Genomic DNA, 72,089 nt, shown 5'->3' on the forward strand with positions numbered 1-72,089 from the left:
TATATATAGTATCGTGTCATCTATAAATAGTGAAAGTTTTACCTTTTCCTTGCCAAGTTGGATGCCTTTTCTTTTTCTTGCCTGATGGCTGTGGCTAGGACTTCCAGTATTATGTTGAATAAAGGTGGTGAGGGTGGACAGCTTTATCTTTTACTGACCTTAGGAGAAATGCTTTCAGTTTTTTTCCCATTGAGTATGAGGGTTGCTGTTGTTTTTTCATATGTCGCCTTTATTATGTTGAGGTATGTTCCCTTTAAACCTGCCTTGAGAGTTTTTATCATGAATGGATGTTGTACTATGTCTAATGCTTTTTCTGCATCTACTGAAATTGCCCTATAGTTTTTATCCTTTCTTATTGACGTGATGCATCATATGTTGATAGATTGTGAATATTGACCCACCCTTGTTACACCCTGGGTATAAATCCCGCTTGATCATGGTGAATGATTTTTTTAAATGCATTGTGTTTGGTTCAGTTTGCTATTTTATTCAGGATTTTTGTATCCATGTTTATCCGAGATACTGGCCTGTAGTTCTGTTTTTGTGGTGCCTTTATCTAGTTTTGGTATCACAGAATGAATTTAGAAGTTTTTCTTTCTCTTCTGGTTTTTGGAATAGTTGGAGGAGAATAGGTATTAACTCTTTAAATGTTTGGTAGAGTTCACCTATGAAGCCATCTGGTCCTGGACTTTGGTTTGTTGCAAGTTTTTTGATTACTGATTCCAATTTCATTGGTGGTAATCAGTCTCTTCAAATTTTCTATTCCTGTTTCAGTTTTGGTAGGTTACATGTTTTTAGAGAGGCATCCTTTTAGGTTGTCCAATTTGTTGGCATCTAACTTTTCATAGTATTCTAATTGTATTTCTATGGTATTGGCTGTTTGGTTTTGTCTTTTTTGAGGAGTTTAGCTAGAAGGTTATCAATTTTGTTTATATTTTCAAAAAACTAGCTCCTGATTTCATTGATGTGTTCTATTGTTTTTTTAGTTTCTATATCATTTATTTCTGCTCTGATTTTTATTATTTCTTTCCTTCTGCTGGTTTTGAGTTTTGTTCTTTTTCTAGCTCCTTAGGTATAAGGTTAGATTGAGATTTTTCTTGCTTCTTGAATAGGTCTGTATTGCTATAAACTTCCCTTAGAACCACTTTTTCTGCATCCCAAAGATTTTAGACTGTTGTGTGTTGATTTTCATTTGTCCCCATGTAACTTTATATTTCTTCTTTGATTTCTTGCTTTTAGTAGCATGTAATTTAACCTCCATGTCTTTATGGTCTTGCCAGATTTTTTCTTGTGGTTGATTTCTAGTTTTATAGCATTGTTATGAAACTAGATGAAAAGATGCATGGCATTACTTAAGTCTTTTTGAATTCATTAAGACTTGTTTTGTACCCTAATATGTGATCTGTTCTGGAGAGTGTTCCATGTGCATCAAGTGAATATTTTTTGATAACTTTGTGTTAACTGGTTCTAATGATTTATACATAGTTTATTTTGATGTTTAAAAAGTGAAATGAATGGAAATTCTTTATACCTGAAGGCTACTAAACATTCAATATGATTTGATTTAGTGGGGCCACAAATATAAATACATGTGGAACATCAAAACTAGTGAAAAATATCTGCAGAGTCTATACTTAAAAAGTAAGTACTTTACCCTCTGCTTATATAACAAGTCCTAGTTCTGTGTGCAACATCAGCAGTATCCTGGAAAGTATCTTTTCCAGGTGGAAAAGACCTGAAACATACCATTTTGGGAGAATCTGATTTTCCATTAATGGTGCTATAAGAGTTAAGCAAGCAAATGTAGTTTAAAAAAAAAGATAATACCAGTTTAATTATGTTTATTCACATAGTTGCCATTAAAAGGTTAACTCATTCATAAACACGTTTCTTCTATTGCAATATCCTTTGCCTCTTATCTCTTAAATAAATCCCCAACACCTAGCAGAAATGTTAGTTATACTGCAAATGCAGCACATTAACTATTTTTTAAACCTTTAAAATATGGCTTATGAACAATTTTACAGAGCAGATTGCCTATTAATATGTAACATTAACAGATCTATGGTACCATTTTGGATAGAGTTGGCATTTTTGTCAAGGTATTTTAAACTTCTTAGAGGAATTTTTATGGTATGGAATTTCACTTCATAAAGTGTTATCTTCAGTACATTTTTAAATCAAGCCAGAAACTAGATCCAGCTCTGGGAAAACACTAATTTTCATTGTACACATCATGTAAACACTGCTTTGAACGTCTATGCAGATACTCTTCGAAAAGAAAAACAGATTCTTGTTCTGGATATACATCAAAACCTAGATTACCTTTGTATAGTAACATTTATTTAAAAATTTGACAAGAACATATTAAATGTTGGCAAAAGTAATAGCACTCAATTTGATTATATATCCTAGCTCTCACAGAATTTGAGCCCACTCGTCTCAAGTTCTATCAGGACAGTCTTTTTCATTGATCAACTGAGATCCAGCATCTGACACAGTACATGGCACAAGGTATGTGTTGAATAAATATTTCAATGTTGAACTTTTTAGCAGCAAGTGAAAAAAAACAGATACAACTTTGAATAAATGGCATGAGATTACCAGTTGTCTCATGACACAGCAATAGGTGCTTTTTGTGAAAATTCTAGGATTACTTGTAAGTAGATCAATAATTAGATAATTTCCTCTCAAACTAAAGGAAATCTCATAGTAGAGGGAGGGCAAGAGAAGCCATAACATTTTATCTCCCAAAGCTAATGTGTAAAAACATGGAATATGAGCTAGTGAAAACTACCATGATATTAAAAGCAAGGCAATTCCAACTAATTGTGTTTTGCATATTTATTAAAGAATCCATTTTCTGACAAACCTCATAATACTGGATGAAAATATTTTTAAAAGGTTTTACCAAACTCCTAATAGAATACGTCTAATCAGTTCATTCTTATAGTCTCTGATTCCATGTTAGAGTTTTAAATATGGAAGGAATCTATTAAGACTCAAAACCATTTAAAAAAGTCTCTTCCCTCAAATAGCTATTGGATAATTAATACATTTGCAACAGTATCATGATTTTGTCCAGATATATGTATTTCACCCAGAACTGTCAAAATTAACCTGAAAATCAATTAAATGAAAACATTGATAATTTCAAAAATGATTTGAACTTCTTAAATCAATAGAGCCATAACAGTATTGTCCTCTGAAATTAGAAAATTCTAAGCACATATAAAAAACACATTTACCTACTTCAGTTAGGTCAATGTCAGGATTTATCAAAAATTCTCCATCAAAATTTTTTAAAAATCTTGATTTTTAGGTACTATAAAAAATATACCCTAATTAAATGATATATGTTGGTCTGACCAATTCCACAAAGTTAGGAAAGGGAAAAAAAAAACCTTGTACAGTGAAATTTCAAATCTTAAACATTTAATCCTTTATTTGAGCTTACCTCTCTAAATTTAAAAATGTATCAGTACTCTTTGATACCAACTATAAGCAATGTAGAAGTATAAATTCTGATCAGTTTAGTCCATCCATTCTCTAACACAGTGAACATCTTTTTTATCCAAATCCAAAAGAAGAATAATGCAAATCTCACTTCCTTGGTCACCTTTGGAGCTCAGGGCCAACCAGTCTCAACAATAACCAAAACATGTAGCTTTATGATTGGTAGTCTGTTTCCGCAGTGAACGTATTTTCCCAGTAATCAAAATTTGTCATCTGAGGAAATTTTTCATTACTCTAGAATCACAGTTCGAAGCTCATCTTCTTTATTGATCATCATCGAGGCAATTGCTCCATCATTAAACTCAAAAGAAGTACCTCCATCCACAACCATGCAGGCATCCCAACAACGAGATCGAACACATACCCTAAGCAGAAAAAACATCTCATTAATATAAAGTTTTCTTAACTTTAAATTATGATTTCTTTAAAACTTTAAAATTATGATTTCTTTAATTTTCATTGAAACTGACAGATCATTCGGCCTTGATTTTAAAAATCAAGTTGTTCTTTGGTTTGAGAGAGTAACTGTATGTTATCAAAATCTCAAAATTAAGATATTCAGGATAGCTCCATTCACCCAAACATTTTCAAGAGAACAAGTTCAGACTTGATGGAACTCACAGGCTTTTTTCATATGACAAAATGTTGAGTTATTACTATTTTAAGTACTAATATTGAGTATGTAACTATTTTCATGGATAATTTTGACAAGAACAAATGAAGAGGCACAAATGAACAGCTCAGTGAACACACTTGTGCAGCCTTCATCACCCAAATGAGGAATCAAATGTTCCCCAGCTCCCCAGTGAGGGAGCAGTGAGCTCCCTCACTGCTCTCCTCCAGTCTCTACCCTTGGGCCATCCTTCCCACGCATGCCCACTACCCTAATTTCAGTCACCATAGTGGTAATAGCTCTGTTCTTAAACTTTATATAAATGGAAGAACACATAGGTTTGCTTTGTGTCTAGCTTCTTTTGCTTGACAGTTTGCTTGTGGGCGCACCCAGGTGGCTCAGTCAGTTAAGGGCCAGCTTTGGCTCAGGTCATGATCTCATGGTTCATGAGTTCGAGCCCCATGTGGGGCTCTGTGCTGACAGCTCAGAGCCTGTTTCAGATTCTGTGTCTCTCTCTCTCTTTCTGTCCTTCCCCTGCTCATGCTCTCTCTCTCTCAAAAATAAACAAAAAAGTATGCTTGTGAAATTCATCCATGGTTATTACATATAGTAGTATTGTGTTGTGTTCATTTTCATTGCTATATGAAAACATTTCCATTGTGTGAAAATACCAAAAGTTACGTACCTCTTCTATTCATAGACATCTAGGTTTTTACTACTGGAAGTAGTGCTACTACAAATATTCTTAAGCATGTCTTTTGTTGCAGACGTATGTGTGTATACATTTCTGTTGGATATATACCTAAGAGCGAATTTGCTGGGTCACTGTGTGTGCTTTATTCAGCTTTGGTAGGTAACTGCCAAACAATATACCAAACTAGTCCTAAAAATACTGCATGTAAGTTGCAGTTACTCCCACCTTACCAACAACTAGCACCTTAGCTATTCTGGTGGGTGTGTATGGTATCATATTATATAGTTTCAATTTGCATTCCCCACATGAATAATAAGGTCAAGGATGTTTTTCATACACTGAGCCATTTGGATACCCTCTTCTGTGAAAGGCCTGTCCAGGACTTTGGCAATTTTTCTACTGAGTTGCCTTTTTCTTAATAGAGTTGTAGGAATCTTTACAATATTCTGGATAGAAGTCCATTGTTGAATATTTATCACTCTGTGGCTTGCCCTTTTTTTTTTTTTCCTTAATGGTGTCTCCATTAAGAAAAGTACTTAATTCTGAATAGTTCAATTTCTCCATCTTTTGTAAATATTGTCCAACTGCCAAAGTCATGAAGCTTATTCTGTTTATATGAGCAAAATTTAAATGTCTTTGTAATTTCACCTACATTGAGTACATAGATTTGTCGATCAAAATTAACTTTCAAATGAGTAAAAGGAATTTGTTTTTCCTAGAAAAAATATCAACCATATTTCAAAAAAGAAAATATGCACACTATATAAGTAGCAATTCATAATTAAACTGTTCTTTGCTTGCCATGAGACAAATGACATTTTTTCATAGTTTTGTTTAGAAAATTGGGCAACCTTTATAAAATAAATTATAAGGTTTTTTGATATCTTCCCTTCAAACAAAAATCAAATTCAGTAAATGCGAGGAAGAGGGAGGTCACTTTTAGGAAAAAGCTGAAAGAAATGAGTCCTACTCTAAAAGTTTACGGCTTTACAAGTTAGGTTTTATATGAATATTTGTCCTGCTTTTTTTTTTTTTTAATCCAATAGCATATAAAAAAAAGTTGCTTTCCAGTTTCTTTTAAAGTGATAATTTGATCTTATTCTGTCTTAATATATGAAAACAACAAATCCATATCACCCAGTTAGATAATTATGCCCCTTCTATTTACTTATAGTTTCTCTAAAATGGCACAAGCTGGGAAAGGAAATATTTCCTCCAGGGTATATATAGCATGACGCCTCACTAGTTCCAAAAGCCCTACTTTTCCTACTAGATTAAGTGTGAATGAGTGAATTTCATCATACTGAATACTTTAAAACCAAAACCCATTTATAATTACAAGAGATGGAAGCATAGTCACAGGCTGGCCTTTGGAAGCTTACTTTGACGTGAAGCAGCGCTGACGACTGCTGGAGAAAACTCTGTTTGCTATTGGTTCTCGAATACTGAAAAGTATTTTTGGTTCTTCTGGACTATAGAGCAGCGATTCGTTATATTCATTTGTTACTATAAAGGAAAAAAAGTATTAGCACATTCAAAGAAAGTCACTTCTGAGAAGTACAAAATGAAAAATGGATGCTATGCTATCCCCAATTTAAATGCAACTCTGTTTCAAAGGTCTGTTTGGCAGAAACTTTCTTGGAACTCACAACACATTCCATTAAAAGAACAAAAAACTTTATAAAATGAGGATTAGGTTTCAAGATAAGGCCACCAAAGCCCCTGACACATCAGCTGGAGACATACTGGGGAGTGGGCTACAAAACCAGTAATTAAACAAAAGTAGAGGAACTTGGGGCATTCAAAAACAGAACCTGAGTTGCCATAGTCCCTTGCCAAATTCCCTTCCAAAACACCACGTCAAAGTGTCCATAAATATTAAGTTAATTCTCTTGATTAAAAATGCAGTCTCAAAAAATTACAGGTAATATGCTTTCTCTAATGAAACTCTCATTACACAAGATATTTTTAGAAATCTTTGGGACCTGCTTTCTAACCAAGAGGCACATGACAGTTGGTAGGCAAAACATAAATTGGTCAAAAACAATTGTACAAGGAAATCAGGCTTGAAAGAACGTATAGTTGAACACCACATTAAAACATTATAAGACTGTCAGACAATCCACCTTATTTACCAAAATTTTGTTTAAATTATTTGGCTCCTTGAAAAAAATCTAATTTACTCTCAAAAATTTGCTCCTCTGGGAACACAAACACTCAAAATGTGCTAGCTACAGCTGTCTGTCTGGGTCCAGTGGGTAGAGCATGTAAACTCTTGATTTCAGGATCGTGAGTTCGAGCCCCACTTTGGGCATAGAGATCACTTAAAAAAAAAAATGCTAGCTCTGAAGGTAGTTCCAGAAATGTCTGTAACAGTGACTGCACTACTGGCATTCACTATTGTTTCTGAGGACAGTCAAATCTTCAAAGGAATAACATTCATTCAGTAAAGTGGAAAAATCACTGTATTTTATGTATACCCTTAAATTAATTTACATACCCGATATAAATTTCAGTTGTTTTATATACGTTTTAAGTTAAATTATTTTTTGAAGTTTTTTATTTTGAGAGACAGTGAGTGAGCATGAGCAGGGGAGGGGCAGAGACAAAATCCCAAGCAGGCTCTGCACTCTCAGCACAAGCCCAATGCAAGGCTCAAACTCATGAACTATGAGATAATGACCTGAGCTGAAATCAAGAGTCGGATGTTTAACCCACTGAGCCACCCAGGCGCCCCTTTAAGTTAAATTATATAATGAATCAACTACTGTAAATGCCTAATTTAACTCTAACACAGATTTAAAGCTAATGCTAGCTCATAAGCTGTGATCAAAATAATCGTTTTGGTCTCAAATTGAGAGAGGGAGAAAGTCCGTTTTAGACAGTTGAAAGGGACTTCAGAGATTTAGTCCTGTTTTCAAACTATTAAAGGCCAACCATGTCCCCCAGTAAAGTAAGTCTTATGTGGAAATCTAAAATACACACATAAATGAACTGGCACTATTCAAATACTTTATTGTGTATTGCTAAATTATTTAAAAGGCAACCAAAAAGAGTGAGACTATTTTGATAACTCTTAAATTCAAGTGTCTGTGTTTATGGATGCCAGCTGCAGTCTTACATTTGCCAATATCCACTTTGTGTATTTGGTTTTGGTTGTATATGTTGAACACCCTTACATAGATAAGGAGATGCACTATGAACAAGTTTGGATTTTTTAATAATCTTGAAAACTTAGGATACTCTTCAATTAAACAGAGACAACTAGAGAATCTTTAGTTTGAGGTCTGTACAAAAATGATTCTGGTACAGGAGAGGGGATTTTAGTGAGTTAATTTCATAAGCAAATCAAAGGAATGTGTTTTCCAATTTAAGAATTTAAATATTTAGAACAGAAAAACTTGAAGAATAAATTTGAAGAACCCCCTTAGGTATTACCAATCTATCTCTACTTCATCCTTTTATAGTTCAAGAAGTAGAAGAATGGAACCACAGTCTTGCTCATATTTCCAGTGAGTGACTGGTTGGTCTGGGATTAGAGCCCAGGCCTTCAAGTTCCCTGATCAGTAGTAGTCTTTCCCAACAGTGCTGGTTCTCTCAAAGGAACCCTGAAGTAACCAGGCAGGAATAGAAAGGAGAAAGTTAAAGAGAAGATTTTAGTGAATGTGAAGATAAGCATTCACAGCTCAGTGAACTCCTTTTCATTCAGAGGATATTAATGGCACATGGAGTTTAGGTAAACATTTCCCATTTGCCATATCTGTATTTTTCTATATTTTCCTATCCCCCAGAATATGTATGTAGTTAAGAGTTTTGGCACAGAGGTTATATTTCATAGTTCACAAAAATCTAATATAAAGTCCAGCTCTAAACTTTTTATTGTTTAAATATACGTAAAGGTATTATATCAAGGGCCCATTTGAGTCAAAAAAAGTACAATGCTTTGCTAATTAGACAAGTATACTTCATAATAACATCCTAAAGACTGATACAGAACTTGAATGAAACTGTTAGTAATTATGATCATTAGTCACTGACCTTTCTCTACCAATTCTCTGTTCAATGGAAGACTTAAATTTCCTTGTCGTTTTGCTATTGAAAAAGGAAAGGGTGGAATATCTTGATTAAATAATGTCATAATAGCTAACATACAATAAAATATATACATTATATAGTACATTATAATTGTAACATAAATAGCTATTCTGGTACTCACCAATATTTAAAACATCTTCCACAGCCTGGGTCGCAACCCTGTTAATATTGAATGACCTAGAAAGAAACACCATGTAAGTTCTTTGTTCTCATTCTAAAAACACACTTTAAATTAAAAAGGAATTATCTACTTAATATACAGAGAACTCTTAGAAATTATCAAGAAGAAGCAACCAAAATATGATAGGTACTTCACCCACTTTTAAAAAGTGGGCAAAGTAAACGGTTTATAGGCTTACATGAAAAAGCGTTCAATCTTACTCCTACTTAAGGACACATAAATTAAAAACTGATAATGTATGAAAGGTATATGAAAGACATTCTCATTCATACATGATGGCATTATGGAAGTTGCAGTTGGATGGCAATTCTTCACTATTAAAATTTTAAATGAACATATTACTCATCCTAATTTATCCCAAAAGATACTTCTGTCTATAGTACACAAAAGACATGTACAAGGATATTTACTGAAGCATTGTTTATAATAGCAAAACAACTCATAGCCGTAGGAAGCTGGTTAAATATGTTACTATGTAGAGATTAAAAAGCATAAAATAGAACTGTATGTGCTGATAGAAACATAAGTTAAAAAAAAACAACAAAGGCATTATACAGAATATGCGTTATATATATATGTATATATGTATATGTGTGTGTATGGGTGTGTGTGTGTGTGTATATATATATATATATATATATATATATATATATATATATATATATAGGTTGTGCCTGGAGATTAGTACTAGATATATGAAATGAAAGACTAGCTTTTCATTTTAAACCCTTTTGTACTATAACATTCTTTCATGTTTATTTATTTATTTTGAGAGAGAAAGAGCATGAGCAGGAGAGGTGCAGACAGAGAAGGAGAGGGAGAATCCCAAGCAGAGTCCGATGTGGGACGTGAACCCACAAACTGCAAGATCATAACCTGAGCTGAAATCAGACACACTTAACCTACCGAGCCACCCAAGGTGTCCCTGTACTATAACCTATTTTTAACTTGTAAATATTTCTTTAAATTACAAAATAGAAAAGATGAGAAATCTTTACCAGTGTGATGCTTTGCTTAAACACTTAAGAACAAATGTTAACACAAACACGAATCACCTAAAAGTAGCTCTGTCCTTGGGTCTACAAAGAAGGTTAAGGAAACGTTTTTGGGTTTTTTCTTCTTTTTAATTCTTTCCAGTAATTCAGAATTCTGTTGCTACAGAATTCTCACATGGCCTCAGTAGATAATCTCAATGAACAGCAGCATAATGACCCAAACAACTCTATAAACATAATTCAGTGGCTCTTAACCTTTCTGAGGAGGGGGAGTAATAGATACTCTTGCATACACTTCCAACCCTATGCCCTTCACGTTTTGAGAAATGTGATAACATTTAGGGCATTCTCTTAAAAATGCAGGTAACAAGTTTTATATTAAAAATTTGGGGTCATTCACACACCAAATCCCTATGCTAAAAAAATCCCAAATCTGGCCCTTGCCTATTCTATTTTTCACCATATTCTATTTTTCACCAGTAAGTGTCCTGACTTTTTTACTGTTCAGCGTGAAGTTCGCAATACATATCTCATCATAATTACTGTCTGCATAATTACATACACACTGCAAGGCATTTGCGGCACTACCTGGCTCATGGCAAGAACTCAATACCGAATGAAAGTATCAAATGAAAGAGATATGCATGAATTATATTCTAATTGACATTAGAAGATATGGTTTCAGAATTTTATTTTAAATTAAAAGTCACATAAAATGAGCCATGTTTATTAGGGTTCCACTGAATTAAAATACTGAAGATTTAATTTTTCTTTGAGTTTTTTTTATTTTGAGAGCGAGCACATGAGCCCGCGAGGAGCAGAGAGGTAGAGAGCAAATCCTAAGCAGGCACCGTGAGGCTTGAAACCACAAACCGTGAGATCATGATTTGAGCCGAATTCGATAGTCACTCAACCAACTGGGCCACCCAGGTGACCCTTGAAGACTTAATTTAAGAGAACAAAAGTCTTCTATGATTTGATCAAATATTCCTAGAATTATGATTTATTAGGGATATCATAAGCCAACCCAAACTAAGTCCTCTGAATTGGGGTTAAGACGAATTTCCTATGGTTGTAACCTGGATCTCAGGCAATTCACTCTCCCTTTAGGAGTGGTTTATATTCTACATCAAAGACAAACTATATGCTTAAACAGGTATGAGCTAACACATGATGCCTTTATTCTTAGGTCTACAACCTTTGCCATTCTAAGAGTTTCCATTTGAAATCAGATAAAACTTCCACTAAAGACAATCAAATTGAAGACAAATTGAATCTCGTCTCTTCTTTAGCTAGTAAAGCTTTCTTCACTTAAGAACACTTACCCTTAATTAAGTCAGCTAAAACAGAATGTGTAAAGGAAGGGAACTGGGAAAAGTCTTTTAAAAAAACACACAGAAATATATGTGATTGCGCTCAGTAGTACTTCTCCCAGTGAATGTAGCAAATCGTGTTCCATGCTGGGAAGAGGACTGAGATGACAATGGGACAAATCAGAGACAACCTGCTATGCAACATAACCCCTACATCCTATATCCTGTGGAGGAATTTTGGGAAGTGCAAAATGGGAGAGCCAATCCCCAAACCCTTCGTGTGTGTGTGTGTGTGTGTGTGTGTGTGTGTGTACTTACATGCATACTTAGACTATCTTTTCCATCCTTTCTTGCCATAAATCCATGTGACTGAGTTCTAGCTACAGGAATGAGAGTAGATGTCATAGACAACATATCTAAGACTGTCTCATAAGCCTGCCATAGGTGACCCTCCATGCTTTTCTTCCTTCTGTGGCTTCATTTAAATGAGTAGAGTGACTTCAAGAGCTATGTTTAAAAGATGGTTGAAGCAGATGATGCAAAGAGCCTGGATACCTGGAGTCACCACTTTGAGACCCACCTCCCAATTGGGAACACCCACTTGGACTTTATAAGAACAAGAAATAAACTTCTATTGTGTTAATTCACTGAGTGGGGGTTTATCAGTTATAACAACTATCTTATCCAAAGTCATACATTTCCATATTTTATATAGTCAAAGCAAGGAGAGGGTCACATAGGAAAACTTTTATCTCCTAATATCAAGAATTAAGAGTAAAAGTTGGCACAGGAACAGACACTCAGATCAATGGAACATAACAGAATCCAGAAATGGACCCACAAACGTATGGCCAACTCATCTTTGACAAAGCAGGAAAGAATATCCAATGGAATAAAGACAGTCTCTTCAGCAAGTGGTGCTGGGAAAACTGGACAGAGACATGCAAAAGAATGAACCTGGACCACTTTCTTACACCATACACAAAAATAAAATGGATGAAAGACCTCAGTGTAAGACAGGAAGCCATCAAAATCCTCAAGGAGAAAGCAGGCAAAAACCTCTTTGATCTTGCCCACAGCAACTTCTTACTCAACACATCTCCAGAGGCAAGGGAAACAAAGACAAAAATGAACTATCGGGACCTCATCAAAATAAAAAGCTTCTGCACAGTGAAGGAAACAATCAGCAAAACTAAAAGGCAACCGACAGAATGGGAGAAGACATTTGCAAATGACATATCAGATAAAGGGTTAGTATCCAAAATCTATAAAGAACTTATCAAACTCAACACCCAAAAAACAAAAAATCCAGTGAAGAAATGGGCAAAAGACATGAATAGACACTTCTCCAGGAAGACATCCAGATGGCCAACCGACACATGAAAAAATGCGCAACATCACTCATCATCAGGGAAATACAAATCAAAACCACAATGAGATACCACCTCACACCTGTCAGAATGGCTAACATTAACAACTCAGGCAACAACAGATGTTGGTGAGGATGCGGAGAAAGAGGATCTCTTTTACATTGTTGGTGGCAATGCAAGCTGGTGCAGCCACTCTGGAAAACAGTATGGAGGTTCCTCAAAAACTAAAAATAGAACTACCCTATGACCCAGCAATTGCACTACTAGGCATTTATCCATGGGACACAGGTGTGCTGTTTCAAAGGAACACATGCATCCCCATGTTTATAGCAGCACTATCAACAATAGCCAAGTACGGAAAGAGCCCAAAATGTCCCTCGATGGATGAATGGATAAAGAAGATGTGGAGTATATACAATGAAGTATTACTCGGCAATCAAAAGGAATGAAATCTTGCCATTTGCAACTACGTGGATGGAACTGGAGGGTATTATGCTAAGTGAAATTAGAGAAGGACAAAAATCATATGACTTCACTCATATGAGGACTTTAAGAGACAAAACAGATGAACATAAGGGAAGGGAAAAAAGAATATAAAAACAGGGAGGGGGACAAGACAGAAGAGACTCATAAATATGGAGAACAAACAGGGTTGCTGGAGGGGTTGTGGGAGGGGGAATGGGCTAAATGGGGAAGGGGCATTAAGGAATCTACTCCTGAAATCATGGTTTCACTATATGCTAATTTGGATTTAAATTTTAAAAAATAAAAAATAAATTTAAAAAAAAAGAGTAAAAGAAATAAGCTATTCTATTCCTTTCTTTCCAGTGATTCCTAAGGTCTACAGAATTTAAAGTCTGTCTTCACCATTTATTAGCCATATGGCTTTGGGAAACTTCTGAGACTTTACTACTCTATTAACGAAAATAAAATCACGTATTTCCAGGGGCACCTGGGTGGCTCAGTCAGTTAAACGTCTGATTTCAGCTCAGGTCATGATCTCACGGTTCATGAGTTTGAGCCCCACATCAGTGCAGAGCCTTCCTGGGATTCCCTCTCTTCCTCTCTCTCTTCCCCTTCCCCTAATCGCACACATGCTCTCTCTCAAAATAAATTAATAAACTTTAAAAAATAATCACCTACTTCCAGAGTTTTTTTGAAAATTTAACATATTTAGCTCAGACAAAGAAAGTGCTTAGAAATGGTAGTTCAAGGGGCATCTGGATGGTTCAGTCAGTTAAGCATCTGACTTGGTTTAGGTTCAGGTCATGATCTCATGGTTTTGTGGATTTGAGCCCCGCATCGGGCTCTGCAGTGACAGCATGAAGTCTGCTTGGGATTCTGTCTCCCTGTCTCTCTGCCCCTCCCCCACTTGTGCTGTCTGTGTCTCTCAAAATAAATAAACTTTAAAAAGGGGGGTGGGCACTGGGGTGGCTCAGTTGGTTAAGCATCTGACTTCAGCTCAGGTCATGATCTCATGGTTCGTTGGTTGGAGCCCCACATCAGGCTCTGTATTCTGTGTCTCCCTCTCTCTCTGCCCCTCCCCTGCTCACACTCTCAAAAATAAATAAATGTTAAAAAAATTTTTTTAATGGTAGTTTGATAAAAGTTATTAATGTATGGAAATGTATAGCTTTCCTCAGTCCTTCTGGCCCCTAGGCTTCTCCTCTCTCCCTCCATTTTCTGAAGAGAAGGACAGAAGATGAATGGGAAAACGCAATCACAGGCAAAGAACAATCAGCAATGGGAGGGAGTAAGGTAGAACATTAGAAGCAAGCAAGCTACATAGGCTGAAGAGAGAAGAGGCTGAGTAATCTAGGTGGCAGGGATAGGATATAGTTAGTGACAGAGTTCTAGACATCAGACTTTATTAAGCAACACAGAAATGAATGAAATTCTAATCTAAGCCACATTTATTCACATCCAATGGGAACACAGGACTCAACTATAAGGTGTGTGGCAATGGAGGGCAGGACTGCTTTACAAGCAAGCCTATGGCTCTTATCCTTTATGCTCTTCTTACTACTGAAAGGTTGAAAACATTCAAAATCAGGGGCACCTGGGTGGCTAGTCGGTTAAGCATCTGACTTCAGCTCAGGTCATGATCTTGTGATTTGTGAGTTCGAGCCCCATACTGGGCTCTGCGCTGACAGCTCAGAGCCTGGAACCTGCTTCAGATTCTGTGTGTCTCTCTCTCTCTGCTCTTCCCCCGCTCATGCTCTGTCTCTCTCTCTCTCAAAAATCAATTAACATTAAAACATTTTTTCTAATAAAAAAAATAAAATCACATACACCCCAGTGCAAAAGTCAAAAGCCTATTCACTGCCTTTAGCATAACCACGGTTTCACTAAGATTAGCAAGTTTACCTTAATAATTTTTCGATACAACCTAGTGACACATCTTTGAACCAGTGGCTTCTACAGACAGCTCCCCCTCTGCATTTAAAAACTGGCAGTCAGGAGCGCCTGGGTGGCTCCATCAGTTAAGCACCCGACTTTGGCTCAGGTCATGATTTCACGGTTTGTGAGTTGGAGCCCCGCGTCGGACTCTGTGCTGACAGCTCAGAGCCTGGAGCCTGCTTCGGATTCTGTCTCCCTCTCTCTCCCTCTCCCTCTCTCTCCCTCTCTCTCCCTCTCTCTCCCTCTCTCTCTCTCTCTCTCTCTCTCTCTCTCTGCCCCTAACCCACTCACATTCTGTCTCTGTCTCTCTCAAAAATAAATAAACATTAAAAAGCTGGCAGTCAAAAAAGCACTGGCTTTTTAGTCAAGCACACCTGAGCTTTTTTTATCCAGGTTCTGACATTAGTTCTGACCTCACCCTAAATTGTTTATCCTTGTGAAGCCTCAATTTCTACTTTATAAAACAGGGATACTACCACTTTCTTGCAGGATTTCTGTAAGAATTATAGTCAATGTATAAAAAGTACCTACCACAGTATATTCAAAGTAACAGGGGCTAAATAACTGATAGCTTGTATTTACTGCATACAACAGAACCTACAGAATCACAGTCCAGAAGATAATCTTATTTTATCTGTTCCATTTCCCCTCATTTTTCAGAAAAGGAAACTTGTACAAGATCACAAAGCTAGTTGGTGATTTTGCCAGGTCTCTCTAACTTCCAGGCCAGTACTCTTTTCAATTACACCTTTGCCCACGATGGGGGTGCGGGGGGGGGGGGGGGGGGGGGGGGGCGGTGAGAATCCTAGGAGAAGAGGAGAAGGATCTGGGAAACCATTTCTGATTTTCAATCCAGTTTTCACCAAGTAACATATCATGTTGAGCAGAAAAGATGTTATGATAAATTAAAGCAATTAACTAATGTTTTCATTTTATGAGGGCTACAAAATAATTTTATAGCATCTTAGATTATTAAATTACTTTTGCAAACTACTGTTAAAGTCATTTTAGACATGTAGTTCTCACTGGCCCCCTCAGGAAAATGAAATATTAACCAATATTTTAAAATGATACTTCTCATTTTTCTCCAAAGGTTTATTTGGCTAAGACTAGGATATTTTTAAAAGATGTGAAGTTACTAAGTACTTATGAATGAACTGTGATGTCTGAAAATTACTTAAGTATTATGAGACAAAAAAAGACAAAAGGGAAACAAGATTGGGCATGTGTTGATAATTATTGAAACTGACTAATGGGTACACAGATATTGATTATACTATTTTGCCTACTCTTACAGATCTTTAAGTTTTTCCACAATAAAAAGTATTAAAAACACCGAAAAAATGGGAAGTAAAACTCCATTTTAAACTATCCAAACTTAAAATCACAGATTAATACTGTGTTTGCTAGCTGTATTTGTAAGCATGTAGTCATTTATTTGAAAAAAAAATGAGAGAATATGTATTAGGTACTGTGCTATACATGCAAAAATTAAACAAACAAAAAAACCACTAGTCACCATGCCAAATACCTCAAGTTGCTCAAACCAGCTGGGTATTAGGTAATTAGAGAACTAATAATGTGGTAAGTGCTATCAAAGTGCTATTACGAAAAAGTGCTTGGGATGCACCAAAAGGGGATTCATTATGCTGATGAAAAGAACTAGGTCCTAGTAGAGATTTCCTACAGAGAATGACATTTGAAGACTGGATTTTTCAGCCAGGGGAAGGAAAGTGGAAAATGTTCAGGCATTCAATGCAGGAAGAAGTTGCACTGAGCAAAAACAAAAAGCCCAGAGACAATGTGGCTTGTGCTGAGAATTGCAAGTAGCCTGCAGTGTCCCCATTGTGCCAATGAGTTAGAGTAAGGCAACAATAGGCTGGTGAAGTTTCTTAGATCATATTTAAAGGGTCTTACACGCAGACTAATCTGAACACAGAAGTCAAAGAAGCTTTTACAGCACAGAAAGGAATAGTCAAATTTATCTACATTTTAGAAATATTACTCTGTTGGCAGTATGGACGACAGCCTGAAGAATAAAGGGTGAGGCACAAAGATTATTCACTAAAAAGATGGGCCTGGACCAAACAGCAGTAGAAACTGCAGAAACAGAAGTGTGGCATAGAGCAGTAGACCACACAGCAGTAGAAACTGAAAAAGAGGGGCAAGGACTTCAGAAGCGTGACTGGCAGGATTCAGAGACCAGTACATGTAAAGAGGAGAACAGGGAGACTCAAAAGTAAGAGCCAGGTTTTAAGGAGTACTGTTTTTTCTCTAGAGCATGAACTCATGATAACAGTGATATTATTAAGCAATACAGGGATCACAGCAAGAAAAACTAAAGATGGGGGCGCCTGGGTGGCTCACTTAGTTAAGTGTCCGATTCTTGATTTTGGCTCAGGTCATGATCTCACAGTTCCTGAGTTCAAGCCCCACATGGGCTCTGTGCTGACAGTGTGGAGCCTGCTTGGGATTTTCTCTCTCCCTCTCTCTCTGCCCCTCCACTTGCTCGCTCGCTCTCTCTCTCTCTCTCTCTCTCTCTCTCTCTCAAAATAAATAAATAAAACCTTAAAAAAAACCTGAAGATAATAAATTTAGTTTTGAATGTGTTGAATTTGAAGGTCTATTAACATTCTATTTAGTAGGTAATTTTAGAACAGAAGTTCGGGCTCAGGAAACAAGATAGCTACAGATAAAAGTCTGGGAGGCATCCATGTCTGTGTACCAAGAAGCGAAGCCATTACCCAGAGAGAGGTTATAGGGTAAACAAGATACAGGAGCCCAAGTTATCTCTAGTTAAGCCTTTGACGCACAAACCTCCAGGACATTTGTTGTTGTTACTGTAGTTGTTTTCATTTCTTTACTATTATTTAAAATATTTTTCATTTAAAAACAATACAGTCCCCCAAAACATTTTCTTTTTTCTCTTTACAAACCTAGGGCAACAGGCTAAAAAATGACCAAATCCATGCTATAGCTCTAATCTAAGAAGTCCAGGCAGGACTTCTAGAGCCAACTGATGAGTAAAGCAGAAACTGGGCCAACCAACATAACAACACCAGGCTACCTCTTGCGTTTCAGAGGCCTTAGATACACTGATATGCAGCATCGAGTAAATTACATTACTTAAAATATTTCACAAAAGTCAATAAGTAACATCCCAAGGTACTCACCAGGCCTTTGATCCTGTTCCAGTACACAAATTGAGCCCTGAACTCTTCTGTTTTTCCCATGGACCATCATCAACTGAAATCTCATAGTAGGAAGCCCTAAGAATTGAGAATATAAAACTGGATTTGCTGAATTTATGGCTCACGGTAAATAAGACAAACACCGTTTCTTCAGAACTAATGGACTCTAAGTGGGCCAGCTTGACTCAGACATACCTGACTTAGGCACGCACACCATGATGCTAATACCAATACTGATTAAGTAAAAAAGTAAAAAAAAAAAAAAATCTGTAAAACTGCATCCCTCTCCTATCCATATGCTCCTTTATATCAGTATTTTAACATTTCAAACAAGGGCTCCTTATAAATTTTTACCTATGATTGCTTCTACTGTTTTTATGGACTCTAACACATACAGATCCTTATTTCAGAATTCAAAAAGAAAATACCATTCTTAAGTGAGTTTCATTCTTGGTAGATAGTTCTTGATATATCCCAATCTGTATCTAATCCTTCAAGTTACCAACAGTTCCTGGTCAACTCGTGTTTTTTAAGTTACATGTTAATGTGCCTTTTGAATTGATAGTAGGCTAAGAGAGATAAAGTTCTAAAGAAAATTCTCAGTACTGCATCAGTGGGCAAAACTAGGAATAAAACTAAAACTATAATTTCTTTAGAGATTTCTATTTCTTACAGTATTTCATAAGTATTAAATCAAATGGGTTTTCTGACACCAGAAAAAATGGCACTATTCCTTAACTGTATGAACATACAAATTTGCAATTATTCAAAAAAACTTTTGAAACATGTAAAAGCTTATTTTGTAAACTGTATCTTAAAATAATGGTGTCATTGATCAACACTGGGTTATTTTTGTTCAGCAGATAAAAAAGTTAAACTCTTAATATAGCTTTTCCAATAATGACAATTATTAGGCTTGCAAACACTAACATTCATTGGATAATATTATCTCTTATTTTAACCCTTTCAATTTCTCCTGCCAAATTCAATCTTTAAAGGTTTTACATGGCACAACTCCTTTTCATTTTTTTTCTGAAGTCACCATTCTTCATAAAAGATAGGCCTAATATTCACATTTAATCTATTTCATAGCTTTGTTATGTCTTCCTAGAATGTTGGGAATTTTAGGCATATTAGGAGCCTATTACATTCAGACAAGCCAGTCAACTCTACAGGAATGGCTGCTATTATGCCAGAATCACACTGAAACAAAAGATTGATTAGAGTTAAGTGGGGACAGGAGAGAAGCAGAGCTGGAGAGGAAGAAAAGTATAGTCAGGTAAGAGGTGTTGAGTCCAAAACAATGAGCAAATTTAGTGTCATTCTCACATGCAGGTTTATCAAGATTAGTCAACTCAGAAATTTTTTTTCAGGGAAATTATTTTTTTAAGGCAGCAATAAAACTCACAGTCCCTTTAGAGTGGGTATACTTCTTCTTAAATTCTCCACTGCTACAGCCCAAGAATAAGACATTCTAGGTTAGAACAAATAGGAGAAAAGAAAAAAAAATTGGGCTTTTAAAATGTTCTTAAATGTAAGAACATTATAAATGAGGCAGGAATAATATTGCTGCACTTCATATTTTCCAAGCAAAGCACTTAAGTTTTCAGGGCATAGTGAAGCCTCAGTACAGGACCTGGAATCAGAAATACTGGGTTTTATATGACAGTTCTAATGCTAACTAATTAATTATATGACCAAGGACAAGTCATTTGAACTCTTCAAATCTCAGTTTTTTCACTGATAATTACAACTACCCTTTCTCACAGGGTTGCTATGAGAGTTTAATGCGGTAATACACACAGTGCCTGACACACAGCAGGCATCCAGTAAGTGTTCATTTCCTCTCCAGCTAAGGGTCTATGTCATAGATTCTTTAAAAGTAAGTTCTAATACTTCCAATAGTGAGAACTTTTTCAATAGCATCAGAAGTGAACCCACTGGTCTCCTTATCTTAGTAAGGATATAAGGTGAGGCTCAAAGAACACAAAAAGAAGCAGCATCAGACATTATTTAGGAGATAAACCAACCAAATCACTGCTGCCACAGAAAACAACATTCAATCTAAAATCTAATGGGACTTCACTGAATTCCCAAGTCTGTCAACTGATCCCAGTTTTCCTCCTTTTATAAGTTATTTAATTTTTAGTAAGTACAAATTATAAAGCAACACTAGTAGAAGCTCTCAGAAGTTACAACTTTTAAAATATACAAACCGAATATCATAAGCCATTAAATGGCTTCTCTAGGATAAACATAAACTTACAAAACATTTTTACCTTTGTCACCTATTATTTTTTTATTCAAGTATAATTAACAGTGTTCTATTAGTTTCAGATGTACAGTATGATTCAACAATTGTATACATCTCTCAGAGCTCATCAAGACAAGTGCTCTCTTAAACCCCTCTATCTCTTTCATCCACCACCCCTCCCCTCTGGCAACCACCAGTTTGTTCTCTGTATTTAAGAGTCTGTTTCTTTTTTTTTCTATTTGTTCATTTGTTTTGTTTCTTAAAATCCACATTATGAGTGAAATCACATGGTAATTGCCTTTCTCTAACTGACTTATTTCACTTAGCATAAAACCCTCTAGGTCCATCCATGCTGTCACAAATGGCAAGGTTTCATTTGTCATCTATTTAATGTAGAAATTTCTTCAATTTCATTTAAAGTTGTTGCTTTCTGCCTTCTGTTTTTAGTAATCATGACTAAATTATATCACTAATTAGAGATACATTTTCTGCCTTCTTTATCACATAAAAGTATCCATTATTCACTTCCATATTGCTTCAAACTTGGTATACAGCAAAAGAAAAAATCTTATGTATAGTGTAAGTCTTATTACTATGTTAAAATAAACATATTTACACTTTACATTCTGTAAAGAATGTATGTTTAGGATTCCTTTGAAGAATAACTTTTACTTTTAATACTTTAAAAAATTATACATTTTACCACGCTCCAAAAAAAATAAGATCCCTAGTGACTTGCATGTCACACATAGCAGGTACACAATATATTTTTACTGAATAAACTTAAAATTACATTAATCAAAATAATTATAACTGAAAAAGATTGGCCAAAGCATGCTGCTGAATCAAGCTTTGTTCTTTTCAGTACTACCTGAGTTAATGATTGGCTAAAACAGAGATATCTTCTTTAATTAAGACAAACATTTCTCATCATAATTAAACTTCTTATGAAAAGACAGGACAACGAACAGAATTCCAGAATACATGGAACTCTCAGTAAGCTAGGGAATCAACTACATGATCTTCAAAGGGTCACATGGTTCTGGTAGCAGCAAAGTGGGACAGATTCATCTCTAATTTTCCATTCCTAATTCATTTACATCTAGAAAAATGCAAAAGCAAGTTCTAAATGACAATGAAGAATTAAATTAACGTTACATTATGGCAGTCATTTTACAGCTGGTAACTAATGTCACACAAAAAGTTTTGAAACAAAATTCTGACAATATAAGCCTAAGTTATACTCAACACCCACAAAACATTTCATCAGTAATAAAATACTATTATTTTTATACTAATGAGGAACTTTATTAACCTTAATATTTGCTAATAATGGTTACAAATCTTAAACTGTCAATATACTTGACATACGATGTTGCATAAGGGATACAATTAGCACCAAGTAGTATTCCTGCCCAACATGTTTAGCATGAATCTCATCATGCATAGGAAAAAAATCATACAAATCTAAAACAAGGGATATTCTACAAACCAACTGGGTTAGACTATTCCAAAATATTAATATCATGAATGAAAAAACAGTGGTGGGACTGAGGAACTGTTCTTAATTCTGAAGGGCCATGATGGCCAATGCAATGCATAATCCTTAACTAGATCCTGGATAAAAATAAGCAAACAAATCTACCTTAAGGGACACTATTAAGATAATTAGTAGAGAAGTTGTGATATGGACTGTCTATAAAAGTTTGTAAAAACTGCAAATGTATGCCTAGTATATCATTCTCTTAAACATTTATAAAGCCACCTATATGATAGATTAAAGGCTCTGCAGTAACAGGACCCAAATAACTTTTTGTTTAATCTAGGGTTTCACAAACTTTTTTGGTCATAGAACCTTCTTTCCCCTTAACACGTATAAATGTGTGAGAGGGTTTGGGAAATATTTCATTTAATAATTCACTTCTATTACTTCTACCACCTTAATTATTTATAATTCTTAAGTTATAGAAATTGAATAAATATCTAAAAAATACTAAAACATTAAATTCCAAACTCAAACTCAAGATCACAGGTTTAAAAGTACCTGGATGATAGACTCTCCCCAATGAAGACTTCATTTAGTGCCCTCACTGGCAAAAGCTGGGGTCCTGAAGCCTCAGGTCCTGAAGGTGATGAAAAAAATTTTTTCAAGACAACTTGTTTAAATCTTAGAAACGTTAGGATTTCAATTTTATGAGACATTACAATATTCACACTTTTCACTATAATCCATACTTTAACATTATTAACATATAAATAAAATATTTATTTAAAGTGTTCATAGGGGCGCCTGGGTGGCGCAGTCGGTTAAGCGTCCGACTTCAACCAGGTCACGATCTCGCGGTCCGTGAGTTCGAGCCCCGCATCGGGCTCTGGGCTGATGGCTCAGAGCCTGGAGCCTGTTTCTGATTCTGTGTCTCCCTCTCTCTCTGCCCCTCCCCCGTTCATGCTCTGTCTCTCTCTGTCCCAAAAATAAATAAACGTTGAAAAAAAAAAAAATTAAAAAAAAAAAAAAAGTGTTCATAATAGGGGCGCCTGGATGGCTCAGTCAGTTCAGCATCCAGCTTCAGCTCAGGTCATGATCTCACCACTCGTGGGTTCAAGCCCCGTGTCAGCTCTGTGTTGACAGTGTGGTGTCTGCTTCAGATTGTCTCTCTCTGCCCCTCCCCCGCTTACTCATGCTCATTTGACTCTTTCATGCTCACTCGCTCGCTCTCTCAAAAATAAATAAAACATGAAAAAACTGGGGCGCCTGGGTGGCTCAGTCGGTTAAGCATCTGACTTCAGCTCAGGTCATGATCACAGGGTCCGTGGATTTGAGCCCCGCATCAGGCTCTGTGCTGACAGCCTGGGGCCTGCTTCAGATTCGGTGTCCCCCCCTCCCCTCTTGGCCCCTCCCCCACTCACGCTCTGTCTTGTTTTGTCTCTCAAAAATAAATAAATGCGAAAAAAATTATAAAAAAATAAAAAACAAAAATATTAAAAAATAAATAAAATGTTCATAATATGAACCTCAAAGTCATCTAACATTGCTGCAATGAAGCCTCTAGCTCTCCAAAATAAGCCTTAATTCTTCTTGAAACAATTTTTCAAGACCGAGAAAATACATATTTATTCTTCTCATAAGATTTTTGTTGTCACATTTAATTTCTCTCTAAAAGCTTCAGAGGTAGAAATGATCAAGTACTTCCAGAGGAGAGCCACTTTGAAGTTAAGTGGCAAATTACACCCATGGCTCATACTGGAAACCAAATCAGTTATTATTAGAGATCAGATTTCTTTTTTTTTTAAATAGAAAACTTCAAGAGTGTTTCTAGCAATAGTAGTCCTGAAGGAACACTGCCACATCTCCTTTCATGACTTCTGAAAAATGTCTTTTTTTTCTTTTTTATTCTATAAGGCTATATGCACAGTTTATGTAATCTGCCTTGATGATATTTAAACCTCACTTCATCACAAAATCCTCCAAAGGATTCCCACTGCTTTCTCAATTAAAATTGCAATTGTCACCTTCAAATGGTTTCTTTTACTTATCTTTTATCAGTCTCCCAACTGGAAATGCCAACCTCATCTTCTCAATGTCACCAAAAGCAGATTCATTGCACCCAACTCTCGCTGGGCAAGCATTGTGGAACAAGTTCCCTTCTCTGTCTCCTCCATGCTTTCTCCTAAGTCAAAGCTTGAAAGTCTACCTGGACTGTGGTAACTAGCCTCTAACAGGGTCCCCAGTGAATCCTGCCTCCAGGTATTCACATTCTTGTGTAACTCTCTGATAGCATATTAGGTTTGGTCTATGTGACCAAATAGGGTACGATACAAGTGATGGTACGACACTTCAGAGATTTGGTTTAAAAAGCCACCCTGGCTTCCTTCCACCTCAGCCTCTTTTCTCAGATCACTTGGCTTCTGGGGGGTTGGGGGGATGGGGAGAGACTTCATGAGCAGTCCAATAAAGAGGCCTACATAGTGAGGAACTAAAGCCTCCCGCTAACAGTTATGTGAGGAGCTGAGAAGCACATCTTCCAGTCCCAGATGTCTTCAGATACTGCTGTCCTGGATGACAGCTTGATCCTCCTCCCAAAAGACTCTAAACCAGAACTAACAATCTAACCTGTTCTTGGATTCTTGACCTTCACAATCTCTGAAATCATAAATATTTGTGTTTTAAGATGCTAAATTTGGGGATGATTCGTTATGCAGTAATAAATATCTAATACACACTAAATACCTCATATACTAATAAAATCTCTACCACTGTCACCAACACAACCACTGATCTAATATTCTCCTGACTTGCTACCCTATTATATTCCTGTTTATATGTTTATTAGACACTAATTACACGTATCTCATTTCTTTTGGATTCAACAGTCTATGGGGGACCCAATGATGCTTTTGAATATAACAAGTTGTCATACAATGCTAAAGACCATAAGAAAACTTGTTATCTGATTAAACTGTACAATGGGCTAACGTGATCAGCTCAATCTCATAATATAGCTGAAAAAACTTGACACAAAAAGGTATATCAAAAAATTTGATATGTTTAATCAAATTCACATTAAAGATTATAAAACCTAACTTTTGAAATTGTCTTAATTTGGTACTAGATCTATCATTCTCACACATGTCAAAATTTAACAGTTTTACAAATGTAAAAAACTAAATTTTATTCTTTAAATTATTTTTCTTTACATAAGGTAATTGCTTTTTCTTTTTAGTGTTTATTTTTGAGGGAGGGAGGGAAGGAGGGTGGGAGGGAGGGAGGGGGAGAGAGAGAGAGAGAGAGAGAGAGAGAGAGAGAGAGAATGGGACAGAGTACAAGTGGGGGAGGGGCAGAGAGAGAGGGAGACACAGAATCCTAGGCAGTTTCCAGGCTCTGAGCTGTCAGCACAGAGCCCGACGCAGGGCTCAGAGTCACAGACTGTGAGATCATGACCTGAGCCGAAGTCAGAGGCTTAACTGACTGAGCCACCCAGGCACCCCTACGTAAGGTAATTCCTAATGGAATTTGTTTTACATCTCCCCACAGATTTTCTGCAAATGCCAAACTAACAGTAGGTACTCACTAAATATTACTAATAAATCTGATTTCTCACCAAACTGTAACCATGTATTTTATATAGTCTTGACTTTCTGCCTCTATTCCCATTTCTCCCTACCCAAATTTTCCTTTCCATTTTGCACTTTTATTGTGTGTACTTGCTGAATTTCACCTAGAACCCTTTGTCAAACAAGAAAATTAAGATTGCTTCAGGTCTCATTCATTAATCATCTTAATTCTGCCTATATTTTCTTTCATGCTAATTGACTACTACCAAACACTACCTAACCAATGAAACTGTACATTTATAACTTAATTCAATAGGACATGTAAAGGACAATTAACAATTTTCTATCCAAAACAATGGATTACAAAATTAATTATAATTTGTATTTTTAAATATAGAATTGTTATATTAGTAACAGGGACCACTACATGTACAATTCTCTTTCACCACCATGCTGCTATACTATGTTTTCAGGTTTACTTGCAGTGGGTACACCCATGAGACTAGTAATGGCCAATGAAATATGAGGAAAAGTAGTGATAAAGCCTGGCTCCTAAAACCTGCCTTAAGATACTCTATGCTCTTTCTTCTTTCCACAAGCTCCAGAGGATCCAATAGAAAACTCAGAGGCCTTAGAAGATGGTAGGAGGCACTGTTTGGAAGTTCTTCAACACCCAGGTGACAGTGACATGAAATAGAAATAAACTTTCAATATGTTAAGCCACTGAGAATCTGGGATTATTTATCAAATCAATTTACTTATCCAAATTAATACAACTCGACTTGCAAATAAAGTTGCTAATTTATGTGATGAAAATTTTTAAAAATAATAATATACCAACCCTACCTTCCCTTGAACATATCCTTTAACAACTTGTACATAAATACAATCCAATAAAGGATAGATTTTTCTTAAGCTGAAAAGTTAAACAAACACACACTAGAATTTTTTTTTTTCTCTGTAATCTTTGGTTCTAAATTAGAAAGCTAGGGGAGCCTGGGTGGCTCAGTCAGTTGAGCATCTGACTCTTGATTTTGGTTCAGGTCATGAACCCAGGGTCATGAAATCAAGTCTGGCATAGAGCTCTGTGCTGAGTGTGGAGCTTGCTTAGGATTCTGTCTCTCTCTCTCTCTTTCTCTCTCGCTCTCTCACTCTCGCTCTCCCTCTGCCCCTCTCCTCCACTCATGCTCTCTCTAAAAAAAATTTTTTTTAATTTACAACAGACAACATGGATGGAACTAGAGGGTATTATGCTAAGCGAAATAAGTCAGTGAAAGAAAGACAAGTATATGATTTCACTCATGTGGCATTTGAGAAACTCGACAGATGAACATACGGGATGGGAAGGAAAAATAAGATATAAAGAGAGGGAGGCAAACCATAAGAGACTCTAAAATACACAGAACAAACTGAGGGTTGCTGGAGGGGAGGTGGGTAGGGGGACGGGTTAAATGGGTGATTGGCATTAAAGAGGGCACTTTTTGGCATGAGTACTGGGTATCCTATGTAAGAGATGAATCACTGAGTTCTACTTCTGAAGCCAAGACTATACTGATGTTAACTAATTTGAATTTAAATTAAAAAAAAAATTAAAACACATATAAATATATAATTAGAAAGCTAAATCCAGGATAAAACATAGTAGCATATTTATACTCTCAAATCTACTCCAATATTTCAAAATTCCTAATGGCACCCACCTAAGAAATGTTCCCTACCAACTTGCTAAGAATTTAAATAGAAAAAAATGAGATACAATTTGAAATCTTCCTAAATTTTTTCTCATAAAGCTATAAAAATAACAAAACTCACAAAAAAGCCCTCTAAAATAGTGCCTAGACACAGTTAAATATCATATAATTGCTTCTAACAAAAATAATTATTACAATAAGCATAGTAATTTCCAGTGTTACTATTGAGAATTCTGAAACTATTCTGATTCTAGATTCTTTACATATAAAATAACCTACTTCAGCCACAATCACCACCACCACTTCCTCTCTGGAAGCTTTCAGGAGCTTTGTTTCATCCCTAATATTCTGACATACCTTGGTTTGAAATCTGTTACCATTACTTGTGAGTCCTTTCAATTCAAAGAATGGTGCCTACATTTTGAGAAATTCTCTTGTGTTTTTTTTATTTTGAACATTTTCTCTTCTTTTTCTAGAAAAACATTAATCAGATGTGAACATCCTGGATGTTACTTAGTTAATAACTATGTGATTTTATTTCTATATATATTTAGTTTTACAAACTAAACGGTAAATCTGAGACAGGAATCTGAGCAATGAATCTCTGAATATCAATCTATAGCTTTCCTATAATGTAGCTGGTGAATTTCAGAGCCAAATCTTAAACATCTCTGGTGGTAGCAATAACTTCTTTTGGTGAGGGATAAAGTAAAACTTTTAGTTAAAAATTTAAATCTTACTGCAGTCTTTGAAAAACAGTAATAGGAATCCATATTCCTATTGAATCCATATGATTGAATCCATATGATTGGGTGGGGGGAGCATCTTTAAAACATGACATGAACACATAGTTTAAGAATATCCTAACCTATATAAACCTATAAATCACCATGGGGGTGCCTTGGGGGCTCAATTGGTTACACATCCCACTCTTGATTTTGGCTCAGGTCACAACCTCATGGTTTTGTGAGTTCAAGCCCTGTGCTGGGCTCTGTGTGCTGATGCTGGAAGCCTGCTTGGGAGTCTCCCTCTCTTTGCCCCTCTCCTGCTCGCACTCTGTCTCCCTCTCTCAAAATAAATAAATAAACTGAAAAATAAAAAGCTTTAAATCACCATGAAAAACTCTGAGAACAATGACCATAAATAAACATCAGGTACCACGACAAGACAGAGACAAAACAGATATTTAAAGGTAGCTTTTCCTGGTAAGTTTAGCCAAGAAATGAAACACAGGACAAAAAAATATCTTTTCCTGGAGTCCGTAGATATCTACTATATCTCTTGGGATCTTCTTGTATCATAAAAATCTTATAGTTACTGGAAAAAGTGGGAAAATATGGTTAAATTATAACCCACAAATTAACTCACAACTGAGAATTCACCTGAACACTCGTAACAAAAAACTGCGTATCACCTTATGCTAATATTCTCTTAGCAGTTTACAGAGATTGAAACACAAATCTTAAGGCTAAGATGCAAAATTTCTCAACCAAAAGGTTTTAAATCAATGAGCATAACTGTGGTGAATACATTTAAATACAACTATACAAGTGTATAATTATGATGAAATCTACATACTAGCTCGTTTTATTTCTACTGCTTTCTTTTTCCTTTTTGACATTTCAAAGATTAAGGCCAAGAATCTGTCCTTAAATATCAACTATTCTCTTAGACGTTTATAATCCTTCCATAATCAACAAGTTTTCAATCCTAGATAACATTTCTTCTGGAAATATGCTTACTTCTTATTTCAGTATCTAGTCATTAAATTTTATACCTGAAGTAGTTCACTGTATTTTCTTAAGTATGGTCAGTGGCACTAAAATCCTCAAATAATTATAAATTATTACTTCTAGAAATTAGAAATCAAAGGAACTCTAAGTTAAATATTGCTCCAAACACATCTACTTCCCAATCCACCTACTTTCATCATGAACTCTTTCAATGTTGAAGGCTCTGCTATGTTGATTCAAACTCAGCTGCTGTTCGTGAAGGTCCACGGGAACAGGGTTTATGCCAGTCCCTTCAAGGTACAATCTGATTCGTTGCCTCCATAACCACCTTAGAAGAGTGAAGGAAAATCAAATTAATTTAAGATAGAATAAAGTATTTTTAGAATTAGATATAATTTCACCAAATTAAAAAAATAAAAATATTAAAAAACTAGTTATCCCATGAACAAATTATACCAGAAACATCCAAAACCCACAGGTTCCTACTCAAAGACAAATTTAGAGATTAGGTCTCTCAATTATAACAGAAATATCTAATGTATTTATATAGAATCTCACACATAACTGAATTAAAGCCTAATTCTTTATCATATATCCATTAAATCTAAGATACTGAGTTAGATATAGTTGCATTTTGCTCATACAAAAACATAACATGAAGAAAAGAAAGCACTCTGAAATTAAAATAATACTGTGTTCTGGTGGTCAGATTAGACAAAATTCCCTCCCCTAAAATTCTGTAATGATGATTTTTTTTAATAATAAAAAAGAAATCAATGACAAATATTGTAACATTTAAGATTATACCTAAAACTTAAACATTTTTGATAAAAGGAAAAAAAATCAGGTAAAATTAATTTCAAAACCAAAAACTGATGTGTCAAAAAGTTAGTGGGACAGATTCTGCTAGATTAGCATATAAAAATATACTCCCATTTGGTAGCTATAAACTGGTCATCTGTAGAGGTGCCAAACTTCTGAAATCAATAGAAACTGGAATCATTATTAATGATTCCACAAGTCAAGAAGACTTAATACAATTTCACAAAAACCAGAGAAAAAGCTTTCTCCAACAATAAAAATCTAGTCTAAATCAGGAAATAAAAAAGTAGTCCAACTTGGCTCACTCTACTATCATCACCAACCCCATCTCAGCTCCTCCCCCCATCCTTCTTTTTTCAGGACAGCCTGGCCTCCGAACACAGTAAGTGAAAAAAAAATATGAAAAAACATCCCCCTGCTTAAGATGCACTTAATATGTAAAATAAAGACATCAGGAACCTTCAGCATAGTGGAGTAAATCCAACCCTCAGCCATTCCGGATGGGTGATGAGGATAAAAAATATAAAATCTCAGAATCTGAGCACTTAATTTTAGCCAACAGTTTTAACTATCTTTCTACCAAACTGCTAAGAACACAGAACCAGGTTTAAAAAGTAGAAATGTGGCCTCTATCTCACTGATGGAGAAAACCCCTCCACGTGCAATTATGTTACAGGCCAAGGGCACTTGTCAGGGTTTCTGGACAGTTCCACCTGGACTAGAAGAAAGTAAGGTAGACATGTTTGTGACTCAGCTAGTTTATTACTTTTTATGGCTACTGTTGTAACTACGGACTAAGCCAAATATTATCTAACTTGTACTGTTCAATAGCATTTTTAATAGCACATATTTATTAAGATTATTTGTAAAACAACTGTAAGAAATTCCTACCTGAACTCACCACAATAGAACTTCTGTAAGGCTTCTGGAAAGGAATGTGTATATCGAACAGGAAGACATAAATGACCCTCAGACCTTTAAGAGATTTGGAGTGGTGTAAAGGGAAGAAAGAGGAAAAAAAAAATTAATTCAAAAGGTATCACTAAGCTATAAAAATCAGACATAAAATTTTGTAAATTTTTATTCTATACTTCATTTTTTTGCTACAAAGTTTTCTGTATTTTCAATAAGACAGAAAGACCAAACAGAAAGACCAAAGTGATTTTACATACAGTTTTAATGCCATGATACACAAAACTAAAGTTTCCACATTACAGTGAAACTAAAAAATAACAGCAAATGTGCCACTGATTTCATTTCCCTATAAAATTATCTGATGGTATAGTGACATTTGTATCCTACTTTTATAATATTTATCTATTAACTTTAGGCAAGTCATTTTAGCATCAGCTTCCTCATCTCTAAAAGGGTGATAGAACCACCAATCTCAAAAGGTTATTCTGAGGAATCAAACTATTTATGGTTCAAAAGTGAACCATAAATCTTTTAAATGTCATTTAAGATATTCCAAGTCATAAAGAGAAATCGTAAAGCTTAATCCAATGCAATCCTTCATTTATTAAAAAAATATAGAAGAATTAACTCCTTTTCAAGGCGTTAAAAGCTTGATGTATGGGGCGCCTGGGTGGCTCAGTTGGTTGAGTGTCTGACTTTGGCTCAGGTCATGATCTTGTGGTTCATGAGTTCAAGTCCTATGTCAGACTCTGTGCTGACAGCTCGGAGCCTAGAGACTACTTTAGATTCTATGTCTCCCTCTCTCTTTGTCCCTCTCCCACTCTTTCTCTCAAAAATAAACATTAAAAAAAAGAGCTTGATGCAGAAGACAATTTTTTTTTAAAAAATTGCAAATTACAAAGTGTTAAGATTGCCTATAGTTGCTATAGAAAGATGAGATAATATGGCACCTAACATGAGAAAAGGTGTCCAGAAAGCTCAATCATCATTACATGATGCGTTGATCTTGAAGGAAATATTGAGAGTAGGCTTTGCAAAACAAACTCTTCATAATAACTACATTAAGTGTGAAGAGCAGAGAAAACCTTTTCCCAAAGTCGTGACTAGTCAATTTCTTTATCTGAGTGGATCAACACTGAAATTAAGACACTTAGGCCTTGCCTTTAATTTCTATACTCCCTGAAACACTTTACATAGTGCTAAGTATATAAAAGGTATCAACAGTCATTTGATAGAACAATACCAGCTAGGTCAACTGGAGGTCTAAAACATCCTGGTGAGAACAATCTCTCATGAGGTTATAGTCAGATATCAGCTAGGGCTATGAGCATCTGAATCAGGTCTGACTTGGCCTGAAGGATTCATTTTCAGTGTGGCTCACTCACAGGGCTGGCAAATTGTGTGAGCTATTGGCAAGACACCTCAATTCTTCTGCACGTGAGCCTCTCCATAGGGCTGCTTGACTATCTTCACATCATGCTGGCTGACTTACCCCAGAATGTACAATCCAAAAGACCAAAACAGAAGCTGGAATACCATTTATGACCTGGCCTTAGAATCTACACACTGTCATACCATATTCCATAGGCCAGTCCTGATTGAATACAGAAGGGGAGAGGTAACCACATAAAGGTATAAATGCTAGGCAGCTATCTTGTAGGCTAGCTACTACATGTCGTATACCCTATTTTAATTATTAAGCATTCAAATGTCATTATTATTTAAAAGTTCAGTAGACGATTGCAGAATACAAACGAGACAAACCGAAGTTATATATTTAATTTACAGGTGAGTGACCATGTGAGTGAACCATCTTAGAAGGGTATCTCCGAGCCCAAGTCAAGCCTCCAAGTGCCTGCAGCCCCACCTGACATGTAACTATAACCTTATGAGGAGAGATCTCAAGCCAAACCACCCATCCAAGACACTCCTGAATTCCAGATACACGGAAACCAGGAGAGATAATAAATTATTTTTACTACTTAAGCCTTTAAGTTCTGGTTTGATTTGTTATGCAGCATTTGATAACTAATAGAGGAAAGGAAACTTAAGTTGAATATTAACTTCTAGGATTAAGGCTTGTGAGTCACCACAGTGCTTAAGAAAAAGAAGTCAGACAACCTGAATTACCGAACAAGCTAGGAGGCTTAATACATTTCTCGCCTGTAGACAAGAAGAGAAACCAAAGGACTTCTAAAGCCTATTATTCTAGGTAGAAATTAGAGAAGCAGAAGTGTCTGTTTACCAGTTTCAAAATCTCCACAAGCTTATGACTATTAAGCCAGGTTTTTAAAGGAAAATATATCTCAACAAACTGTATGAAATGTGACCACTAAAGAATCTCTTAACAATATAAAAATATGCCATAAGAATTTCTAAAATATACATGCATCAACACTGAAAGCAGTCAAAAAAATATTTACTGAACCAATGATCTCAATAACTTATGCTCAAGAAATTTTTACTCAGCTAGGTTGGGGTCCTAGCCCTATTCCCTAAAAGCATTTAATTAATCATTCAGTTCAAAGGTTTACTGTCTATGGACTATGTATAATACTATAAAAGCAATAGAAAAATTAAAATACAAAGTCCTATGCTCAAGAAATGTACAGTCTAATGGAGGAGACAAACAACCAAGCAGAAAACGATATGAAAGGATAAGCATTCTCTACAGGGAATTATAGTCAGAGCCCACAAGATGCACCAGAGTCATGAATGAACAATTATACAACTACACAACTCAGTATGTGGTATAAGGGCATTCTGGACAAAAGCGCATATATAGACATGAAAAGAATATGGGCCTTTTGGAGAACTCTTTCACTTATTCTTTCAAATCCTACTGTCTTAAATATCAACAAAGCTCCTCACCAGAGGAAAAGCCTCCACCCATGGTGTCAGCAGATGCTCAGATCGAACATTTGCACTTAAGAACGGCCGTCAGAGTGGGCAGTAGAGGAACTGGTGAGGATGGTTAAAGGTACAAACTTCCACTTATAAGACCGTAAGTACTGGGGATGTAATGGACAACAGGATGACTATAGTTAACACTGCTGTATGGTATATCTGAAAGTTATAAAAAGAGTAGATCCTAAGAGTTCTCATCACAAAAAAAAAAAGCCCTTTTTTTTCATGTCTATATGAGATAAGTAAATTTACTGTAGCAATCATTTCACATTATGTATAAGTCATTATGCGTTACACCTTAAATTTATGCAGTCTGCATGTCAATTATATCTCAACAAAACTGGGAGAAAAGATGCAATTCAAAAAAAAAAAAAGAAACAGCCTTAGGAAGAATCCTAGGCTGTTCCTAGAGGTGTTGTTTTTGTTGTTGTTTTGTTTTTTACTGAAGAGCATACAGTAAATGAGGATAAACTAAAAAGCAAATAGGCAACAGATGGTGAAAGATCATACTATTATACTAAGGAATTTGCAATGTATCCTAAAAGTCATGGGAAAGCCTAAAAGACTCTAATTTAGGAGTGGATACACTATTTGTACTTTGGAGTAACATGAAGACAAAGTGTAATGGATGGGTTGGAAAGAGCAAGACTGGGAGCTACTGTGGTAATTTAAACAACAAACTATAAACGCCTACACAGTGTTCATTACCAGTGACGATGGCAAGAGATGGACTCAAAGGTAAGATCCCAAGAACTCAGAATTAGATCCATAGACCAGTGTGGTAAGGTGGGGATGGGGTGGGGGTGGGGGGGGTGGATGAGGGACAGGTGGTCACACCTTTAGCACAGGTTATGACTCCATTCATCAAGTATGGTAGGGGAGGGCAAAGGAGATAGGTTCGTTTGCAGGCATGTTACTTTTTTTTTTTTTTTTAAATAGGCTCCATACCCAATGTGAGGCTTAAACTCACGACTCTGAGATTAAGACTCACACGGGGCACCTGGGTGGGTCAGTTGGTTAAGTACCCGACTCTTGATTTCAGCTCAGGTCATGATCACACCGTTCATGAGTTCAAGCCCCATGTCAGACTCCACACTGATGGTGCGGAGCCTGCTCAGGATTCTCTGTCTCCCTCTCTTTCCCTTCCTCCTTCCCTCTCTTTCTTTCTTTCTGTCTCTCTCTCTCTCTCTCTCAAAGATAAACATTAAAAAAAAAAAAAAGCCACATGCTCTATGGACTGAGCCAGCCAGGCGCTCAGACATGTTACATTTTTAATGCCAATGGATACATTCAAGTAGAGGGTAGAATGGCTCAAATAAGAGAAAAATAACAGGAGAAAAGGACAAAGAATAATCAGGAACCAGAAAACGTAGAGTCTTACATATCACAGCGAAGGAGACCAACTGTTCCAGTTTGCCTGGGACTGACAATTTTCCCAGGACATAGAACTTTTGGTGCTAAAACTAGAAAAGTCCTTGGCAAACCAGGATGAGTTGGTCACCCTAGCCAGAATAAAGAATTAGATTGTACTCTGAGTTAGATAAGGGAGCCACCATAAGATTTGGAGCAGAGAAGTCACTCTGGCTGCAGCGGGAAGAGAATATAAATACGGGTAAGAGTGGAAACAAGATCAATGTTAGATATAAATATTTTGGAGTCCACGATCTAAGTTCAACCAGAGATATTAATCAGCTATTCTGGAGACATTATAAAGAGTGAAAGAGAGGGGCGCCTGGGTGGCTCAGTCGGTTGAGTGTCCAAACTCAGTTCATGGTCTCGCAGTGAGTTTGAGCCCCAGGTCGGGCTCTGTGATGACAGCTCAGAGCCTGGAGCCTGCTTCGGATTCTGTGTCTCCTTCTCTCTCTGCCCCTCCCCCACTTGTACTCTGTCTCTATCAAAAATTAAAAAAAAAAAAAGGAGTGAGAGAAAGATGGCCCAGAGGGTAATATATAAAAACACCACTATTTAAGCAGTGACTAAAATATAACATCCTTCAAAAGACACAAAGTAGTAGCCATCAGGATAGGAAGAAGGGGCAGGGGGGGAATGGCGGTCATAAGTGCCAAAGAAGTACAGATGCATTAAAGGAGAAGTCAGCACCAAAAATTTCCCAGAAATCAAGTTAGACAAGGACTAAAATGTCCAGTAAGTTCAATAACCAGGACATCACTAGTAAGACAAAAAGAATGTCAATGAACTGGTGGGAGCAAATCCAGAAAAGCTAGCAAAGGTTTAAAAACAACTGAAGTAAGTAAGTGGAGATACCAAGCTTGGGGGTAAAGAGGAAGAAAAAGAATAATAATCAAGAGAAAGGCACAGGGTAAAGAATTTATTAAATTTTCTTAAAAGATGACAGTCTTGAGCAAGGTTTTAGCCTAGGAGGAACCATGTGCAAAGGGAGAAAAGGAAAGAAAGGGAACAGAACAAGGTTTTTATTTTAAGCCAAGGAAAAGGTAAAGAAGTTCTTATCCAATGACTTCCATTTCCTCTATCAGGTAAAGGAGAAGGCTAATGCTGAAGGAGGAAGGGTAGGGAAAGCAGGGAATATATACAAGTTAAATAGCTTGAAGAAGCTACCACACAGAATGGGGAAGAGAGAGGACCTGAGCCACACAGAAAATTTTGGGTCCAGTTCTAAGTGCTAGAAACTACAAATTGGAAGTAAGTTGGGGCGCAAACTAGGCCACAAAGCTTAAGTTTCTATTTTTTTACCCAAATGGCCTCAGCAGTGCTGATGGAGGAATAAAAAGGATGATCGACAGAGGTAGGATTGAGCAGAAAGACAATGGTACAAAATGTCTACGAAATTTGTCAAGCAAATGAATGAAGTGAGGGAAAATTAATTGAAGAAAATAGAGGGGTTCAATGCACTGAAAACCAAAGGGCAGACTTAGCAGAATTGAAGGAATAAGACTGCTATTAAAGATAGGAGACTGCGGTCAGAGTGGAATTAAGATTTGCGAGATGGGGCAATTCTAGATGATCATCAAGTCCAGGTATGGTCATACTGTGGGCGGCTGGAATAGAATGATGCTAAATGTCAGTGAAGCTGAGGAAAGAAAAAAAGAAGTGATGACAGGGTTTGGTCTTTTCATTAAATTGATGAAGTCACCCAGAAAATCAGTGGAGATATAACCAGGAATGGAGATGAGAGACATAAGAAAGGTAGAAGATGGGACATTAACTCATCCCTCTTCAGCAATACTGAAGGACACCAATACTCACCTAGGTCAAGGGCTCAGGTCTATCCTGCCACAGATCCTACTCCCTGACTACCTGGGAAGTCAAATGTGAGGACCTGTCCATCCCATATCATAATTTTCTACCACCAATGGCAGCTAAATGCATATATATTTCTCATGCCTGAGCTATAAGCAAGAGCTAGATCCTTGGAAACAACTTGTACTAAAGAAGAAAAATTATACTAAAAGTAGAAATGAATTCTACGTGCCTGAATTTCATCTCTAAAATGTTTTTGGAACATGGTTCTAATATTCATGATAACCAGGAACAATGATGCTTTCACTTAAACATCATGCACCACAGTAAACTCTCTGCAGCAACAGAGCACAGCAATGTGACTACAGTAGAGGAAATAAAGACCTTCCAAAATTTAAGATTTATCAGAAATAGATACTAAGCAGAGCAAAGCATAACTGTATGTACAACACACACACACACACACACACACACACACACACACACACACACACAGCAAATAAAGAGAATGTGTTTTTCCTTACCGTTCTGGATCCGTGTTTACTCCAATAACTGGTTTAAGTCTGTCCAAGACTTTACTTGCCGCCAGAAGCATCGTGCCATCACCTACATAACCAGATTTGTTACAAAACTAGTTTTTAACATCATTCTGAACACAAGTACTTTTATTTTAACAATCTCACTCCCACCCCATCCTGTTGACCACCAGAGGCCTCTCCACTGCCTTTCTACCCACCAGCCCTAACCCAGGATTTCTCAACAGTGGCAAGACTGACATTTTAGGCCAGATAATTCTTTGTTGTGGGGGGCTGTCCTGTGCAAAACAGGATGTTCAGCAGTATCCATGGCCTCCACATGCTAGATGCCCAGTAGTAGCCTCCAATTGGGAACTACTGCTCTAATCCTATCACTTCTATTAGCCAATTCTTTTTCTTTCTGTCATAACATCAATCCAAACTCATAAAATATTTTAATGAGAATATATCTAACAAAGTGTCCGGTGTAGATTTTTCGAACAAATGCTATCAATTTAAAGCTTTAGAAAGAATGTTCACTAACTTAATAATAAAGCTCAGGAAAAAATAGGTATAAGTATATGAGAGTCAGAGTGGGATGAAATTTATCTAATCCTGTTAAACTCTTAAATAATTTCAACTTTTTTTAAAGACTAGTATAACTAAACCAAAATACAGTTACAACTCATTCTTTGAATCATATTTGAAGTTAAACATACCTTTAATATACATGGAACCTCACAATAACATCATTCACTAAAAAAGCAAAATGTTACATATAGCAGATCTTTTTAAATCTTATCCTAAAAATCTAAAAATGCATCTTGTGGTAGGATTCTGAAGCCTTCAATACAGCTAGACTACAGGGTATCTGGAAATGTATATTAAAGAGTATTTCTGTATTCCAATCTTTCCCTCTGTAAAACTATTACCTCCTGCAGCTATGACAGCATCTGCCCATCGAACAATTTCTTCATCATATTCTCTCCTCTTTACTAGGCGAACCTCAATTCCCTCATTCCTAAGATAAGAAAGTAAACGTTACATAAAATTTCCACTAATAATTTAAAGGATGTTTTCTGAGAGGCAAATTATTACAATGATGTAAAATAAACTTGTTTTATAAACAAATTTATGTTTAGTTTTGCAAGCTTAGCTTCATTTTAATTACAACAGCCAATTAACTATGGTAAGTCAAGATGCACAAGAGTAAACTGAAAGTTAATAATGATCCCAAATCTTTACATGCTTTAAAAAGATCTTGTTACAGTCCCTGACAAATAGCAATATTGATAAATGAGAATTTCAATTCATTTTCTCTATTCCTGATGCTAAAAGTCATTAATACAAAAATGTCCTAGAAGAGTCACATCTTGAGAGACTTTTAATTATAAAACAAAATAGTCATTACTTTAAATCCAAAATATTCATTCAGTTGTCAGACGCTGAAACAGTAACTAAGATACTTTCTACTTTGCATGTTCTCACACTGATTCTCTTACATAAACTTATTCACTGACTGCATTAGTTGAATTAACTGAAGTTTCTATGATATTCAGACATTCAAATAATATTTTAATGAACACCCATATAATCTAGTATTGTTTAAAAAAACATTACATATACGGTTCAAGCATAATGTATACAGAATTGTCTCTGTGGAAAAAGCACTTCTCAGACCAAATATTAACTGAAAATCTGTGAAATTTTCAGAGTACAAAAATTTCCTTAGAAACACTACAATGTCAACTCCATTAACCATGATATAATTTTCTGAAAATTATTTTATAACGGAAATCTTTACTAAAAATCGCAGGATCATCTTCTAGTAAAAATAAAAATTAAAAGTCCTGAATACAAAAGCCCATCCAAGATCCAATCCCAATGACTCACCGTAAACTATCTAGAATATGCTCTACATTTTTGGTGTGAATATGATGCCGTTCAAGCAGTCCACTGTAGCTAGAGCCTTTCAATGCAAGCTATATCAAAATAAAACAAATTCTGTCTTATTACATGTCATATAGTACACAGTATAACATCTCTCTTTAAAAAACCCTATGTAAAAACCGAAAGATTTTTTTTTTGAAGGTATATTTGTAGGACTACAAGTTTAAACTGAACTAGAAAGCCTGACTTCAGAAAATTATAATTTGGTTTCAATACCAAATACAGCATTAAGTTTCCTGAATCACGTAGTTAACAAGAGCTCAAAATTTGCCTATTTGGGGCACCTGAGTGGTTCAGTCGGTTGAGCGTCCGACTTCAACACAGGTCATGATCTCACAGTTTGTGAGTTCAAGCCCCGTATTGGGCTCTGTGCTGACAGCTCGGAGCCTGGAGCCTGCTTAGGATTCTGTGTCTCCCTCTCTCTCTGCCCCAACCCACTCGTGCTCTCTCTCTCTCAAAAATAAATAAGCATTAAAAATTTTTTTTTGCTTACTTTACAACTAATTTTTTAAATGGATTTTTAACACATTGCATACGGCTTACTCGAAGACCAAAGATAAACTAATCTTCTAATATTTTAGAAGGCAGTTAGATGACCTTTACTCCACTTGGATTTGCAGCTCTCTTCTGTTCAGATTTATAAACTCTATTTGGAATTTACCCCACACAATCCAAACAAAGCACTGGTTAGCTCACTGAAATTGGATAACATTTAGATATAAAGACATATGTCATTCAAGAATTATCTTTCCTAGTCCATTGGAGTGACATTTTATAATGTTACTACCATACCATTAATATTCTCCTTTTAAAGTATATGTCTTCTAAATAAAATAAAAGTAAATAAAATGTTGAGAGAGAAGTTTAGAAATATCTTCAATGAACACCCATTTAATCAAGTAGGAAATTTGTCCAGTAGAGTGAATGCCAGAATTAAAAAGCATATTGCGGGGCGTCTGAGTGTCTCAGTCAGTTAAGCATCCGATGTCAGCTCAGGTCATGATCTCGTGGTTAGTGGGTTCAAGTCCCACGTCAGGGTCTGTGCCAACAGCTCATGGCCTGGAGCCTGCTTCAGATTCTGTGTCTCCCCCTCTCTCTGCCCCTGCCCCACTCACACTCTATCTCTCTCAAAAATAAACATTAAATAATAAGCATTAAAAAAATAACAAGCAAAAAGAGTTTCTCCTACAAAATTTCCAAAAGCGAACATCACTTCTGCCCAAGTAGCCTGAAAGTTAAAATACAACAAAGCATGAACGGAAAAATGGATTCTAAACCAACAAAAATTTGTCCACATTAAAGTTAGATGTGATAGGTTATTTCCTAAGTGATCCAACTGCTTTTATTAAAGTATCATAGATATTTTTACTTGACCTAAACTGAGTTTATTACGAAACAAATTTTTAACTTATTTTACTAGTCAGCTGAATGTTACTACTTTCTACTCTCTGTAATAAGTCACAGGAAAGCTCAGTAAGGGAAGGAAATAGTCTTTTCAAATTTAACACATAAGAAATACACAAACTTTTTGAGACAATGACCTGTTTGTTTGGTATGTAAACTCACTAGGCAGAATTGAAGCACTCTTAAAAAGAGTACCCACTTAACTAAATGGTACACTGTTAACTCAAAACTGCCTTACACTGATGAAAAACACCTAGTCAACAGCTAGAAAGTAAACTATTCCACTTAGCATGATCAGGCCTGGTACAGTGAACCCTAAATATTTCTCCAGCTATATTTGGCATTTATCTTAGATCATTTCAGTTTCACTTAGCCTTCCTCCCAGGCACTCACCTTTACTTTCCCCATAATTCTCTTCCTACTTCTGCCTTCCTCTTTTTATCCTGTTTACCCATTCCCTCATACATTGGGATTGCTCAAGGTTCCATCTCTGACTTTCTTACCTGCTCCCACTTCGTGTTCTTGGAGTTACCTCCCTGCTGCAGGACTTGATGGCCCAAGTATACACTGGCAACTATGAAATATACACTGTTAGCTCACATCTTTCCTTTAAGCTTTCGGCTCAAATTTTCAACGTGAGCATTTATACTCCCCCATTGGTAGATCAGGTACCTTTCCCCACAACCATCTAAATCTGATTACATATTCCTCCTTCAAATTTGCTCTTCTCAGTCCCGTATACCAGTTAATAATACTTACATTTATATAAGCAACAGAATAAACGCAGGCGTCACCTTTAATTCTTCCCTCACACTCAATCTCCACAGTCAGTGGTGAAGAACAACAATCTGTCCACAGTCATGCTGCCACTGCTTGAGTCCTGGGCAACATCAGCTCTTATCTGGTGTCACGTAATAGCCTGCCTCCAGAATTTCTAACTGCTTCCTTTAAAAGTCTTTATTTCCCAGTCCTCCAACCTAACCACCACTACCAGAAGCCTGCTTTCATACTAGGCCCAGAATGCTAACATCTCAGAAAAACTGACTCTCCACTCCTCTTGTGGGGAAAGAGAACAGGACTGACAGTTGTTTTCTATTGCTAAAAAACCACTGAAAATGACTAGGACATAAAGCAAACTCCTGCACATGACATTTAATACCCTGATAAGGTCCAGCCTACCTGTTCCCCTTCTATATACTCACTCTTGAACAATGATTTTCAAACTGCCCTTAAAATGGCTGTCACATCAATTTATTGATCACAAGCAGCACTGGTATTAAGAATAAACTCTACTACATGCAACTGCTCAGTTGTTTCATATTACCTTTTATTTCAAATACGAGTGTATGTACTTAGTGAGTCATATGTAAAATTTTTCCAACTGTAGATTACAGTCAGAAATATCTCAGTTCTTTTGGCTGGCAAAGATTAACTTCTCCACTGTCTCATTAGTACTGTTCTCTATCCTTGACATATAAATTCTTCCTTATTCTTTAATATTTAATTAAAATACCCTAAACTTAAAGGATCTCATTTCACTCTCATCATATTGGCAAAAATGATAAAGTCCACCAAGTGCTAATGAGAACACGGGGTATCAGGGAGATGTTCAGTGCTTATGGAAATATTATTTGTACTTCTAATTGCATTTTTTAATAGAAAAAACTAGAAACAACCTCATTATCCAAACAATGTAATACTTGACAGCACTTAAAATGAATTAACATATATCAAAATAGAGAAGTTTCAAAACCAATAGTGAATAAGAAAAGCAAATTTCTAAAGAACAGGTATACAATTTAAAGAATATATTATTGGGGCGCCTGGGTGGCGCAGTCGGTTAAGCGTCCGACTTCAGCCAGGTCATGATCTTGCGTCCGTGAGTTCGAGCCCCGCGTCGGGCTCTGGGCTGGTGGCTCGGAGCCTGGAGCCTGTTTCCGATTCTGTGTCTCCCTCTCTCTCTGCCCCTCCCCCGTTCATGCTCTGTCTCTCTCTGTCCCAAAAATAAATAAAAACGTTGAAAAAAAAATTTTTTTTTAATTAAAAAAAAAAGAATATATTATTGATGTAACTTTAAGACACACAATACACTTTTTATGGGCATGGTCACATTAATAAATGTATAACATATGCATGAAAAAGATATATATGTGTATATATATATATTTATTTAACAACTTCAGGCTAGTGGTTACCTCTAGGGACACAGGGAGGAGAAAAGTTGGAATGATAAGGCTTTAGTTATAACATTCCCTTTAAAAATATCTCTGGCATTGGGGCACCTGGGTGGCTCAGTTGGTTAAAGGTCCGACTTCGGCTCAGGTCATGTTCTCATGGCTTGTGGGTTCGAGCCCTGTGTTGGGCTCTTTGCTGACAGCTCAGAGCCTGGGGCCTGCTCTGGATTCTGTGCCTCCCCTTCTCTCTGCCCCTCGCCTGCTCACACTCTGTTTCTATCAAAAATAAACAAATATTTAAAAAAAATTTTTTTGTAAGTATCTCAAGCAAATGTGGCAAAATATTAGTATCTGTTACGTCTCAGTAGCTGGATATACAGGGGTCTATTTTGAAAGTTTTCTATGTGGTAAAAACATTTCATAACGGAAAGTCTAAACTTTAAAAAGATCACTAGCAAGTCTACTTAAAAGTTGAAAAAATGCAAAGGTCATCTTTTTCTCTTTCATTCTTACCCTTCCCAAATTACTCCCTCCCTTCTCTGTATTCCCGTGGACCACTTACAGTTATAACACAATTTAAAATATTTTCTCCATACATTTGGGAACCCTTTTATTCACCTGTGGTTCCCCAGAACCTAGCAAGTGCTCAATGAATGGGTGACACTTTAAACAAATTAACCAACAAACTTCATGAATGTTGGCAATAGTGACACTGTAAGCAAGTTTTATTTTGAAACATATTTTTAGATCTTATTTTTAAAGACCATAATTTTTATAATTATTTTCTCCACTACAGAAATACTTTTTTTTTTTTTTTTTTTTTGAGAGAGAGAGGACAACAGGGGACAAAGGCAGAGGGAGAGAGCGAGAATCTTACGCAGGTTCCACACTCAGCACAGAACCCAACACAGAACTTGATCCCACAACCCTGGAATCATGACCTGAGCCAAAATAAAGACTTGGACACTCAACCGACTGAGCCACCCAGGCGCCCCACAAAAATACTTCTTAGAAGAAAGTAAACAATTGAAAACTATCACTTCCTCCAAGAAATGGGCTTAAAAAAAAAAAAAAAAAAACATGAGCAAAAGTTAAATTCAATAAGTCTTCAGTTACTTTAACCATCTGTTTTACAAAGGAACCTATTTTGAAGTGACCAAATTAGTACCATTTTAGGTAAAAAATTTAATAAATAATGGTGACATTTACATAATGATCATTATTGTGGCTAAAAATCTTAATTATGCTGCTTTAAATTATGTAAATTATCAGTCAATTTGCTCTTCCTAAAAATCATGTAAACAAGGAAAAACAGACATTATACCTATTTCAAAGTCAAAGAGGCTGATAAATAGAAAGAGGTTAGGTTACTTGATCCAGTTTACAAAGCTAATAGATTGGTGCCAGTACCCAAACTCAGATCTCCTGCCTTTTTTTTTTTTTAGTTTTTTTTTTTAATGTTTGTTTATTTTTGAGAGGCAGAGAAAGAGAGAGAGCAAAAGCAAGGGAGGTGCAGAGAGAGAGGGAGACACAGAATCCAAAGCAGGCTCCAGGCTCCGAGCTGTCAGCTCAGAGCCCGATGTGGGGCTCGAACTCACAGACTGTGAGATCATGACCTGAACTGAAGTCAGACGCCTAACCGACTGAGCCACCCAGACGCCCCTTCAGATCCAAGACTGAGCCACCCAAGGCGCCCCTGCTCTTAATCCAAGACTTGTCCACTAGAAACTCCCAACAACCCTACATTAGCTATAGATTTCACTCCTTCTTGGGAAATGTAAATGCTCATTAGGGCACTAAGCCTCATTTTAATGATTAAGTTACACAGGCCAAGAACTATTCTGTTCCTATGTCCTAATTCTACCAACTTTCAGTTAGGAAGAAGAAATCCAATTGACTAACCTCTCCTTGAATGCAAATGTCTTATGGAGGTTGGTCTAATCTCCAGCACAATCCACATCATATATAATGAACTTTCCTAAGGCATGAAATAACCGGCACATTTGGTGATATTTTGAAATACACCTATTACGTATTACAAAGATCAATAATAGCGAAAAATAAAGTTAACTTACACCTTACTAGCTAAGAAGATACTAATGTGTATTGATAAACACTTTTTTTACTCAAAACTTAATTCATATAATTAAAAACACAGGAAAAGGGATCACAGTAAGAAATTATGTTGTTTACACTCTCATGGCTGGCCACATATTTGTAGTTTTGAAAACCTCCCCTAGGTAATCCTGATAAGAAAAGCCTGAAAATCAGGGCTCTAAAGCACACTAGTCAATGATTACATTAGTGGTGGAATTTCAGCTACTATAATATTCAACCCTTTTACATCTTTCTGGGTCTCCCATTTAATGACAAATATTTATGGGAAGGAGTGTACTGTGAGTCTCTATTTTCCAAGTTGTATCGCACAAAATTTGACACATTTTTCTGTCCCCCTCCCACAGTCAAATAAAAATCCTGTTTTGTTTAGGCTCATGTTTCTTTAACACATGAAGCCTCTTCCAGGAAACTCATGTTGGTAACCTCTATCTTAAGATTTCAGCAGCTAACGTCTTTCGGAAGAATGATAGCTGGAAATACGGCTCTGGACTGGAAGCCTCCAAGAGAAAAGAACTAAAAATAACTTTTAAAAAGACTAACGTTTTACTACCTTTTTTGGTGGGGATGGGAAGGTGGAGAGGATGATGAATAAGATGCAGTCTTTGCCCTGAAGTCTAGAGAAGAAAATAATCAGATTATACTCAAAGCTCAAATGTGTAAGTATTGGGAAGATACAGTGAAGAGTACCTAACACAACTTTGGTGGCCAAAGAGGGGCACAGCAAGGTTACAAAGGAAGGCTTCCTATGACAGTAACATCTGGAGCTTGACCTCAAAGGAATTTGGTTAGAGGAAAGAGAAGTATTCACACTAAAAGAGGCTGCAGAGGAAAAGACACTAACAGATACAAATCAAACCACCCTGAAATACCATTTTTTCACCTCCCAGCTTGGTAAAACTCCAAAATGTGATAAACTTCTTGTGGAATAACAGTAACTTTCATCCATTGCTGGGGAAGGTATACATTGGTACAGCCTTAAAGGGAAGAAATTTAGCAATACCCATTAAAATTTCAAATGTACATGCCTTTTGACTCAGCAATTCCACTTTTAGGTATTTATCTTAGAGCCTGGTTCACACATACATAAATTAACACACACGTTACTCACTATAGAATGTATTTTAATGTTAATTTGGGGGGGGGGGTAGGGAGAGACAGTGTGCATGCATGCAAGCGGGGGAGGGGTAGAGACATTGGGGGGGGGGTGGACAGAAGATCCAAAGTGGGCTCTGCACTGACAGCAGCGAGACCAATGTGGGGCTCAAACTCACAAATCTGAGATCATGACCTGAGCCAAAATCAGAAGCTTAACAGAATGAGCCCCCCAGGCACCCCCATTACAGAATGTATTTTAATAAATTAAGACATGCACACAATGGACTCCTACACATACTATTTTAAAGAAAGAACAAGGTGCAGAATAGCTTAAATAGTATGTTATCAGTAAGTAAAAAGGGGTGGGACAAATAAAAATAATATTTCATTGTGTTGATTTGTATGTATGGATTATTTCTGGAAGGAAACACAAGAAACTGATAACACTGGCTACTTCCAGGGACAAAAACACAGTGCCCAGTAACAAGAATAAGAGACTTTTCATTGTATAGCCTTCTGTATCTTTTACATTTTGAACATTTTAATGCACTAATCCATAAATACATAAAATTAAATCAGCACAGCACCTAATGAAAATTAAAACAGTTTGAAATTAGTGGAAAATGAAGTTCGAGACAAAAACTGATTAGAAATAAAGCTCAACAGGCATACAGGAGCCAGTTCATGAAGGGCCTTGTTTGGCATACTAAGTAAGGATCATGAAGGTTCCCATAGAGCAGTGTTTCTCAAAGTGTGACCTGGGGACCACCTGCAAACCTGGAGAGCTTATTAAAAATGAAGTCCCCTGGACAGAGCCAACAACCTTAAGGGTGTGTGGTTGATAAAGGCAGAGTCTGGAGTCTCCACAAACTGAATCAGAATCTTGGGGTGCAAAGGTTCAGGCATCTGCATTTTAACAAACTTCCTAGGTGACTCTACAGGTTATGGGGAGCTTTTGAGTAGTTCTAAGCAGAGGAGTAAACTGGCCAGATGTTCACTTTAGATAGACCACTCTGGTGCCTGTATCTGAAAGATTTGAGAGGAGTGAGACTCTGTTAGAAAGCCCTGGAGGTACTCCAGATCATGTTCTTTAATTTGATAAATATTCATATACACTACATTCATTGCATACCATGTGGCAAAAGTATTACCTGCCCAAGAACCACAACCTAAGCTACACCATCACTGCAGGAAACACTGTTAAGGGAAACAAAATCCAAGGTGCTAGGATCTCCCAAATATGTTAGGAAGGTAATAACTATGAATAATTTAATCCAGTAATAAAGGGACTGCTAAATGAAATTATTCCATCCCATTATAAAGATTAAAAAACAACAACAACAACTAGGAGTGCCTGCAGGGGTGGCTAGGTTGGTTAAGTGACTCTTGGTTCCAGCTCAAGTCATGATCTCACAGTTCCTGGAGAGCAGAGCCTGCTTGAGATGCTCTCTTTGCTTCTCTCTCTGCCCCTCCTCTGCTTATGCACGCACACACACACACCCATACACACACCCAAACTTTAAATAAATAAATAAATAAATAAGGCAACCATTAAAGGGAGTTGCGGTGGAGGGAGAGAAGGGTGGAAATTGTTCATGTCTCATTTAGTATATATTAAAATAGTTTTCAATAAAACCTTCTCTTTGGCCAATAAGGCATGTTTACAATGGCAAAACCCTTTCCAATCATCTTTGATTCATCTAAAGATCTAATTTGTTGAGTGTCATGGACCCTATAAATAAAAGTTCCACATCTGCCAACAGCTATATCTCTTATGATGTAAGTAAATTGGAATAATAGTTTAATTATCCCTTGCAAGGTAATGAGCCAGCAGAGGTAAAATCCTACACCAGAAATTCACAGGAAACATCACTGCACGAATTAAAAATAAAGCAACGCCACCAATAAAAGTGAAAGACCAAGCTTCAAAGATTTAACCCTATTTTGTACACGCTTTATCAACTAAGAAGTATTTCTTCTACTTAAGTAACCCATGAGGCTTTGGGGTATAAGATTATACTGGCACTCCATCCTTCATCTTCTATTTGCATTTTAACAACCTAACAGAGACCTATTCTGCAACAAAACCACCACCTCCACAACAAAAGAGAACCCTCTGGTATAAAACTTCAGGTTACCATGACACTATAGACACCAGAGGTAAGGTGCCAGAGACTAAAGTAAGCACATGGCCACTTTCTTTTGTACTCAATTCACATTATTCATATATCTTAGTATCTTTTACCCCAGCAAAACAGCAAACAATATTAGCCAGCTTATCAGTCCTACTACAGAGTCCCATTTTAGAAAAACTTTACACAGCCCCATATTTGGCCTCAACTCCATCTACTGCTATTCCATTCTGAATACTGGCTTTAATGTTAATGGTAAACTCAAATCAGTAAGGAACTAATCCAATATAATGTAACTGAAATGACAACGACTATTTCACTGCCTTGAGATTACAAAACCATGTGTTCTATAGTACAGAAGTTTTAACGCTAAGTTTTCTTCTCCCAAACAGCATTACCTAGCAAAAGACAAATATTTACCTATTAGAGATTTCTCTTTAGATACCCATAGTGGGTACACTATGTAGTTCAATTTCTAAAGACTTATTGATCTGCCTACATTTAAAATGTTTTGATTAGTGGCAATCTAATTCAGAGGTCCCAGAATTAACCTAATTTAGAGGACACTCATCTTCCTGAGGCCTTGAAAAATCATCCAGAGTTTCAAAACGCCAGCACGAAAAAGAGCCTGTAGAGGCTATCTAGTCCAGCCTACTGTTTCATATACTGAACTAGGTGAAAGCACTTTTAAAACCTGACAGTACTACAAAAAGGTATCATTTTCATGCATGAGGCCCAGAGAAGTTAAAAAGACTGATAGGAAGTTAACCACACAAACTGGGCCTAGAACCCCAAGCTCCTAAATCCCAATCCCACACTCCAAACATGCCAATGGAGTGTACTACTTTAAACTGCTGCGAGGGGCTTTGATAAAATTGTATAGAAAACATTTTTATACATATGTTTGACAATTTCTAAAAAGTAGATCTTGCAAAACTGGGAGTACAATCCAAGGGACACACCTCTTTCCCAGAACAGAAACAATGTGCTTGCCTCTGACATTATTCCCTGCCTCATCCCCAATTTCACTCCCTGACAAAACATAACTACTCCCAACTTCCTACTCAAATTAACTGATTTACTTTTTAAAATGATACAACTGTCTTCTATAAATCGCTACATCTTCACTGAGAGGAAACACACCTGCACCTAGCACCTCCATTAAAGGAAAATAGGGACCCTGCTCAATTAACTCATTGAAGAATCAAGAAGTTTAATGCTGAAAACAGACTATATTTAAGCAGTGAGGATTTACAATTTCATTTTGATACCTCTGCAAAATATTACGAAAAAATCTGAAGATTACAAACCATACCAGAAGTTTAAAACAAGCTGTCCACTCTTACACAGAATTCTACAAGATTATGGTTATAAGCATGTATAACTCCAGAGCCTTTGGGGCCACAGTATCAACAATTAGAGATTTCCATATTGTTCATGGTAGCATCTTCACTCCCCTTTTCCTAGAGTTGGTGGATAGGGAGCGTGGGTTCAGAAGTTTCAAAAGGAGAGGGAAGAGAGAAGATATTCAGGGCTTTTTCTTGGATGGATTTATATACTTCTGCAAACATGTTACTATCTGTACCAAATACAGTCTCTTGTGGAGATACTATGTTATAGACGTAGGCTCTTTATTTCATAATTGCCAGATTCACCTGCCTTCTGTCCTGCCCTTTCTACTTAATAACACAAAGTCAAATGTTCTCCCTCGCTAACCTCTGAACTCAAAACACGTGTGCTTTTAAAGCAAGCTTGTGGAACCTTGTCTGACGACCACGTTCCATCACGGAAAAGGCTCGCCCAGACCGGCTTTCTGGAGTATCCCAGGCCTAGCAGTCCTGCGGAGTAAAAGGGGGTGTGTCCGCGGTACCTTCGTCCTCTCTCCCACTTCCCGCAGCGGCGCCCGGGGGGGGGGGGGGGGGGCTTTTTCTCGGGGAGGCTTGGGGAGCGGTTTCCAGGGCGTCCAGACCTCAGCCACTGGCCCACCTTTCTCGGGGCTGTTGTTGATAATCCCCAAAGGGAGAATAGGGAGTGGGGCTAGTGAGGGCGCAAATGAATCCCCAAACCCTTCCCACTGGGAGCCCCTGCCCCCCCAAGTCTTCCTCCCCGTCTTGGGGGGGGGGGGTCTCTGCAGTTTCAATGACCCCCCCCCTCAGCATACACAGAGGGCGGGGGTCTCTGAGCGAAGCCAGAAGGATGGAGGGCAGCGAGGGGGGAAGGCTGGGCATTTAGGGCGCCGGGGTAGAAGGGTCATCCCGAGAGGTCTCCGCCACACCAAAAAGCCGGGGTCGAGCACACACAACCGCGGGGGCCGCAGGGACCCACCAGCTGCTTCAGATCCTCCTCCGAAAGCTCCGCGTAACGGTACCGCTGCTGCTCGAACTCATACCGGGTGGTTTTGGCCACCACCACCACCCGCGAGGGGCGGAAGCCGCCTTCGGGGCGGCTGCCACAGCCCGCCAGCTCGCGCAGCTGCCCCTGCCCCAGGTGTCGCCGGCCGCCGCCGTCACCGCAGAGCCGCGGCCGCGCGGCGGGGCCTCCCGCGCCCGGCCCCCTCAGCACCGCCGCCCGGCCGCCTGCCACACGCCGACAGCTGCCCAGCAGGAAGCCTCGGTAGCAAGTCATCCTCCGCCCGGCGGGGCTGCAGGCCCGGGCTGCCGCCACCAACAGTGCGCGCGGCCCGCGCAGACCCGGCCTCTAACTCCGCGCCGGGCGGGCAGAGGTTAAGAGCACTACAGTGCGTGGCCCGCGCCGCGAGGGGGACGTGCCCAGACGTTGACGGGGGCGGGGAAAACCCGGCGACTGGGAGGAGGGAGAGCCCGAGCCAGGGAAAGGTGGGCGGGGAAGAGCTAGAGGCCTCAGGGTGGTGGGTTTTGTTTGTTTGTGTATCCGTTTCCATCCACGCCTGCGCAGTGGCTGCTTCGACACCCGGGGGCCGACTCCAGCTCCACCCCCTTCCCTGGGTGGGCACCAAACCCACACGCCCGCCCCCAACTCTGTGAACCAATCAGAGCCCGCTGCGGTTTCGGAGCCTGAGGAGCTGCGGGGGTTGGCTGTGGCCAGAAGAAGGGCTGGGATTCTATTTGGCGATAGAGCTGCCTTAGGAATCCAGCTGGAACCGGTCTGAAGCGGCGCGGGGGACTGCGGGTGGGGTTTCGAGCTCCTGGCGGGAGAGCAGGTGCCTGTAAGCGCCTCCTTGCCTGGGCTTCTTTATTGCTCTTGAACAGACCACATAAAACCACTCTTTAATCATGGCACATAAGACTGCATTCTTTATCCCTTCGTTCAACTAAGTCTAGGCAGATGGCCAATATGACCAACACTCGGCTGGGGGGGGGGGGGGGGGGGGGGGGCAAGGAAACTGACCAAAGACCATGTGCATAAATTGTGGGGCCTAGTGCTAAATGAAAATGCGAGCTTCTTGTTCAGAAATTATCAAGAATTTCAAGACCGAGAGCGGTAAGCCGGGTCCCCGGCCCATCTAAGCATGGCGCCCGTGGGACTGCACAAGTTACAGCGTCTGCTGACAACCAAAAAACTATCAGTCCGGAGGGAGACAGGTAGCCACTGAGGAAATTAGAGGATAGCGGGTAGAGGAATCGCCAAGTGAAGCATTTCTGGATGGGGAGAGAACGTTGAAAAGGTAGCTAGGACAAGAGAGAAAGCTTAAGAATGTTAGTAATTTGGACTTTAGTCTATAGGCAGTCGTGGCCTTGAAAGCTTGAAATCTTGAAAGCTTTTAACTGGAAAGATGCGAGTCCTGAAAACAATGTTTGAGGACTGTTGATCTGGCTTGGGACTATTGAGTGGATTGGGAGGCAGGGGTAGGAAGGAGACTTGGCACTGTTGGAATAGTTAGACGTGGCCCTAGGTTGAGTTAGTGGTAATGGACGTGCAAGAAAATGCTCGCATGATAAGGGGAGAGTCAAATGGCAGTCCACATCCTACTGTTACCCTAATGCTCCTCACATGCACTTGCTTTGGCTCCCTCTTTGCTTCTTTAGAGTCCTAGCACTATCAATAACTAGTCTGTGGACTTTGGGAAGGTTGCTAACTCTTTCTGGGCCTCGGATTCCACATCGGTAAAATGAAGATACTGAACTAGAGTGGCACCAAGGCTCTATCAAGCCCAAATTGATTCTGAATCTGGGCTCTTCCTTTTCAGCTAGCCACCACCACCACCATTTATTCATGGGTTCCCTGAATATTTATAGAATCCCTAATGTGTGCCGGGTACTATATTATTAGGAAATATACAATTGAGTCTGATAGATGTCTACTTTTAAAGTATTTTTTAAATGTTTATTTATTTTTGAGAGACAGAAGGAGACAGAGCATGAGTGGGGGGAGGGGAGGGGCAGAGAGAGAGGGAGACACAAATCTGAAGCAGGCTACGGGCTCTGAGCTGTCAGCACAGAACCCAACGTGGGGCTTGAACTCACGAACTGTGAGGTCATGACCTGAGCTGAAGTCGGACATTTAATTGACTGAACCACCCAGCCACCACGCAGTATTTTTTAATGTTATTTTTTTGAGAGAGAAAGCATATGGAAGGGCAGAGGGAGAGTGAGAGTCTCAAGCAGGCTTCACGCTGTGGGTGCAGAGCCCAACATGGGCTCAAACTCACAAATGGTGAAATCATGACCTGAGCCAAAATCCAGAGCCAGACACTTAGTCAACTGAGCCACCTAGGCGCCCCAGATGTCTTTTAGTAGGTCACTGGCCAGGAACGTTGCCTCACAGCAGGTGCTAATAGTGACTTGTAGTGGAAATTTAAGCACATCTCTTAATTTCTATGGGATGTGAGTTACTCATTTTTTTATTTCTTTTTCTTTTTTTTTAAATTTTTTATGTTTATTTTTGAGAGAGACAGAGTGTGAGTCAGGAGAGGGGCAGAGAGAGAGAGGGAGACACAGAATCTGAAACAGGCTCCAGACTCTGAGGTGTCAGCACAGAGCCTGACGCGGGGCTGGAATGCACAAACCGTGAGATCATGACCCTAGCCGAAGTCAGACGCTCAACCGACTGAGCCACCCAGGCACTCCTGTGAGTTACTCATTTATAACTTGAACATCCTCAAGGTCCTTTCTCTTCTCACTATTCCAACACTGTTATAGTAAGGATTTCTAGAGAGGAAACAGCATGAACAAAAGTATGGAGAATGAAATAGCAGTTCTGAATTCCTAAAGAATTTAGAGGGAGGCAAGCAACAATGAAAGGTGAGGCTAGAGAGGCAGATTACTATAAAAGGTGGATGGGGGTGTTTATAGCAGCACTATCAACAATAGCCAAAGTATGGAAAGAGCCCAATGTCCATAGATGAATGAATGGATAAAGAAGATGTGGTATATATACACAATGGAGTATTACTCGGCAATCAAAAAGAATGAAACCTTGCCATTTGCAACTACGTGGATGGAACTGGAGGGTATTATGCTAAGTGAAATTAGTCAGAGAAAGACAAAAATCATATGACTTCACTCATATGAGGACTTTAAGAGACAAAACAGATGAACATAAAGGAAAGGAAAAAAATAATTAAAACAGGGAGGTGGACAAAAGCTCATAATGAGGTGGACAAAACCTCATTATGAGAAGAGACTTATAAATATGGACAACAGAGGGTTACTGGAGGGGTTGTGGGAGGGGGGATGGGCTAAATGGGTAAGGGGCATTAAGGAATCTACTCCTGAAATCATTGTTGCACTATATGCTAACTAATTTGGATGTAAATTTAAAAAATAAAAAATAAAACAAGTTAAAAAAAAAAAGGCAGATGGGGGAAAAACATGGAAGATGTTATATCCATGCTTAGGAACTTGGCTTTTATCCTGTATATGCTAAGAAGCCACTAAAAGGGGAAAATGACATGCTTAGCTTTGCAAATATTATTTATGAACAGGAATTTCTTAGAAGAAACAAGCAGAGAATAAATATCTGAAATATACTCAACCAAAATACAAATTAAGGTAATTTCACTGAAATAGTCTTTCATATCCACTAGGTTGGCAGAGATTAAGAAATTTTGCCAATCTTCTAAATTATTTGAAAGCTATTACATCAAGGCTTTATAAGGCTAAACATTCCCAGTTATTTCAGTAACTTCTCCAATGCCACAGTTTCTAAATATCATCTTAGAAACTTTAAATGTGTTCATGTATTCCAGTTTGTCCACTCCAAGTCTGATGTCAAAAATCATGCAGTACTGTGGGTATGATCTATTCATTGCAAAACAAGCAAAAGTGCTTGCATTCATGAATTTAATATGAGTTTCAGTACCCTCAAACTACTAAAATAATCTGTAATGTTACTGAGTTTCAAACTCAAACCCCAGGTCTGGCAGTGCTGGTGTACTTTTCTAGAGTAAGCTTACCCAACCACCTGGTAAACACATCTCAAGAAGTTTACTTGTTTTCAACATTTTATGGGAAAAGTTCTATATCATTGTGACATTCACAATTTGAGGATTTACAAAGCTTAAAATGCATCCTTCCCAATCCCTAGATCCCCCTCCAACTCACTTCATGCACATTCTGACTCTATGAAAGATATACACCCCCGCCCCTTTTCTTTAACGGCATCCACATACTCTAAGACTTGCATAGGTTATTAGTCCCTGGGGTCAAAGGGTTCCTGGCTTTGGCAGTAATGGATGTAAAATAATAGTTTAAAGAGAGAACATTTTGACGGGCCATAAATTAAGCTGAATAACTTGGTAAAGTCTAAAGTCCTGTTGAAAGAGAAGACTGTTAAGTTTATTATATATATATATATATATATATGATATATAATTAAATATAATGTTAAATATATATCTAATATATTTGGGAAATATTTAATAAAATTTTAATAAAAGCAGCATCTATTAAAATCTAAGAAGATGTGTGCTTTGAGATCACCTAATAACTTATGAAAATTATCATTGTATGATGATCTCTTCATGTTAAAGAGAGGTCAAAGTATGTAGAAAAGCCAAAAAGGAGGTTAGATGAAGAAACAGGACAAACAGAAACTATAAGATGTTTCTACTATTATCCAAAATATTACTAAATATTTGCATAAAGATTGTAAGAAGGAATAGTACAGTGGACAGAAAATGATTTGAAAGTCACAAGCTAAATACCATGTTTCTGCTGTGAGTAACTATGTCTTAATCCAGAAATTTTCACTCTTTCTCTGCCTTCCTGACATTCTAATACTATTTTTCATTCTGTTGCACTGGCATTAATATATAGACAAGTAATTGAAGTAATCTAATTTTGTTTTTTGCTTGGTATTTGCAGAGAAGTTCAAGGAAAATCACAGAAGGAAAGAATGAATTCAAATTACATTAAAATGTTTGAGGCATTGAGAAAACATTGCTCTATCTCCACCTTAAAGTGAGGGCAAGAATGAACATGTTAGGAGGATAAAGATCGCTGTTCCCTGCTTCACTTTAACAATTTAGTGCAATCACAACGTTCCCCTATTGGCTAAGATCTTATAGGAAAAGAGAACCAGTTCTTTAATTTCTTCTCCAAATGTCTTCCTGTTTATGTTAGCTTCTAAAGAAAATTTTCACTGACTATGTTCTGCATCAGAGGCACTTTTTGGGATTGAAAAAACGCAACCAACTTTAAAATTTGTTTTTCCTTTCTTTTTATTCTTTCATGCTAGAGCTATTCTTTTATTTTTTTTAACCTTCTCTCTACCTTTCCTCTATCATTCTCTCACATTAACTTTTTCTTTTCCATTTCCTGAATCATTGCTTAATTTAGAAGTAAAGGATGCTGTATTTCTTCCACAGTCACTAGAAAAATGAATGGGCTTCTCTTAGTAGCTCACTTTTTCACTAAGTTATACTTAGTTATAGGGAAGGAACAAAACTCTGAACAATTTACATTGTAACCATATTATGGTCGAAAAGAGTTAACTCAACTTTCACATGCCAAACTAAAATTTTCAGGCATTAGCTCAGGTTTTAGTATATCTATATGTATCTATATATAATTGCTTTTATTACTGTAAAAGGTATTGTAACAAAATAACGTAACTTTGAAAAATTGTGTATTCACATGTCTACATTCAAATGAATATTGTTCTTCAAAGTAGCGTTTAGTGAAGTTAGACCCATTATTCCAGATAGATGTCGTCATTGTTCAAAAACTTTTCAGAAATCATTTTGGAACTGTAAATCTTATTCCCTAGTTATGGACTGAATGTTTATGTTCTCCCCCTAAATGTCTGTGTTGAAGCCCTAACACCCAATGTGATGGAATTTGGAGATGGGGCCTTGGGGGATAATTACAGTTAGACAAGTTTATGAGGGAAGGGCCCTGGCGTAATGGTATTGGTGTATAGGAAGAGACCCTAGAGAGCTTACTGTCTCTCTGCCTGTGTCCCACAAAGAGATCCGGTGAGTAGCCTACAACCAAGAGCAGAGGCCTCAGAATGAAACCTATTTTCTTGGCCCTTTAATCTTCGACTTCTCGGACTCTAGAACTATGAGAAAGAAATGTCTGTTGTTTAAGCTGCACAGTCTGCGGTATTTTGTTATGGCAGACCGAGAAGAGTAAGATGCCTCTAACAAGGGACTATTTAAGAGTGATGATCAAAAGTCATTTTGAAGTCATGGGGTGATCAAACTTGATTAAAAAATGAAGTATGGCTACGAGCACTGAGACTACTTTTTTGTGTGTAACTCATGAAGTATCTCTGAGACAAATCTCAAAAGAGGAGCATCAAAACTCTGTTGCACGATTGTTAAAATTATTACAGTCTACCATTATTATGGTATCATTTGGGGGCGCCTGGGTGGCTCAGTCAGTTGAGCATCAGACTCTTGATTTTGGCTCAGGTCAGGAGCTCCCAGTTCATGAGTTTGAGCCCTGCGTCGGGCTCTGTGCTGAGAGTGCAGAGCCTGATTGGGATTCTCTCTTTCCCTCTCTGTGCCCCTTCTCCATTCATGCACTCTCTCTCTCTCAATTAATTAATTAAAACAAATTTTATTATTAGATAAACATTTGTTTATTTGTTTTTGAGGGGGGAGGGGACTGAGAGAGGGGGCAAAGATTCTGAAGTAGGCTCTGCACTGACAGCAGAGAGGTCGACGTGGAGCTTGAACTCATAAACTATGAGATCACGAGCCGGGATCAAGAGTCAGATGTTTAACCCACTGAGCCACTGAGGTGCCCCAATAAATAAACATTTTTTTAAAAAGAAAAGATTTATTTGGCTATGTGTATGTATAAAAAAAACAGGCTCTATACAGCTACACCCATAAAATATTAATGACAATTTAATTACATAAAGCAAAGAACGAGTTAACATATTTTACTTTTGTATACTTACTATTTTGTTACATAGGTAATGTATTTTGTTCATCCCTTCAACAACTATTGGATGCTGACCTGGAATCAACCATATACAAGGTACAATGGATACAGGTCCAAGAACAATAGTAAATTTAAAGAAATTCATACCATGAATATATAATCTTATAGTATTAGTAAATCCAAAGGTTAAATGCAAATACACATTTCCCAGAAAATAAACACGACTTAATCAAATGTTAGCATGCAGTTACAGTGTTTTTGAAGACATGACTGGAAATCTTTAAAATGTTTGTTTTATGACTAGACAGTGTATGACTGAAAAAATAAATATCTTAGTTAGATATTTATCAAATCCAGAAATTTATTTTAACTATGATATCCACCAATGTGATGAATAGTCCAAATTAGTTATCAAACCCTATTCTAAATTACCTCTTCAAAAATGATAAATTTTGAACTTCCTAAGTCCATGCATTTCTTAAATTCTTTCATTTTCTCCACAATAATCAAAATGTAAAACCTTACAATTATTTGTCTACATAAGAGAAAAATTTTAATTGCAACAAATTATGTTTTATGAACTTTGCTATAAAAACTCTTCAAGGGATGAATAGGATCTTCTCATTTACTTAAGATGATTTAGGATTTTCAGTAAGGTGATCAATCTTTTTGTAGATGTTGTCACATTTATAGTAGATAGTGCTCATGAACAGGCAACCGACTGTCTGTGGGTCCACCTCGAAGGATCTGTGATATAAATTTAAAATGTTAGAAAATGTTACATTCAGATTAGATTTAATATTGAACACAACTGAACATGAATATGCATGAAGATGCTTACAGGTGATGAAATGCAAAATGTAGAATTTACATTTTATATGTAACATTTGGAAATTTGCTAATTTTAAATTTTAAATTTTAAATTTTTTTTAACGTTTAGTTTTGAGACAGAGAGAGACAGAGCATGAACAGGGGAGGGTCAGAGAGAGAGGGAGACACAGAATCGGAAACAGGCTCCAGGGTCTGAGCCGTCAGCACAGAGCCTGATCCGGGGCTCGAACTCACAAGCCATGAGATCATGACCTGAGCCAAAGTCAGACGCTTAACCGGCTGAGCCACCCAGGTGCCCTGAAATTTGCTAATTTTAAACATGATATTTCAGATAACTAAACCCTTCCTTAATTCATGGGAAACAAAGTTTAAAAAATTGGACTTTTTATTGCTTTTGTAACAGTTCAGCATTTGTATGCATCACCTCCCAGAGAAAGTACTAAGTGAAAAGGGAAAAATGGCAGAGGAAGAGGGGTTCATACGGTTGACATTTATTTTCCATTATTTCCATTGTTTCTCATTTTGTATGAAGGTAGTTGTATATTACTCTTTCCTAAAATGGAATATAATAAAATATAGACTTCATAAATGTGACTTTTATTGATGAGAGAACTTTGCCATTTAATCCTTATTTCATGTTAACATTTCTAATAGATACCAATTCATTTTCCAATAGACCCTATTTTATTATTGACAATACAAACATTATAAAAGATGATTTTATTTATACATTTCACACATTTTGAAGAATAAGAAACTATTTAATAGTGACAAGAAAAATCATATTCATTTAGTTCTTTGGCTCACTGAGTCAAGCAATCTATAATCCTGATCTGCATATATTTAAAAAAAATTTTAATGTTTCTTATTGAGAGAGACAGAGTGTGAGTAGGGGAGGGGCAGAGAGAGAGGGAGACAGATTCCGAAGCAGTCTCCAGGTTCTGAGCTGGCAGCACAGAGTCCAACGCAGGACCTGAACTCACAAACCTTGAGATCATGACCTGAGCCAAAGTTGCATGCTTAACCAACTGAGCCAGGTGCCCCCTGGTCTGCATATTTTGTACATTTTGATTACATTTTTTAGTATTAGGCAAAGGAAGATATTTCCTCAAGTTTTACACATGTGCTTTGATAGATTCTTAAATTATGTGTGATTAAGTTACCTTTAAGATTTAAAATAAATAAAAGTTGGAAAAATGCTTGCTAACACACTATCTTTGTAGGTATGTCGCTCAGTTCTCTGTAGAACAGAATTCAGGCCTAAATGAAACTATTACTGAAAATACTTGGCTCCATTTATATAACAAAGCAGGACTTATTATTTCCTAGACAATCTTTTTCTCCAAAAATAATCATAAGTTTTTGTTTTAAATCTACTCACCAGGGCAAGCACCGAAACCTAAAAATCTGATAACTACTGGTTCTATTTTAACCTTGCTCAATTCATGAATCCTGACAAAAAAATAGTACTTTTTGGCCTATGCAAAAAAGGTCCTTGAGAATAAAGTAAATTCCAAAAAGAGGAGATAAATAGGAGTTTCAGTGTTTCAAGGCAGCTTTGCCTGGTGGATCCATTGTAATATGTTTATTACATTTATGATGTATTTATAAAGTTCTACTATAGCCAATAATAGGACAATGAGAACAGGTGAAGAGAAATATGAATAAATAGGTAGTTTCAGTGTATGAATGTAATACTTTGTGGTATTTTTATTAAATTTATGCACAAGTGACACACAGGCATCAAAATGAGGATGACTTTTGGTAAAATCCTGATGGAGGCCACACATAGAAGGCAGTCACTTTCAAATCCACTCCTCTGATCCAAAGAGCTAGGACTCTAATTCCCATCTGCTTTATTTTTTTATAAAAAATTTTTAATTATTTATTTTATTATTTTACAGAGAGAGCGGGGGGGGGGGGAGAGAGAGAGAGAGAGAGAGAGAGAGAGAGAGAGAGAGAGAGAATCCCAACCAAGCTCCACGTTCAGTGCAGAACCCGACACGTGGCTCCATCCCATGACCCTGGGATCATGACCTGAGACAAAATTGAGGGCTGGATGCCCAATTGACTGAGCCACCCAAATGCCCCCTCATCCACTTTAAACATACCAGTTCCATTAAAAACAACAACAACAACAACAACAAAACAATTTCATATATTAGGATTGTGTAGAAGATTTCTTTCTTATACCTCCGACCTAACAAAAGAAAAATTATTTACCTGATCTATTCTTAGTTGCTTTGATGAAATCATCCTCATCCTCATCACAGCTTTCACAGTTTAATTGTTGGAGGATTGTATCTGACTGGCTTTCCGCTTGGTTTACATCTTCCTGTTTACCAAAGCTTCGAAGTGCAACGAGCCGATGATGTATTGCCGCGTACAGACACCCTGTATCTTTGGCACTGGCCTGCATGAGGAAAATTAAGTTGTTAAGAATATAAATAACTGAATAATAGCCACGTTTCAGAGATTTTTAATCTTTCACTCTTAGGAAGGAATTATATGGCAGAAATCTAGGATATAAATAACCCTAGAAGTTAAAGGGTAAAAAGCCATACATCCTGAACCAAACAAATTAAGTCCAAAAGTGAATAATTTTATAACAGGTCCCTATTTGTGCGTTTTAAACTGAGAAATGAAATTTTTGATGTAAAATTTCTACTTGAATTCAAGACTATCCCTCCTCTGCTATTTTACTATCTTTCTATTTTTTTACTATTTTTCTATTTCTAATAGAAAATTAGAGGGTTCGGTGAATAACAAACCTCCACTTCCTTTACATCACTTTGTTTAGACATCCCAACAAGCCTCACAGCTCTGTGGAAAAGCAGAGCTCATTAAAGCAGTCTAATATTGCATCATAGAAGTCAATGCGCTGTCCATTGTGCCACAGAGCCATCCTTATGATACTGTATCCTAAACACGTCATAAGTCTTTGCTTTCAGTACTTTTCTATGCTATTTTTAATAGTTGCTGTTAATATAAAAAATGGTGGTAACAATCACATTTGTATAACATTTACGGTTACTACGTTCTTTTTTTATTCAACACTTACAACAAAACTATGAATTAGTCATTTATTCCATTTATATTAGCAAAAGCACTTAGCACAAGTATTCAATTTATACTTACTTCCCACATCCCTTTACAGATGAGGAGATATGGCTCAGAAAAGTACAATGATTTGCCTGCATTTACATAGCTAGTCAGCAATCTGCTGGGCTCGAATCCCAGACCTTTGTCATCAGAGTCAGTGCTCTTTTAAGGTAACATGGCAGTGGTTTACATTTTTGTATGTTTTCACAATATCAAAGAGAAGGTAGGTAAATTATTCTCTTTGCTAACCCTCCAGAAAGCTATCAAACTTTTCAAAGCAAGAACAAACTACATGCCAACTGTTTGGGAGAAGGGTCTTCAATTATATTTTTTTCATTTGCATGTTCTTAAGTTCCCTTAATTACTTTGGGGCAAAAAATAACTATAAATTAAATAAAGTATTTTTGTTTCTCATATTGTGCTAAATAATCTATAGAGGGTGTTGAGTAAATGTTGACTCTTGACTGATTTAATTTTTTACATTATGTGCAAAGATGTCATTTTTCTTTAGTACGTTAATAAATATTGAAAGTATTAAAAATATAAATGCTACTCTGCCACCTTCACTTTCTAATATTAAAATTTAAATATGCCTTTCATTAGTCAATATATTGCCTTTGGCTAAATTCATTTAGATATATTCATTCAAGAAATTCAGAACAAGAAGTTAAAAATAAAATCACAATGACATATTTTTCAGATAACAAATTCTCAATGCTTAAAAAAATTATAATTCCCAGGAAGTACCATAAGAAAATGCTGGCGAGAATGAAAACTGGTTCAGTCTTTCTGAAGAGAAATTTGTCAAGACAAGTCAAGCCTTTTCCCAAGAAAATTAACACGTGTACAAAGAGAATTCCTCACATCTTTCTTGTGGAATTTATAATAGTGAAAGACAGCAAATTACATAAGTATTTAACAAAGCAAGATTAATGGAATAAATTATGGTGCAGAATAGAATTCTTTTCACCTTTAATGACTATTTAATGACATGAAAACACTCATTTTCATTGATGAGTAAAAAGGTTACGCATGTGTACTTCATAATCAAGTATTAGCAATCGAATCTACCCAACCATTTTATAAAGTGTATCATTATAATCTTTATTGGGCAGATGAGTAAAATCAAGTTAAGGAATCTATATAACCTGCCTGAAGATCATACAGTTGGCACATTATATACATATGTACACACACACGTATGCTGAAATGATAAAAATGTTAATAGTGACCATCTCTGGGAATGGAATTTGGGGTGATTTTTATTTGCATTTAGCAAACTAAATTTGGCTTATTTAGCAAATATCCTACAGTTTACAGGGTCAGTGCGGGTCAGACATTGAGCAGCAGAATCTCATCATAACTAATAGTCTCAATCTCAGTGACAGTGGCAGCGGGCTGCTTTACTCACTCAAAACCAGGAGATCCAGCCTGGCGGGATATCAGGTATTGTCTGTCTCCCTAAATGGTAAACAGGGTTTGGGCATTATCTTACTCTAACATCTTAATACTCAGTATCACTTATACCTAACAGTGCACTTATTGGTAGTTAATAAAACTTTTGGTTTTTCATCACTGAGCACTTGCCAACTTTTTTTCCATTACCGTATGGAAGTTTATTTACTTGCATTGTTACTTTCCGCCTGAGTCACGTAAGTACCCAGTCTTCTCCAGTCTTCTGGGTCTCAGCTCATGTGGGAAACCTAGCCTTTTTTTCTAGCCTGATCCCTGCCAGCTCTCTCTCTCTTGTGCCTGGATTTTGTATTTGAGGTCAAGCATTCCTGCTGCCAGGAAGAGCTAAAGCTGTGCTCCCATCCTGTTACCTTGGTGACTGACACATGTCCAGAATTGGAATTTGCTGTTGGACTGGTTGTTTTAACTTACTAGCCCTGTGTTTTTCCATTTCTCAGGGGGTCCTTTCCAGTGATCTCAAAGCCTTCTCAGTTTCAGCATTCAGTGTAAGCACTGGGCTATGTATTCCACTGGACTCCTAGGAGCCAATCTTGACAACGGTCCCTTTGATAACTTTGTAAGATTGTTGACATAATTTCAATGGGAAAAAAAATGTGAAGGTTTGAAGCATATATCAATACAAATGTCTTGGGACACATGCCAATTGGTTACTACAGATTTTGGTGTTAATCTGTAAATTTCATTTAAAATTTAGGTCTCACGTTAAACTGTAAACAACCAAAATAAATGGCTGGTTTTTTGTTTTTTTGTTTTTGGCCAATGGTGCAAGTTATTATAATACAGTGAAAAAAAATTAGCAATTGCAGAGATCTATAAATATAGTAGGATAATCCTCTATCACTGAAATTTGTTACTTACCTGAATTAAAAACACTTTGATGTTATAGTCTTCTAAATCAGTAGCTGTTATTCGTAAATTTTTGTGGTTCGCTCTTTGAATCTCCATTTGAGCCCAGAGTTTGCTATTGAGAATCAGCCTCAGGCTGCCTTGATTGCGCATAACTAAAACAGGAAGGTGAATATATAAGACTACAGAATAGTTGATTCCTTAACCTTCCCCGGGGAACTTGCCATTTTTGAAAGTGAAGTAAATCCTCTAGTTGTTTTTCAGACTGTATTTTCACTATTAAGTTGTAATTTGGCTTGATTATAAGTTGGTTTTCAAATTGGCTTTATTAGGTTGGAAGGCCGTTTTTAGCTTAAAAGCTGGAATTATTTTCTTACTATAATAAACAATGATTACAATTTTAGAATTCCTTTGAGGACCTAGTGGTCTGAAAAATATTTATCCAAAATGGAGAAAACAGAAGCAAAAACTTTGAGCATTCAAACAATTGAATTAGCTAAATAAATGATGACATGGCTATTCAAGATATTACAAACCCATTAAGAATATTAAAGAAAGATCATTACTGATGTATAAAGGTGGTCATGGTATATACTATATAAAAAGTAAAATCAGGTTACACAACAGTGTAAATAGCATGCATTGTAAATTTTGGCAGGCAGTGGCCAGAGTGGCATTGAACAAGAGTAGAAAACAACTAGCACCTGCCTTGGGAATAATACTTTGTTGGGTTATTTAGAAACCTGTTTGCCAGTTATAGAACTGAAAACACGGTTCCTATTCTCTCAGTGTGAATTCTATTCCTTACTGGTTTCTTGAGCTTGATATCTGAAACTCAATAAAAATCCATATACATGGATCCCACTTCTTCCAGTGGTTCCTTCCACAGCTCTGATTGGCCAATGTTGGCCAGTAAACCTACACACCCCGCCCAGATCTCTGCCTGTGCTCACTTTCGGTTTGGGCCTCTGAACAATGTCTTTTCAGAAGCCAAAAACTTTGAGAGCCTCTCAGTCTGAGTGACTCCAGATCCCTACCATCACTATGGATGTCAGTAAACACACACAGGATTCAATAACCACACACCTTAATTTCCTTGGAAACTGACTTCATCTCGCCCCACACAACATGCTTAGAATGCCAAGAATGAAATATAGGGCAAATATCCTTTTTAGGAAAAACCATTTTCCCTTCAAAAATATCATCATATTGCTTTCAATATTACCGAGATTACAATTTAGGGGTGTGCTGGGCTGTGTCATAGGTGCATTATCTCACTGAATTCTCACAATTGCTCAATAAGTCATGGAGTACTACTATCCCCATTTTAAGCTGATGTAACTAGGCTGTGGGGAGACTAAGTTGCCCAAGGTCACCAATTAGTCAGTGATAGAGGCAGAACCGAACCTGTGTAGTTTGACATCAGAGCCTGCTCTAAACAGGAAGATCCTACAGCACATTAGAAACAATATTGTTTTCAACAGTGATTTGTTGACTATTTTATAACACATCTCCAGAAAATGATGTGTGCCTATTGGAAATTTTACCCTGAGAAATGGCAGGTTGCTTTACAAAATGATTCCTTACTTAGTCTCGACTGGAATGTTCCACAGTCACTGCTTGCTGTGTCATTCAGCCTCAAAGCTCCTCTGCCCCTTTCAGTCCAGGACTGTGTTGTTTTGTTGAATATAAAAAGCTTGCAGTTGATCTAAAGGACAATTTTTTGAAATGTCAAATATATAGAAATTTATTTTAAAATGATTTCTTTCTATGCTACAACACTTTTATTTGCCTGATTTTTACCAGAATAACCTTGGTTAATGATTTGTAAACCAGCTTAAAAAATTTATTTAACTTTTAAACCATACAATTTTTGAATAGTTCAAATATCGAAAAGCAAAAAGATGTACAAATTGAAAAGTCCTTCCCAACCTTTGTTCTTCGTCTGTCGATTTCTACCCCCTGTGATCAGGTGATCGCTATTGCTAATATTTTGTTTATCCTTCCAGAGATATTTGTGTTTATATGCATGCCAGTGCCCATGTCCCCTATTTTTTCTATAAACAGTAGAATATCATACATACTTTCTGCATCTTGCTTTTCCACTTAACAAATATATGTATATGTACCACGTTTTAAATGAAATTTAATGTTATAACAGATGGATAAAAAGAAAGGGAAATCGGTTCCTTGTTGGAAAATGACTACCTTATTTCACGTGCCTACGCTGATGGCTACGTCACTCAACATTCAAATCCTATGCATGATACTATATACTACGTGTGTGAAATTCTTGCTTTATATGAAATTCAAAACTTATTTAAAAGAACTTTTCAAAGGAAACCAGAATTTTTCTATCTTGAACTGAAATCTATTCATCTTATCATTTAAAAATGTCCAGTGTAGGGGCGCCTGGGTGGCGCAGTCGGTTAAGCGTCCGACTTCATCCAGGTCACGATCTCGCGCTCCGTGAGTTCGAGCCCCGCGTCGGGCTCTGGGCTGATGGCTCGGAGCCTGGAGCCTGTTTCCGATTCTGTGTCTCCCTCTCTCTCTGCCCCTCGCCCGTTCATGCTCTGTCTCTCTCTGTCCCAAAAATAATAAACGTTAAAAAAAAAAAATTTAAAAAAAAATTAAAAAAAATGTCCAGTGTAAGTAGAACTTTTAAATCACACAATAATAGCACTGATTATAAACACAGGCATGTAAAGTATAAAATGTAGGTCTGAAGTTCTTTTAAGACAGGGTCCCTGGCTGTCTTCTTTCTAAGAGACTAATGTGAATGGTTGTAAACCCAGTAACGCATTTTCCTGAAAATTACCCGTACAAAAATAAGAATACAACAAAATATTGGGTTAATCTTTGGAAGTGTCTAGCATGTTTAGTTAAGCAGCTCAGTCTTCATGAAAACTATACTTCTGCCTTTATTTTTAAAGGTGCTTCTGCTGATAGAAACTTGGTTTCGTGTATGTAAGTGCTCCCAGAAAGAGCAATGTGTGATATACAGACCTTCAACACATTATGTTCAGCTTCCTCCCCTGTTACAACATCAATTTTCTGCAGCAAGCATTTGGGTGATGGCTTAGAAGAGAAAGCAGCAGCTGATTCGATTAGGGATATATTTTTAATAGAGTCTGTTTGTAAGAAAAAATGGGAAAAGACACGTAAAGACCCCATTTTCTCTACTGTAAAAGTTCCTTGTTGTCCCCATTAATATACATGTCTCCTTAGCTTTTTATAATAATGAGTGTTACCAAAAATATGAAACTACTTGAGTTTAGATAAATCTCTTTAATGATTCCTCATATCCTTAAGTAAAAAAAAATTTTAATGCTTATGTATCATACAACAATATTTTCTATGCTTTAATCTTTGCCAAAAAGTTTTAAAGTGTTGCATTACTGTTTTTGTATTTTATAGCTATTGAACAGATGACATGGAAACACAGGAAATATAATAGTTGAATCAAATTTTTTACAAATCAAATAATTCTTACTTGAATTTAGAGAGTTGACAGGAAATTCTAGTATGGATTTGAATGGTTGTTCCTTGGTGTATGAATCATTTTCAGGTTGAGATTGGGTGAGATGTTGAATATCCTAGGTGAAGGAAAAAGATGTATTACTTAATTGTATCCCCATATATCTGCAGTAAGCCAAAAGATACCTTTGTTCCACTTCAACAGGGCAAATGAACTCAACTGCTCTGTTTTTGTTTTGGACTCCCTGTGTGCTGAATGGGGAAATCCTTCCTATCATCAGAGGACCCTGGTTCTCATCCTCAGGAAGCATAATCTACTTACCACCAGCTTATTTCAGGTGGGATCTAGTTCCAGGGACAAAGGGAGACGGTTTAGAGGCCAAGAAGGAGGTAGCAGCTGTTCCATGCTCCCACCAGACTAACCTGATGCCTAGAAGGAGACGTAACTATCATTTCTTTTCTTTTTGTTTTAATGTTTATTTATTTTTGAGAGACAGAGAGAGAGAAAGAGCAAGGGAGGGGCAGAGAGAGGGGTGGGGCAGAGGATCTGAACAAGGCTCTGTGCTGACGGCAGAGAGCCCTGCGTGGGGCTCGAACTCATGAACCATGAGATCATGACTTGAGTCAAAGTCGAACGCTTAACCAGCTGAGCCACCCAGGTGTCCCTTATTTCTGTTTCAAGGTATTTCGGTATTCCCAGCACTTCACTTTATACCCACTTCATATGAATGAATGAATAAATAAATAAAGTTGTCCAAAGAACGCACTAGCTGTCTCAGAGCTCATCTTTACAGAAAGAATTGTAATTTTTCTCCCAAGACAATTTATTTTTTTTAAGTATATTCTTTTTTAAAATGATTTATCTTTGAGAGAGAGAGAGAGCATGAGCAGGGGAGGGGCAGAGAGAGAGAGAGAGAGAGAGAGAGAGAGAGAGAGAGGGCCTCTTTCCCAAGGGGCCCCTTTCCCAAGACAATTTCGGCCAACAATTGCTTTTAAGGCTGCACACATGGGGCTTTGTGTATGTGCTATAATCAAGGCCTGTGAAAAAAAACTGAGTCAGCCATGCCATTTCTGATACTGGAGAGCCCCCTGGAGAACAGGGAGAATTGGAACAGTACTTCAGAATTTAGGTTTCTATCTTTTCCTTTATGAACTCAAAATTCTTCCACATTATTTAACTGGACATTAAGATATTCTGTTAAAATCGGTAGAGTTGGGTGTGATTTTTTAAACATTTTTTAATGTTATTTTTAAGAGAGAGAGAGAGACAGAGGTGAGCAGAAGAGGGGCAGAGAGAGAGGGAGACACAGAATCCAAAGCAGGCTCCAGACTCTGAGTTGTCAGCCCAGAGCCTGATGTGGGGCTCGAACTCAGACACTGCAAATCATGACCTGAGCCGAAGCCAGATGCTTAACCGACTGAGCCACCCAGGCACCCAAGATGGGTGTGATTATTTCCATTTGAAGAAAATAAACACTAAGGCTCAGAAAGTTTAATGACCCCCTTGAAAAGCACATGGTCAGCAAACAAATCAGGAAGGCATTCTGACCACCAAATCACAAGGCCACAGGATTATAGGATTAACTAGAGGACAAATACAAGTGATCTCTATAGCTCCTGCTGTCCTCAGATGTTATCAACTTAAAATACAGGAAGTACAGTTTCCTTCACAAGCCAGATTTAAAGTGCCCATAGGAAATATACACAAGTACCTCCCTAAACCAAATTTACAATCCCAACTGTAGTTCATTTGTTCAGGGATCTCTCTGTCTCCCCTTAGATTATAAACACCTTTAGAGCACAGTGGCTCCCTTAGCTTTGTATAACCACTTACCCAGATGTTTTTCAATCCTGGTTGTACATTCAAGTCACCTAACACCTACCCTCACCCACAGAGACTCTGATCTATTCTGTTTGTGGAGATGCCCTAAGAAATCCTTTAGTGGCTCACCAGATGATTGTTAACACGCAGCAAAGCTGAGACCAATGCCAGTGCTTTAGATGTCATGAGAACACAAAACATGTTTGTTGAATTGAACTGAATGTTAAAGTTGATCCTGTGAGGCTTGGGAAATGTTTTATTTGTGTCTGTGACATCTTATAGAAGCTGTGACTAATCTAGTGCCAAATTTGGGAATAAATGGTTTGGAAGAAATGTGCCTGAATGTATTGCCCGGGACTTCCCTCTAGAAGTTGGTCCATTCTGGTTCAGATCCAAAGAGGTGAGTCAATAGCTCTAGAACTGTGGAGTTGACTTTCATCTTGAGAGTGAAGGATGGTGCCTCTAAGCTGAAAAGCTATGATACTACTCTTGGGATTGGGGTTCGGCCTGAGGCAGGTATGGCATAAACAAGGTCTTCAAAGTGATTGATTTGTGAAAGCCCTAAGAAACTTAGAATAGACTGACCTCATGACTTGGTCCTTTTGTTATTCTGAGGTTTTACACAGGTTTTAAAACCTTTGTAGCCTCCTCTGGATCCTCCATAGAACTAGTAGCCACAAGATAAACTGGTCACCTTGGCCTATGTCAACCAAGACGCTGGTCTGGGTGAAAGCAGCATGAAGGTGTGATGGACCAGGTGCACAGCCTTCACTTTGCTGTCTACTTCCCTGCTGTGCTTTACAAACATGCTCTGTGGAGGATGGGGCAGCAATGGCCTCTTGGAGGAGGATGCTCGATATTAGATAAGGATGATAGTAATACTAGTTAGGCGTTTCCACTTGACAAGGATGTTTCCCTAGGCAAGTTAAAGTCTTATTATTTTCCTCTTAAAGCTAGCAAAAAAAAAAAAGTTATAATGATGTTTTCCCTATAAAAGCTCTAAGGGGAGGGTTGTAGTTAATAAGAAAAAATAAATAGTTTTAAATGCACCATGTTATGAAAAAGGCTATCAAAAACCTACATTAAAATATCGTTACCAGTGGAGCTTGTCTATTGCAGATGATTCTGGGATTTCCATGCATACCTTCAGTTAACACACGTGAAAGAACTATTTAATATTTCTCATCAGGAATAATGTTATAATTAAACAATCCCCTTCCTCTGCGGGTTCCTGCCTATTATTCTAACAACTAGAACTTGCTTCCCAGGAGAACATTTCCATTAAAGAAAGAAAATGTGCCTTTGAACTCAGGAGTTAAAGTATGATCCAATTTAACATTGTTTTAATTAATTTGCCTCCAGAAACTTGAAGTGACAGCTTTTTATATAATAGACACCTTTGCCAAATTCTTACCAAAACTCTTTCTACCATGTTTTCTCCAAACACGAAATCAGAACTGCAGCTTTTAAAAGAATACTTCTCTTCATTTGGTTGACATCTAAGGAAAAGAAATAAGCATTTGCTATTTAAAATATATGGATAAAGCCATGTTAAACCTTAGCACATGAAATAGTCAAATGGTTTAGTAGATTTATGTAAAGCACAAAAACATCTGTTAACTCTTACTCATCTGCAGATATTGAGAAATGAAGGGAAAACTGAGATAGGTACTTCCAGGGATAATATTTAAAATATTTCACAGCTGTGACAGCGCTAGTTGAAACCAGTCCAAACACGTGTCATGCCCATCACTCTTCAGGCCGTGTGATCAACCAGGGGCTGCCCAGCCCTTATCTTCTTGCTTTTCCAGCACAGCCTCTGTCAGTCTCTAATTTCTACTCTCCTCCTCCACAAGTGGCCAATGCTCTTAGCCACCAGAGACCTCCAGAGCAAAGGCATGACCAATGCATCTTGTCAGTGATACTTGAATGTGCATTTGTCTAATTTGGGTTTTTCATCCTGGAACTTTTTTTTTTTTTTAATGGTAAAAGTGTTCTGCATGATGAGAAACTCAGACATACAGCTGTCTATCTGTAGGCTGATGTACTCCGGGCTCCACATTGCATCCCTAGTATGTGCTGTAGGTGAGCTCTGTGGGACCCACACGGGCCCCAACCATGTGAGTCCGTTTATGTCCATGGCTTGTCTTAATCTCCTCTCAACTCAAACCTGCCTTCATGCTTGATGATACCAGGAAATACTTTCATTGTTCACATTTATACTGCTTTCTTTTGTTGTCTATCCAATGTATGTCAATAAATAATGAATAATAATTTAATATTCAAAGTAATTTAAAAAAGGGGAACATCAGAGAAAAGGTAGAAAAGGCTAAGCTAGCAGTCAGATCATTAATTCCCAACTAAATAAAAATTTAGCTACACAGTTTTGAAATATTCTCACCCAAGTCAATGAAAAAGTAGAAATAATCCAATATTAATAGGATAATCTTTATATATTAGAGATATTGGGAAAAGCATTTTATTTTTAATTTAATTTTATTTAATCCAAGTTAGTTAACATATGGTGTAATAATGATCTCTGAGTAGAATTTAAGGGTTCATCACTTACATATAACACCCAGGGCTCATCCCAACAAGTGCCCTCCTTAATGCCCATCACCTATTTAGTCCATCCCTCCCACCCACCTCCCCTCCAGCAACCCTCAGTTTGTTCTCTGTATTTAAGAGTCTCTTATGGTTTGTTTCCCTCTCTCTTTTTATCTTATTTGAAAAGCATTTTAAACTTGTGTTCTTTACAAAATCTCAAACAGAAATCTTGACAATTTATCTGTGCAGTATCAGAAAGTTATTTTTCCACAAATGATTATAATGGTAAAAGAAAGCAAGAATAAAAGGATATCCTCTCTGTGTCCTC

The 72,089-nt window shown here is 37.3% G+C and overlaps 2 protein-coding genes across 7 annotated transcripts in view; both read right to left on the reverse strand.

Moving 5' to 3' along the window:
- Positions 1-1,824: 1,824 nt before the first annotated feature.
- On the reverse strand, positions 1,825-51,198 carry NADK2 (NAD kinase 2, mitochondrial). 3 transcript variants are annotated; one of them, XM_040495429.1, is made up of 13 exons: positions 50,675-51,198; positions 39,370-39,458; positions 38,409-38,497; positions 37,486-37,567; positions 30,812-30,895; positions 29,290-29,426; positions 22,667-22,745; positions 19,777-19,842; positions 18,351-18,446; positions 9,040-9,095; positions 8,862-8,915; positions 6,206-6,329; positions 1,825-3,881 (listed from the first exon to the last, which is right to left on the reverse strand). In XM_040495429.1, exons 1-13 carry the CDS (start codon positions 50,972-50,974, stop codon positions 3,746-3,748), a joined length of 1,392 nt encoding a protein of 463 aa, XP_040351363.1. In that variant the 5' UTR covers positions 50,975-51,198; the 3' UTR covers positions 1,825-3,745. The 3 variants fall into 3 exon arrangements, with proteins under 3 accessions (XP_040351363.1, XP_040351376.1, XP_040351370.1); XM_040495442.1 differs by lacking the exon at positions 50,675-51,198 and adding an exon at positions 41,334-41,676; XM_040495436.1 differs by lacking the exon at positions 19,777-19,842 and having other exon boundaries at positions 50,675-51,195.
- Positions 51,199-57,608: 6,410 nt separating this feature from the next.
- The window catches only part of RANBP3L (RAN binding protein 3 like), a 289,116-nt gene continuing 274,635 nt past the window's right edge, over positions 57,609-72,089 (reverse strand). For all 4 annotated transcript variants that reach the window (XM_040495465.1, XM_040495469.1, XM_040495456.1 and 1 more), the window contains 7 exons: positions 70,629-70,713; positions 67,409-67,511; positions 66,922-67,046; positions 65,503-65,623; positions 63,928-64,070; positions 60,718-60,907; positions 57,609-58,410 (listed from right to left, as the gene is read on the reverse strand). In XM_040495465.1, coding sequence (XP_040351399.1) covers positions 58,367-58,410; positions 60,718-60,907; positions 63,928-64,070; positions 65,503-65,623; positions 66,922-67,046; positions 67,409-67,511; positions 70,629-70,713 — 811 coding nt within the window. In that variant the 3' untranslated portion in view covers positions 57,609-58,366. The remainder of the gene's footprint in view (positions 58,411-60,717; positions 60,908-63,927; positions 64,071-65,502; positions 65,624-66,921; positions 67,047-67,408; positions 67,512-70,628; positions 70,714-72,089) is intronic.

This window comes from Herpailurus yagouaroundi, unplaced genomic scaffold, assembly GCF_014898765.1.
Source record: "Herpailurus yagouaroundi ecotype Mexico unplaced genomic scaffold, PumYag 29, whole genome shotgun sequence".
Taxonomy (NCBI): Eukaryota; Metazoa; Chordata; class Mammalia; order Carnivora; family Felidae; genus Herpailurus; species Herpailurus yagouaroundi.

Coding starts and splice junctions, on each gene's coding strand:
- NADK2 (XM_040495429.1), bottom strand. CDS start 50,974: ATGACTTGCTACCGAGGCTTCCTGCTGGGCAGCTGTCGGCGTGTGGCA. Junction 38,498..39,369: donor CATATTCTAGATAGTTTACG/GTGAGTCATTGG, acceptor TTCTTATCTTAG/GAATGAGGGAATTGAGGTTC. Junction 22,746..29,289: donor TGAAAGAGTTCATGATGAAA/GTAGGTGGATTG, acceptor CATCACCTTCAG/GACCTGAGGCTTCAGGACCC.